The sequence below is a fragment of the Enhydra lutris genome, unplaced genomic scaffold (assembly GCF_002288905.1).
Source record: "Enhydra lutris kenyoni isolate GAN:26980312 unplaced genomic scaffold, ASM228890v2 scaffoldscaffold5, whole genome shotgun sequence".
Taxonomy (NCBI): domain Eukaryota; kingdom Metazoa; phylum Chordata; class Mammalia; order Carnivora; family Mustelidae; genus Enhydra; species Enhydra lutris.
In genome coordinates this window covers 43,562,436-43,634,524 of record NW_019154089.1, presented here as the reverse complement: position 1 = coordinate 43,634,524, position 72,089 = coordinate 43,562,436, and the positions used below count along the sequence as shown (strand labels likewise).

Genomic DNA, 72,089 nt, shown 5'->3' with positions numbered 1-72,089 from the left:
ATCTTGCAGGAGAGAATTTTCAGATATAACTGTTTTGCAAATGCATTGATTTGGCCAATCTTTCCATACTTGACTTATTATCACCTATTAATATCTCACAGAATGTATTTGTAACAGCCGTTTAGACCCATACTGGAGACAATGTGATCATCTCATCTGTGTTTAAGATTGCTACTGAAACATTGGATTCAGACTTTCTTGGCTGCCAGCTGGAGAAATTCCAGGAGGATGACATTTTGGCCACATTCCTCCGTGCCCTCATCCTCCCTTCTCTCTCTCCGGGAGTTTACAAAATACCGAGAGGCTTGCTGCCCTCACCTGGAGAGGACACAGCAGGAGGCAGAGGAGCTGTAGGACTTCTTTCTGTTTGGTACCAGGCAGGAGCCAAGAGACTATTGGCAGGGAAGACGACTGTACTCAGAAACCGGGCAAACATCTTACAGGAATACTTCAAGTGGCAGAATCCTGTTGATTCCTTTGCAGAGCGGCTACGCCCGGACTTGCGCTTGGTGACACTGCTCATGCCAGCGCTGTTAGAAGAGAAGGGTCTCTGTGCTACTGGCCTGAACTGTTCCCCATCCCAGCAGCTGGGAGAGAAATGCGCTTGGCACAAGGAGAATACCTAGAGGAGAGAGACTTCTCCCACATGGCTCCTAGAAGGGTAAGGGTTTACCAGGTATTTGCTTGTTTGTTTGTTGGGGCAAAAAACAAAAACAAAAACAAAAACAAAAAACCCAAAACCAAAAACAAAAACAAAGAGCCACTTGTATATATTCAATGATAATCTAATAAAACTAGAAATCAGCAATAAAAGGTGAAATATTGGAAATTAAGAATCGCTTATTAGGAGCCCCTGAGTCAAAGAGAAACTGAAAATAAAACTTACCTAGGAGACATAAAGGAGCTGCACTTAAGAGAGAATTTATATCTTAAATGAGTCAATTGTTTCAGAATTATGGGGAATAAGCGAGAAGAATGACTACATAAATGCTCGCATGTAAAGCAGGTGTGGATTTTTTTGTTCTATCAGATCTTCTCTCAAGTGAATCATTATAGATTTAAGTTCTTACAAAGCTTCTCAAGTAATGTATCAGGCTTTCAGTGTGTTTTAGAAAATAATGTTCTATTTGAGGAAGCCCTATTAGCCTTAAATGACAGCCCTCAATACTACTTTGGGAATGATTACCTAGTTCACCTGACAGAATTAGTTAAAGAAGGTAGGAAAGAGGTTGAACATAGATTTAGTGATTATCCCTGAATAAATGATTTTTTAATGATAAGTTTGGGGTTATATGAGAAAGGTGGATTTCAAAAATTATTCAAAATAAGAACATAGTGGTTACAGTTTAGATCATTAAAAACCATTCTGGAATAAATGGGAACAGATGAGAAAAATGGTCTTATGTCATCAAGTGAGATGTAAGTGAGGAAATTCCTGTGAGCTGTCAGCTCTGGGTTCAAAAATGCCGGGGCCGAAACCTCCATAGAACCAGTGCCTGGGCAGAGAGCTGCACTGTTTTCTGTGATTTGCTATCATAGAATAAAGATTTTTGAAAAAGTCAAGAAATTAAAATAAATATAAATTCTCACAGGAATAAGGTAGTGATAACATGAAGTAGGAGCAAGCAGTTATATAAAGTATCCAAGGGGAAATACTGAGAATGAAAAATGAAATTGTTTAAATAAAGAGCTCTTCTGAGAGGATGACTAGCCAAATAATGAGTTAGTGGGTAAGAATTTCTAATTGAATAACTTTTTTCAGAAGACATCAAAAAGTGATAAAGAATTAGGAACTCTAAGAGCTAAGAAAGGAAGGAAGCATCAACATCTTTATCGTGGAATTTCTGAAACATAAGTACAAATCGAAGGAATGGATTATTTAAATAATAATGAAGAATTTTTTAAGTAAGGGTCTCTGTGAAATTAAAGGATGGTTCAGTATCAGATAACTTTCAATGTATTTCATTATTTAATGGATCATAAGGAAAATAATATTCCCTCAAGTGATTTGGAGAAAGCAATACAAATATCTCACCATCTATTTATTACTTGAAAGGCTGAAAAAATAAGACACAGAAACCTTTTTTCACTTTATAAAAACTACATACACAAATCTCTACAAACATAACACTCAGATAAACTTAATGGGGTCAAGAGCGGGATTGAGACAAGGATGCTCAGTATCATCACCTCTATTTAAAACTGTATTAGAAATCCTGGCTAATGCTCAAGAAAAGAAAAACATATATAAGAATTAGAAAATAAATAAAACTATTATTATTTGTGTATTTTATAGACATCTGCATAGGAAACCTCACAAAATCAATAACTAAATAGTCCCAACAGAATGTCCCAAACAAATAATATACCATTTTTAAAAAGTGACACAACTAGATTATCTGTTAAAAAGACTTGAAAAAACGACCCTTATAGATAAAAATTTTTTTAATGTCACATATAGAATCAAAGTAAATAAACATACCCTGTTCACTGATGAGGTGATTTAACGTTGTAAAAATTTATCATCCTGCAAACTAACTAGGTATTAGAAGCTACAATATTCACAGTACTTAGGAAATCATATAGAAAATGATTTTTAATCATAGCAAAATTGGAATGCTCAGATTAATCATAGCTAATGTAATAGAAAATACTGCTACAGGAATGGACAAATAAGTAGTCAAACAGAATAGAGAAACCAGCATTTGATTTACTTTTATATATATAATATTCTATATTATACATTTCAGTTATGAATTAATTATTAATTAATTAAATGAATGCTAATTTTGTTAAGCCAAACATTTGGTTCATAATTAAAGGTTTGGCTTAGCAAAATTGGCGTTCCTTAATTCTGAGGAAAATGATGGTTCATATAATTAATGACATTGACATAGTTATTTGGGGAAAAGCATAGATTACATCATATATAAAAGTAAATTCCAGGTTTTAGTAATGGTAGAATATGTCATTTATAACTAAGATTTCTATTAAAAAAAACCTAAAACTAGAATAGCTAGATAAATAATAAGTATAATCCATTTAAAAGTATTAACAAGTGACTAAAGAAAAAGATTGGGGAATCCATTCAAGAAAAAGAAATCAAGGAAACCTGATATCTTCCCTTTGTTGGCTTTCCTCTCATTATTGCTCCCAACTTTAGGAGGCTGACCTGCCGCAACATGAATAGTTCTCTTGTACTCTGAGAGACATTCACAGCTTTAAATGTATATAATGGAAAGAAAATTTCAAAAGATACCATGAATAAACCCTGAAGAAAGTGGAGGAACATAATAAAAATTAATAGAAATTAATGAAATAGCAAACATTATATAAAGGGAAGTAAGAATTATTTTCTTCAGCATTGTTGGTAGTGGGGAAATATGGGGAGGGGAGATCCCTGAATACCATTTACACACACACACACACACACAGTCACACGCAAATGATGGAATAAGCCATACTATAGATACCGTGTAACTATTAAAACAATTGTGCTAATCATCAACTGTATTGATCTGAATGGCAGGGACACATAGTTCAATTTAAAAAGCAAGTTGCAGAATTACTGTTTTGTTTTATAAAAAATCAGTGTAATAAGAATAAAAAATCAAAATGGATATACGTGTATTTATGAGTTGATAAGTATTTATGAGCAAGGAAACCCATGTGGAAGAAAACACATCTGGCTATTAGCACATTTCCTAGAGCAATGAACATAGAGATTTTGGAGAAGGAAAAAAATGTTTAACCTTTTCTTTCTATGTCTTGTATTATTTCCCAAATTATATGAGTATGTTGTTCTTATATAATCTTTAAAAGTGTCATGAAAAATAAAATAAAAATAGAATAACAAAAATTGTGACCACAAAACTTTAAGCAAAACCAAATAGCTATAATGCTCCTGTTCTTGCAAAACATCTTATGACTAAAAAGTTCACTGAGAACTAAAACTTCACTTAGAATTATACTCTCAAGAAGCTGACTTTTTCTAGCCTTTTTGGTGGATGTGATAAAAAGCAAGGATTCCTTGGAATAGATTATTTGTTTTCTGTGAAACAGTGGTGCCTTTATGCATGACTAATGTGGACATTTGGAATTGATAGATTTTGTTATCTAGAAAAAAAAATGGCAGATTTTGAAGAACTCTTTCCATAGCTGTTGAATCTTTTTGATGACAGTTTTACTCTATTTGGCATGCTTGGTGCCGTGTCTCTTTCACATCTTTATAACTACTTTTTAATGAACATCTTTAAACACTTTCTTAATCTTTCTCAATTCTTGCTGGCTCAACCAGAAAGATTTCACATTTTCTAAAAGTGTGAAATCAGACACTTACTTAAGGAGCTGCATTTTGATGATTGTTTCTCTTTGTCACATCAAACCAGTGCTGGCCTGAAGAATCGCATGAATGCCTTTGTCTTTCTGTTTAAATAAAAGTAACTGTTACAAATAGCTCAGATGGCATTTCCTCAGTTTTAAAAAAGGTGTATTCTGAATGTTGTCTATATCCACTTAATTTAGCAAGACAGGAAACCATAAATTAGATCCATATCATCTTTGGGTTTTAAAAAATATTTTTGCATTCTCTGGGCAGCTGAAAGATACACATATGAACCTAAGATGTTAAATTTCTTCATTTTGCCAATTACATGCAAAGGAAATTTCTGGGAAGCAATGAGAACCTGCATTTCTTGGATGACTTTTAATAACAAACTATGTTTTAGCATCTGTGTATTAAGAAATAATAACTGGTGCCTGGGTGGCTCATTCAATTGCCCTCAACTCAGAACATGATCTCAGGGTCCTGGGTTTGAGCCCTGCATTAGGCTCCCTGCTCAGTGGGGAGTCTGCTTCTCCCTCTCCCTCTGCTGTCCCCTCTACTTGTGCTCTCTCTTTCAAGTGAATAAATAAAATCTTAAAAAAAAAAAAAAGGAATTATTAACTGTGTGATGTGTTTCAATGTCTTAATTCTTATCTGAACATGTATTTCAAAAAGTGGTCTGCATGAAAAGTTAAATGGCTTTCAGTAAAAGAGGTATCCTTTTTTTTTCTATTTACTTGCATTTATTATTATTTCTTATTGTATCAAAGTTTGATGACAAGAAGCAACATTTTGTTGGCTGACATATTTATTAACAGAGCAGAAGTTGCTTAAAACTTTTATTGTGGGGACACCTGGGTGGCTCAGTTGGTTAAGTGTCTGCCTTCGGCTCAGGTCATGATCCTGTGGTCCTGGAATCGAGACCCTTGAGGGACTACTTCTCTACTTCTCCCTCTCCCTGTGCCTCTCCCCTGTGCTGGTGCCCTCTCTCTCTCAAATAAATATATAAACCTTAAAAAAAAAAGAAACAAACAAAAAGATTCATAAAATTTCCATTAATGTCATTTCAATGTCTTTCTCTTCTTACATCTTTCTACTACTGTATCTGTATTCTATATTTTGGCGGACTGCTTATTTTCCCCCATGTGGACAAATTTTAGCTCTTTCCCTATTCAAACTTTGTGTTTTCTTAATGGTTTTACCTAACATTTTTTTCCATCAAATTGCTCATTGGCATTTTTCTTCACAGACTTATTCAAATGGAAAATGCCATTCTATGTTCTGATCTTTTATTTGGTTCATTATTGAGCAATGTTATTACATAGAATAGCATTGCACATGAGTTGGGGAGGGAACATGAAGGTTGGGTGTATATGTGAGAGATTTCTTATATATGAATGCTTGCTAGGAAGGGTCATCTCTCAAGGGACTGGGCCACAGACCCCGCTGGCAATCTGGCATGTGCCCAGATTATTAGATTTATGTATTATGTTATCAAGTTAAAGTTTTGCAGCAAGTCTATATATTTTTTTAAGATTTTGTTTATTCATTTGAGTGAGAGAAGAGGGGAGGGGAAAGGCAGAGGGAGAAGAAGAAGCAGAGAGAAAGGGAGAAGCAGAGAGAGAATGGAGCTCAATCCCGGGGATCTGGGATCATGATCTGAGCTGAAGGCAGATGCCCAGCCAACTGAGGCACCCAGGCACCCCTGAAGTAAACCTTTAAAGAATGGCTTCTTAAAGTTTCTGCAAAGTGGATTAAACATAATGCCAATAATGCAAGCGCCTATGAGGGAAAAAAATGGCAGAGCTCACATTAAAAAGCATTTGCTAAGATTAATAAAATTATCTAAGGAAATCAGATTAAAAAATTGAAATAATTAAGAAAGCTATTTGAATGTGGATTTATACCCAAGGTCATTAATGATGAACTTTTAGCATAAATTGTAGCTTAAGATATTAAGCATTAATAGAGGTATGTATAAAATATTTATGAATAAAAGTACATATATTGAAGATGCATGCCTTAAAATTTTTTGTTGATGAATTGTATAAATGCAAACATTTGAAGACCAGTTCGTAATAATCTGTGACTCCTGGCTTACCCTCTGTCTTCCTTCCTGCAACACTGAACTCTTGAATGCCAAGGACTTCCCAATTCATGAACAACAAAATCTACTACATTTGAGGAGTTCAGCAAGTTTTTTAATAGATAATTCAATATTTTAGGTTATTCAAAGAATAAATACACGGAGTTCCTGCCAACAAAGAGCTTACGGTTTGTTAATAACTAATTGTGACTACTGTTGTTCAATGCATATCATGCTATCTCTCTAGAAGACTTTGTTGCCAGTGAAGTTGGCGGTACCCAGAGTCCACTTCATGAAAATCAAACTATAGTCCTGCTGAACTGAAACTACTTTCTCAGAGATGTTCCTGCATCTTAATCGTAAGTTCTGCTTTTGCTCTCTTCTCTCTAGTTCACTGTTGATGATCTATTGTTGTCCGCTCATCTTCCATGCCCTGCACAGCCCCTCTTCAATATACACGAATGCCCCCCAATACAGCATCACAATGAAATAACGAACGCAGCAGTGAAATGGGTCAAAGTCGGCAGACTGTATATCCTAAATCATAGAATTTTCTGAAGGAAAAAGTGCCATTAAAAAAGAAAAGTAGAGAAAGACAATAAAAAGTCCTCATCATCTTGTTCATTAGTAGTATAATTCAATGTTCTGTATAGCAGCAAACAAAATCAATTTTAAAAATTAGATATTTAAAATGTAGAGGGAAAGTGGGTCACATCAAATTAAGACTTTAGATTCAAAGATGTAATATCTTTTTCTTAAAGATTTTATTTATTATCCATTTGAGAGAGAGAGAGAGAGCACACAAGTGGAGTGGGGGCAAAGGGACAAGCAGGCTCCCCGCTGAGCAGGGAGCCCAATGATGATGTGGGGCTCGATCACTGGATCTCTGGGATCATGACCTGAGCCGAAGGCAAAGGCTTAACCAACTGGCCATGCAGGTGCCCCTCAAAGACGTAATATCTCAAAGAATGTTGACCTCAAGTTCCAAAGAATAAGACCGAGATGTTTAAAGAAAAAATAAAGGGGCACCTGGGTGGCTCAGTCAGTTAAGCAACTGTCTTTGGGTCAGGTGATGATCCCAGGGTTCTGGGATCAAGCCCCACATTGGGCTCCCTGCTCAGCGGGGAGCTTGCTTCTCCCTCTGCCTCTCCTCCCTGCTTGTGTTCTCTTTCTCCCAAATAAATAAACAAAAGCTTTAAAAAATCAATCAATCATATCCTTTCACAAAGGGAAAGATGATATGTAACTAAACAAATTAAATGACAACTCAAAAGTATGCTGTGTATCTCATGCCTTTTTTTATCCAAAAGGGATTTTGAGATCAGATGAATAAAGAAATGTATACCGTTCCATAGAAATATATTAATAATATAGATGTTTTAACTACATGATAAAAGTTTGAAGAGTTAGAGAGACAGGACATCCACAGATAACATATTACTAGAATAGTCACCTTAAAGATAGTGACATCATTGTTCATGGTGCTGGACTTCTGATTTTTAGAGGATATCTGAAGAATTCTCCTAAGTTCTCTAAATCAGTTCTGCTGTTCGTTCAGCTGCCAACAATAGCAGCTAACTTACGATGCTTCATTTTAATAACTAGATAATTACATTTTAGAACAAGCTTTAACTGGCATATTTTAAGATCCACTGTGAGATCATTCCCAGTCAGTTCAAGAGCACAAGCCTTTCTTCACTTGTAAACTGCTTCAGTGCTTGGTCAAGAGCACCAAATGCCAAAATTCTTCTTTCTTCCCATCTCTGTGTCCAGAAAGATAAGGAAAGATGAGGATTAATACAATTCAGCGTGACTAGTGTGAGAGTCATCCTCTGAATCAGTTGAGTTGCATTAGATTAAGTTTAAAATAATACTGTAAGCATAAGAGTTCCAGATCTTAACTCAAAATTTTACTTACATCACATTTCATATGCTTGTTTCAGCTTTTTATATAGACCTTCAAATTATCTCATGTATAATTTTGTGTTCGTTTTCCAAACATAACATATTCTCTGGCAATCCAAACCCCATGTAGGCTCTTGTCTAAATGAATATACTTTCTCTTTCGTGCACATGATGGGGGAATTGTCTTTAGTGGTAAAAGGCCATACACTACACACAAAAACATTAATAAATACGTAATAGTAATGTAATATACTCCAGAAAGAAAAACTCCCCTGATTCAAGACTATACTTATACTGTATAATCATTACTACCCTGTGTTTGGTTGTCATTCTGGGTGGATGGGGGGATAAGTCCATTTAGTGATCGTATCAGTACAAAAACTAGAATGATAATAGGTTGGGAGTCAGGGATAGAAGTCACCAAAACCAAAGGAAGGAACAGATCCCAGAAGTGTATGCAGAACCTAAGTCCAAGAAGCTTGGAAAGCGATATTCACCAAACCAAACAGTTAGGAAGCAGATGTAAAAACTGGACCGAGGTGCCAAAAATCCAGGAAATCAGAAGATGGGAGTAATTGCGAGCAGGACCAAAGGGGAAAGAGGTTTCTGGTGTAAACGGCATATGGTTTGCAGCCCATGATCCAGCTGGTCTCAACTCTGCACAAAAGTATCTGTGAAGTGAAGGCAGAGGAAAATCACCAAAGTTAGATTACTATAAACCAGCATTGACAATTAACCCATTACAAGTATCCATGAAGAATTTTCATAAACTATAAAGAGAATTGGATCAAAAACTTACAATAGGTATCCCAAGCTTTGACAAGTAAAAGTAGATAAAATTTTCCCTCTCTGCTCTTTTTTCCTGTTTCCACAGTAAATCATCAATCTAGAAGCTAGGTACCTACTAAATGGGTGCTGTATTCTGAGATCCCTCTTCCCTCCCCACAACCCAATGACGATTACTGTTATGACTCTCCCTCCTTGTACATCTCTTTGGTGATGATAAAAAGTGAAAATAACTGGTCAGGAATGTGTGTATGTGTGCGTTTGTGTTGGGAAGAGGTGGCCTAGTGATATTGTTCGACATCCTGGGAGGTATAATCCCTACAGATGAAGTTTTATGGGAAGATATTAATGAGAAAGAACTGAGAACGGTGAATACTCAAGTTCTGAAAATATTTCATTTATTCAGAGTACCGTGAAATTAAGCATTGAGGGTTAGGAGATCCTATCTCAGACCAGTAGCACCCACTGGCATTTAATCAGTCCACATTGGGCAAGAACTATATGCATCAGTCTGCTTTCTATCTGTGGTCTTGGGAAGGGATTCAGCCAGTGTGCCAGTATATAGAGGGTCCATGGCAGTCCAGTCAATAGAATTGGGGCATCCAAGATAAAATGATGAGAAGTGTATGTTTTCAGGAGAACATTCACTGGGGTTACTGCAGTCACTACAATGCAACCCAGTCCCATACAACCCTTTGTAACTATTGGAACTTTCTAATACCTACTGAGAATGAGCTATTTCATGCCAGGAATCCTTCTGTACCACTCTCACGAGGCCACTGTTGGTGATATGAGGAGGTAAATGAGGCAGCCTTCCCCATTTTTATTTTAAAATATCTGATTGCCACAACAGGAAATGGCTCATTTATTCTTTTACCTTTACTTGAGATTATGGTGAGTGTAGGGGTGAGTTCTGGAAGCAGACTGGACAGCAGAAGCATAAACATAAATTCTGCTTACCTTCTCCAGGGAAAATATTATCGATCTCACCCTGTGGTGTTTAAGTAGGCTGTGAAAGCAATTTTAACATCAGAATTTCAGGGCCGAGCTTGCTAACAGCAGCGTCCATGGAGTCAAGATTCATTTTGTTTGGTGATTCAGCCTCAGGACAATACCATCTAGATGTCTGCATTTGGAGATGTTTGCACAAACACCAGACACACCTAAAATGCCTCTTAATGTCTCATAGCCGCTCTTTGAGAAAAGGCTTCTGGGAGACTCACAGATAATTTGCATGACTATTTCCTGATCCCTCAAGACATTATGCCCAGATACTGCTTTGTTCCTCAGATGGATTGATTTGGGTCTGGGCCTCTTTTGGCCACTTCCCTCACCTTGGTCCTCAAACCCAGTTGTCTGATCGCCTTGCTGAACTTACCCTACAGCTTCTGCCAGCCTTCTTAGTTTTTTAAACTTTTAGTATGAGAATATGGGTTTATCTATTGACCCCTTTTCTTATTCTATCAACTTGACCCCCTCACCAGCCCTGTGACTTCTTAAGCCCTGACACGACCTTTCTCTCTCAGATCAAATGAGACTATCACTGGAGTTTACAGATTTAGTTGCAACTTCCTTATATAGGCAAAGCCACAAAGACAAAACAGATTGATAAAAATCACACGCTTCGGGGCACCTGGGTGGCTCAGTGGGTTAAAGCCTCTGCCTTCAGTTCAGGTCATGATCCCAGGGTCCTGGGATCGAGCCCCGCGTCGGGCTCTCTGTTCCGCGGGGAGCCTGTTTCCTCCCCTCTCTCTCTCTGCCTGCCTCTCTGCCTACTTGTGGTCTCTCTCTGTCAAATAAATAAAATCTTAAAAAAAAAAAATCACATGCTTCGCGTTTTTATTTCGTACGCTTTGCTTGATTTTCACGTGGAGAAATCTGATGTCAGTGAGAACCGAGGCCAGAAAGTGAAGACAACACTAAGTCTTCTTTGGGAACAGATAAAAATGTAAACAGATATAATTAAAAGATTTCAAGAATTCTTTCAGAAGTGTGAGCAGACAATGGGTCATACGGATGATGATGACCAGGTTCTCCTAGTGCTTGAAATATTCAGAGCTAATTTACTTGGGAATGCTTAAGATCATTTTTCTTTTTAAATAAGAAAACTTTTTACTGCTGTATATTCTGGAAAATGTTGTGCATTTCTTCTCTGCATATTGAGAAGATTTTCAACAGCCGCGTTGTTGCCTGTGTCTGAGTTTATTTAAATCCTCACGCTTACATCTTCACATCTGGAGAAGTTCAGGTTTAGAAGACCTGCCTTTTAACTGCTCTCCCACCAGCTTCCTTGCATTTGCGTTTGTGGCTTTTTGCGCATGGCTCAGGTAAAGAGGAGGTGTGAAAATGTACCAATAGGGAGGTTTTTGACTCTTCAGACTGTCTTAAAATAAAATTTCTAGGCCTGAGTTCACACTGACTTGCAGAGTTTGTGTGCAGTTAATTTACTGTCTTACCTGTCTCAACGCTGGACTGGTGTTTTTGTTTGTTTAATATGAGTGGTCTTTTTAATGCCATTAAGGGAGAACAAAGTTTACAAAAGTAAATCCATTTTACTTTGATTTAGTACTTTTCCAATACCAGACTTCACAAATCAAGGCCTGGATTTTGACAGCAGGAGTTGTTTCAAAAGGTGTTTCCCCCAACCCCGTCTTTAAGAGGAAAGGACTAAGTTTTCTCTTCTAAAGATAAACACTGGGAGTATAGGAGGTTGATGGGATCAGGGGCTTGGTAGAGCCCCTTGTCTAGAAGTAACTGTTGAGCCTAACTTAAAGTCCTGCATGTGGAAAACCATCAGACCAATTATGCTGGTCGTTTTTCTATTGATAAATCAATCCCCATTCTTGGGAGGGAGAAACTAACTGGGGTCTCCATGAGGCACTTCCGACTGTGAGTCAGAAGATGGAGGGAAACAGTAATCGCTCTGAGTCTCACTTCTCAGACACATAAAATAATAGCAATGACAGCTACCATTTATTGAACAATTAAAGGTTGTGAGACACTTCTCAATTCTATTTCTAATCCCCACAATAGCCCACTTGCAATTCTGAGAGAATTAACTTAGTGAAATATGTATAAAAATGCCTGCCATGCTATCTGATGTTCTTGTGAAAATCAAATGGGACAATTTATATAAAAACCATCTGAAATATTGAAGTTACCACTCCCACTGGAAAAGATTCTTGGCTACTTTTCTTGAAATCAATTTCATAGCTTTTTTTTTTTTCATAATTCATTTGCTCTCAGAGGAAAAACAAACTGTGTAAAGACTGTAAGACTTAATAAGAAACAAGTCAAAATAAGAACATACAGGTATACATTTCCCCCTGAGTAACAGCTTGGAAAGAGTCAATGTAATCCTTTTGATGGATATTATTAACAGGAAATTATGGAATTAAAATACTTAAGTTGGGTGAGAGAAACTTTACATTTATCTCTGGAACTCAATAAATACATCACTAATTCAAGAAAAGTAGCCAAGAATCCTTTCCAGGAGTCTTCTGTGTCTTGGCTATAGTAAATAATACTAATAAACACGGGGTACATTTTTTTGAGCTAATGTTTTCATTTCCTTCAGATAAATACCCAGATGTGGAATTAGTGGATCATATAATAGTTCTAGTTTTAATTATTTGAGGAACCTCCATACTGTTTTCCATAGTGGCTACACCAGTTTGCATTTCCGCCAACAGTGCACAAAGGTTCCTTTCCTCCACATCCCCTGATGTACACACCCTCATGTATGCTCTGTTAAAACTATAAAAAATGAGATCGGTTAGCCTGCCACAGTTTCACTGATAGTGGTAGAAGGCACAAGATTCTTTAGTTGGAGCTAAAAGATAGATTATTACCCTCAGCAATAGTAGTTGACAGAGAATTACCATTTTTATGCTAGGTGCTTAAGTCTCAATTCTCACAGGGTGACATAGGACCATATCGCAACTGCACACATAGTAGGTTATATTACGGGAGAGGAATTTCAAGCTAATAGAACCCAAGTTGTTTAGTATGGGCAGTAAACTTGCTAACTCTTGCTCTGAAAGAAGATATTAGGTTTATTATACTGACCTTCTGCTTCAGGGGACACTGTACCTGTCTTCTGTGCTATACAATACAGCTATCCTTGAAAAGGCAATGCAGAAATGCAAGAGACTCATGGGGAATTTTCTCCCAGAAATGATTTCAGTTATAGTCGAGATTTCTCTTTGTTTGTTGGAGTATTGGATATATTCCTTCTTGTCATAAAAACTTTCATGTCAGTTTGGTTCAGAGATCATTTCCTTTCCTGACCCATCACAAGCTAAAATCTTGCTTCCACAGCTCTTGGAGTAAGATGGCAGGTTCTGGCTCAAAGATGCTTCATCCTCTTCACTTTGTAGGCACTTACTCTCTGCTCTTGGAGACAAGGTGGAGCAATAGTGTGGGTGGGAGTGAAATGTCTCTGGCCTCACTCTGGTATTGATTGCTCTCATCTTCTCCCACTATCTTCTATTAATATGATGCTTAGGTAATGTATGGGCATTTTTTTTTTTTCACCTTGCCCAGACTCCTTTCTCTTTCCAAAGGACAGCCCTGACTCCTTTTGACAAGCCAAAGGTACAGAATCATCAATACTTTCTCTGGAATGGATGCCTAATCACCTGACCTCTATGACCTCTTGAGAAGCCCACTCTCCTTTTCATGGAGCATCAAGATCCTTTGAGATCCTCTCTTACACTCTTAAAATACTGCAGAAAACTAGGTCAGCAATAAAGTTGTCCCATCTTCCTAGACACATTTTGCCATGGCCCCTTGAAGACCAGAAGCCATAGCCCATTTTAATAGACCTCCAGGCCTCAGAAATCTCTCTACAGAAGAGGAAACATGTCTCTATTTTCAAATTTCAGAAGATGCATATCAATTAGCTCTAATTTTTCCTCATACTTGAAGGAAAGCAACTGAAGAAAGTAGTATAATATACTCTTAGCTTTTCAAAATGTTATCCTGAGAATTTTCTTTCTGGAATCTTCTCTAATAGTGGTTTGAGTTGGGCTTTTTGTTTTTGTATCTCAGGAAGTCTTGAATTGGGAAAGACCAGATGCCAGGCATTTCTTTGGGCAGGCACTCTCCAGTCTTTATGGAAGGTTTTCAGTGCCTAACATGGCTTTTGGATGGGAAAAGCAACACTGCCCCAATGTATGTTAGATAAGCAGTGATAATAAGACTGCTTCCAACCCCTCTCAGCAAGCCCTACAGCTTAGAGGCTGGAGCCCACTCTAGACATCTCCCTGAACCTGGGAAATGGAGTGCCAATAACAATCAGTCTAGGTTAGTCCTCTACTGAAATTTCTAAACAAAGAAAAGTCACATTCAACATTTTGAATCAAAGAAAATTCACAGTATAGATATACACTAAGATAATCTATTTCTACCGCATTAATATTGTGCCATGTTTTTTGTTGTTAGAACCTGCCCCAAATGCTTTTTGAAAAAGTGGTTATTAGAAAATTCCATTCATAAAACAGACATCTGTGTATCTATAGCATGCAGACATTACCATTGTCCTCCCAAGTGTTCTATTTACCTGCATTACTTCTGGATTGGAGACTCACATGAGAATCATGATTAACAAAAGTAGAGCCAAGGTAAGGAACTGAGAAAGGTCTGGAATAAAATGTGTTCCAGTTGTATTTTAGATGACTTCAAATGAAGGACTTAGTGCTCCTTAGTAATCCTTTATTTCCCCGACCTCATAACTTCTCAATTTACTACCATAATGATGTGAAGATTTTACAACTGTCTTCAAATCTGACATCACAAGTCATTTCTTTCACTCATACCTCTTATTTCTTCTTTTAGTGTGAATAGGATCACTTATGTCATTTGTTAAGATTTCCAAGTCTCAAGTATAGAGTTTGTTTTAAGAGGCTCAATTTTTTTTTAAATTTTTTTTATTAAATTTTATTTTTTATAAACATATAATATATTTTTATCCCCAGGGGTACAGGTCTGTGAATCACCAGGTTTACACACTTCACAGCACTCATCATAGCACATACCCTCCCCAATGTCCATAATCCCACCCCCCCAACCCCCCTCCCCCCATTAACCCTCAGTTTGTTTTGTGAGATTAAGAATCACTTATGGTTTGTCTCCCTCCCAATCCCATCTTGTTTCATTTACTCTTCTCAAGAGGCTCAATTTTTAACAAGTTTTTCACATGATTTGATGTAAATGATACATTTGGTCCCTCTAGTTTCCCTTCCACATCAGAATAGATAGAATTTTGTTAAAAGCAGTGCAAATACTATGGGCACGGTGTGGAATGCTGGAAAGAGCATTGGTTTTAGAGTCAGCCAGTGCATTGAGATCCTGGTTCTGTTAGCAATTAAAGCTTTCTTCTTTTTGAAAGAAGATAATCTTTGGTGATACCTAAAAGGAATTAACTGGTTGGTACATGCCTCTAATATGATAAGCAGAAGTGTCTAGTTTTCTGTAAAGGGTGAGAGAATAAATATTTTCAGCTTTTCAGAAAATATCTCAACTGGCAATATGATCTCTATCTCAAGTGTTCAACTGTGCAAGAGCAGCCATAAACAGTAAGTGAGCAAATGAGAGTGGCTGTGTTCCAATAAAACTTTATTTACAAAATCAGGTGGGTTGGCCAGATTTGGCCTGTAGGCTATAGTTCATTGACCTCTCTATAGAACATGAAAGTAATTAAATCACATTAGTGTCTAAATTAAGAAACATAATTTGTTGATTAATTTTATAATTAATTTTTCTAAAAGAAAAATAAAAAAAAGGGCTTGATTATGGGGACATATTACAGAGAGATAACCACCACTGGACCACAGTTTGCATCTCTAATTGTTACCAACTGCTAGATCTTTCTGATGTGGTGTCAGCTATTTTGAAAAAGGGATTTGTGTTGAAGTGGATTACTTTTCATTCTTCATTCCATCCATAATATCGAATTATAAATCCATATTCTTTGGCATGTAACTTTCAGTGCTTTTCTGTAATTGGAGGAGCAGACTTTCCCACCCCTTGACAAAGGATGTTTTCATGTGACCGGCTATCTTTGGTCATATTTGGCATAAATTAGCACATATGACATAAATAGGTTTATAAAGCTATAGCATGATTGACTCTATAGTTTCGAATTTCTGCCAACACAATGAGAAGGGCATGATTAGGATAGCCTCTGGTCTCATGAGGAAGCTATCAAACATGTGGGGTAGAAGCACCTCTTGGCAGGGGTGCCTGGGTTGCTCAGTGGGTTAAACCTCTTCCTTTGGTTCAGGTCATGATCCCAGGGTCCTAGGATTGAGCCCCGCGTCGGGCTCTCTGCTCAGCAGGGAGCCTGTTTCCCCTTCTCTCTCTGCCTGCCTCTCTGCCTACTTGTGATCTCTCTCTGTCAAATAAATAAATATAATCTTTACAAACAAACAAACAAACAAACAAACAAACAAAAAAGCACCCCTCAGCTTACCAGGCTGGCTTCAGAAACATGAGTGAGTCTGATTATGACCAGTAGAACCATCCAGACAAGCCCAGCTGAGAAAATCTTCAGCCAATGTGCAGATAAGTGAGTACAAGGGATTTAGTGTTTTAAGCCAATCTGGTTTCAAGAATTAGAATTTTTAACAAATTTTTTATATGATACTGATGTAAGTTATATATTTGGCTCTCTATTTTCCCTCTTACTCAGTTTTGGGATGACATTTTTAATGTAACATTATTTTGGTCAAGGTTAACTGGTAAAGGAGTAACACTGTCATATGTATTATAGTCAGAGAGACAGACACAAACACATATACACACTCTCACCAATATAGGTCTAAATGGCTTAAAACTTGCATTGACGTTTCCCTATATTTCTTTGACACCCCCTTTCTGTCCCCCCCAGACTCCATTGCTGGTTTCAGGATGTGATGCTAGAAAGGTAGGCAAGAACCAAATTAAAATGGTATATGCCAAGTTATAATTTCTAATTTCATAGCCATAAGAAGTCACTGAAGGACTTTTTAAATAACCTACCCACCTTTCCTTCCTTCCTTCCTTCCTTTCTTTCTTTCTTTCTTTCTTTTCTCTTTTTTTCTTTCTCTCTCTCTCTCTCTTTCCTTTCAAACGTGCAAGTGGCAGGAGAGGGAGGGAGAGAGAGAATCTTAAGCAGGCTCCATGCCCAGCTCAGAGCCCAACATGGGGCTCAATCTCATGACCCTGAGATCATGACCTGAGTCGAAACCAAGAGCCAGCCACTTAACTGACTGAGCCACTCAAGTGCCCTTTGAAGTCACTGAAAGATTTTAAGTAAAGATACCTCTTGTTTATATTGTGTGTGTGTGTGTGTGTGTGTGTGTGTGTGTGTGTGTGTGTGTGTGTGTTTAAAGATTTTATTTATTTATTTGACAGAGAGAGAGAGAGATCACAAGTAGGCAGAGAGGCAGGGGTGGGGGGTGGGGAAATAGGCTCCCCGCTGAGCAGAGAGCCCAATGTGGGGCTCAATTCCAGGACCCTGAGGTCATGACCTGAGTGGAAGGCAGAGGCTTAACCCACTGATACACCCAGGCACCCCTATATGGTGGTTTAAAATTTGTCATATTATTAGTTAGATGTACAGAAGTACAATTTCATTTTCCATAAAAGAATTGTTTTTGCTCATAGCCCTTATCTTCTAATAGAGAAAAAAACTTATAAACGTAACTTATAAACTCAGTTTAGAACTGAGTCTCTGTCAGGTTAGCTGGCTAAATCAAAGGCTCTCCCCGTGCGCTAATTCTCCCATTCCTCATCACCCTTCTTTCTCACCCTCCCTGGAGGGTATCTGAGCATAAGGAAAAGCTTCTAAGACTGAGATAGAAGGGACTTCTGTTCCGTGAGCTGCCCTCTTGATCCTTTCTGGTCTCCATTGTTGATGTATCTGTTCCCTTCTGCCCAGAGCCTGTGCTGCTGTTGCCAATAGTCATGGTCATGTCACAATCCCCACCCAGTCAGAAGACCCACATCCTGACTACTTTCCCCTTCCCGGTCCTAATCCCCTGTGGCTTCAGACCCCGGGGCTTCTTATTATCACTCTGAAATGCCCCTGACAAACAGGAACTTGTGAATCTTTTGCGTTCACACAGAATCAAGAGTTATTTCGGGCCCATTCTCACTGCTTGAAATAAACATGATTCAAGGTGCTCTTTGAGAGGGATCTTCCCAAACTTCAAACACAGAAGGAAATAAAAACTTCTGCCTTCTGTTGGGTTTGAAAGTTATTTGGAAGACAGAATCTAGGGCAGTGATTCTCAAACTTTAATATCCATATGAATTGCCTAGCAATCTCTTTAAAAATGCAGATTCTTATTTAGTAGGTCTGGATTGGGGCCCCCAAATTCTGTATATCTACAAACTTCCAGAAAATGCCAATGCCAGTCCATGGACCACACAATGAGAAACAAGGACCTCATTAAATTTCAGAGTATGTGGAAACTGACTGGAGAAATTTGGGGATAGCTTACCATCCTCGAAACTGGCTTTGCCAACTGTCCAGAGCTGTTACAACTTTCTTCTCCAGCTATCCCTAAACCCTGAAAATTTACTTTCAAGGTACCATTCCAACACCTGAATTGAAATTACTTTCTGTTCCCCTCAGTTCCTTGAAACAACTTTCTATTTGTGTCTAAATCTTTGGTGCTGCTTTTGCCTAAGCCAGCGGGACATAGAATATTCTCAATAAATGTGTGATGAATGACCTGTGCTCTCAACTTAGGTGTGCAAAATACGCCAGTATCTTTACCAGACCTCTGAGAATTAAAAAAAAATGAATCATCATCAGTTTGTTTCCTTTCATTTATAACATAGAGGGAATAGCCTGGCTAGCTGCACTTTCTGGATACCAGATTTTAAACAAATATGAAAGAAATGTGTACATGATATGTAAAACCGAAGGGATTATTCATTTCCCTCTTCTCTGCCCTCATCCTGTACCCCCTGTCTCATAAAGCCTATTGGCTAAGTGTTAAAGAGGAAAAGCTAACATATTGTAATTAACCTCTGATTGAATTTATAGCATATATTTATAAGATCATAATTCATCTCAAAGGTTTACATGCTCACTTTTTTCTTAAATGATGAAGAGAAGTATGATATAATGGAAAATTCTGGAGTCTATACTACTTCTAGAAATACAGTCTTTTTCAAAATAGGAAAATGTTATATTCTAGGTTTTCTGTACAGCACTCAAACAGCCAATTTATGAGGTGGTAAGTCCCATGAGAGAGGAGGAACTGATCCCAGTATCAAGAATGCATTTCCAAAGTAAAATTTGCAACAGAACATGTTTAGATCATGGTTTTAATCTGTGATGACATTATTATGATTAAACTATTATTTTCCAACTGTATGTAAGCTCCCTGTGGTTTCCAACATGCTGCATATGCTTTTAAGGTCTACTCCAAAATATAGAATTCTTTTTGCCTTACACAGACATATCAGTGGCTTTCAAATTATCCCAGACAAATCACTAAAATTCAAACTTGTCTGAGTAATTTTTAAGTGATTCCAAACTACTAATATATAGAACATGGAAAGTTTTAGCTTCAAATTACGAACTTGCAAAAATTTTGTAAAGGACTAAATATAAAGGAGGGTTTATGGAAAATATCTGGTCACTTTAATTATAGGTTTAAATGCCACAAATGCTATAATAATACTTTGTACTTTATTTAAAAAAAAATTCTAGGCAAACAAGCCATTTTGCAAACATTAAATCCACTATCTCCTTAAAGTAGGACTTCTCTTTTTCCTCCTGGGCATCATTCACGGATTGATAAAAGTAGTCAAAAATTAAGTATGTTCCTGGAGGCAGGTACGGTCCTCTCCCTGCTAGAGTAGTGCTGAAAATGGTGACCAATTTTTCTTTTTCTCTAACTGTTCATTATAGTAGGACATACTGAATGGTTTTCTTAAATGATAGTCCTGATCTGCTATTGTGTTTTTTATTAATAGTTTTTCTATATTTCATTTATTATTTATGAAGGTGAAACAATTTAGGGATCTCTCCCTCCACCACTCAATGTTATTTTCAGCAACAGATTGTTTTCTGTTAGTCGACAGTGTTCTGGAAACCACCTACTCCTTCATGTTTGATGTGGCCAGACCACTGTGGTGAACTAAAAACCATCATTAACTATTTGTTTAGCGTTTACATTTTGTTTAGCGGGGGGTTTCATATTAGTGGCTACTCTGGGAGACGTATCTCAGATCGTTATGGTGGAAAAGAGCAGAAGGATGTCTGCGTGATGCAAAGCTAGCCTGGAATTCTCAATCCAGCCTTCGAGTGAACAAATACATTCTCCCTACATTCACATCTTTCTCCACACCATCGCCTAGGAACAGAACATGTTTTTTCATGGTAGACAAAAAGTTGTGCATGTAGCCTTCAGAGATTTTACTTTTATTAATTTCACATGTTGTAAAAATATTTTGCCTGAAGACTTGGTTATATTATTCTTAGATTCCACTTGTTTGCTGCTCCCATTAATTTATTTATTTAAAAAAATATTTTATGTAGCCAGAGGTGCTGTGGCTCTGTCCCAAGATCCTGAGGCGGTTCTCCCATTAAAGTTATCTGTTCTGTTTGTGACAGGATAGCTTAGCAGGACACAGTAGGCCATTAGGAAAATAAGCAAATTCTTATCTGGAAGTCATTAACTAGAATCACTCATTCTCTTTTTTCTCTTGCCTGGAAGTTGGTTCTTTTCTCATCCTGGAAAAATATTTTGATAGAGAATTAAGTGCTGGTGAAAAGTGACTATGTGGCAGATGGACGGGAAGGGGGAAGGGACTTGAAACTACATTTGTCTATGTAATCCCTGGGGGTAAGAGGGCAGTAACGAAGACAAGATCAGTGACTAGCTGCCAGCCTTACGTAGTTCAGTGCCTACGTTTTGATGTAGAAATAGATCCATAGCCCATCCATTTTACTTCATTGAAGGGCTTCTAATCCATGTCATGTAATAGATAGTGTTGAGTAACAGAGTTTTAATATACAGCTTTTAATGATGATCCATGGGAGTCATCTAGAACTGCACATTAAAATGAGCCATTCCAAATCCAATAAGTCATCTAAACTCAAGACATTAACTGAAGATTATTTCCAGTTCCAAGATCAATTTCAAGGAAACATCCTGATCCAAAGTCATTAATAGCAGAGAGTCCCTCAGCCAGATTCCCTACTGATGTCCATAGTGCATAAATGAGCAGAATCAGAGGGATCTGCTCAGCAGGAGGAAAAATATGCTTTTCTTTGGAAAATCGTGTGAGTTTTGTAACATTGCAGAGGCATGCGCACATGAAATTAATCATCATAACCCTTCATGTTCCCACAAATTTATCACTTATAAGTAAGTTGTGATGTGATTACCCATTTTATATCCATATGTCAAAGTTTGTAGTTCTTTTGTTTCTCTATCTTATACAGAACAAACATGAAGTCAAGCTAAATCTGTCTTCCAGTTTTAAGTCAGTACGCTGTTCCTGGTATTCAATGACCAAGTTTCGAAGCTGAGTTAACATCACAATATAAATGGTTTAGTGATCCCTTGAATTGCAAAGGCAACATGTTTTAGAGCCCGTATTATTTCACTTGTGTCAAAGAGGACCGACTGAGAATCTGGGGCCATGTACCCAACAGGCCCCCTCTCTGTGATGTTTTCCTGGAACGTTTGTGGTCTATAACCACATGGCTGAGTGATGAACTTCCACAAGCTCCCACAGAGATTCTGTCCCAAGGCTCAGAATGTGCTGAGTGCCAGTGAGGACACACAGACTGAGAGCCAGCTACCATGTTGGTGGACAATTCCCCCCACGTCTCCCGTTATAAGAAGACAAGTGAAGGGGATGGCTTTTATTATTTTTTTTAAGATTTTTCACTTATTTATTTGACAGATAGAGATCACAACTAGGCAGAGAGGCAGGCAGAGAGAGAAGGGAAGCAGACTCCCTGCCGAGCAGAGAGACCGATGTGGGGCTCCATCTCAGGACCCTGAGATCATGACCTGAGCCGAAAGCAGAGGCTTTAACCCACTGAGCCACCCAGGCGCCCCGAGGGGATGGCTTTTAGAGGACCTTTTACACTCCTTGCTGACCATGTCCTCGAACATACATCATTGCTGACCTCAACTATCCTTGAGGAAAAAGACCAGAGAGTGGGGTTTACAGTAATTTGTTTTCAGTCTTGTGCATCTGAAAAATTAAGAATAATGTGTCCTTCAGATAAAATCAATATCATTGAAATTAAATTAAAGATACTTAATGAGATTGCGCTTGTTGCTTATAAATGTACTCTGAAAGTATTACTTCTCAAGTTAATGTACAGATTCCTTTCAAAGGGAAAAATTGTTCTCACAGACTGGAGAGGAAGGGGACTATGAATCCATATTTGAAATTCCCTGACTTAAGAACCTATCTTTCAGTGCAAAGTATCAATGCAAAACAAAACAAAACAAAAACAAAAACAAAAAACCATTTTGGCTTTATATATGATAAAATTGTCCTTTAAATAAAGTCAAAAGAAAAGTAGGGGAAAATTATAGATCTTGTAGATCCCTGGTCTGGATATCTGTATAAATAACTTGACAATATACTTGTGAATACAGAACTTCTTTAGTAAATTGCTAAAGAGAATTCATGAATTTTCTAACATTGCCTAATTTAAACTTGGTAGTACCACAGAGCCTGTAAGTGCATATGGCTCAGTCTGCTTTCTCGATAATAATACACATAATTCATAATAGCATATCTATATTGTAATTATGACATAGACTGGTATCACCATTTTGACAGCAATCAGTGGAAAGAAATCACTAGATTGTCAGTGAAGACGAAATTGTCACTGTGCCTGAATCAAATTATGTTGCGGCAAGATATTGTAAGACCCTTGCCCAGATGACAGTTTCCTGTGGAGAGATTGAGAATGATGGGTAGTGGACATGGGAGGAAAGTCAGTGAATCTTCAGTTTATAATACAATATTGAGACATTTATCATCTGATTTCCTGCTGAGCTAGCTACTTAAAGGCACCCAGCGGATGGAAATGAGGTAATGCGGAAAGCCTTTTGAAATTCTCCAAACTGTCTTTATTTAAAGGAACCAATGTAGAGGTCTTGATTTCCTTGGAGTCATTTTCTGAAAGACTGCGGGAATGAAGTGTGGTATATTATATGAAGGTTTTCATTTTCTTCCAGGAAGTTTCTGTTTTTGGAGAGCCCCAAGTGAAAAAGAAGATCCAGAATTTAAAAAGGTAGTGAGGGGAGAAATGAAGGAGATTTAGCTACCTTCTCTCTTAGAACCCTATGCAGACTCATATTTGGTGGTCAAACCAACCAGAGCTAAATGCTACTGTCACCACACTAACGAAAGGAGGAAGGTCAGTCGGTTAGATTGCTGATCCAGCTTCAGTTAAAAATCAGTCCTGTGTGAGATAGTTCTAACCCATCCCAGGAAGCCAATTCTCCAGTTCTTGATGGCTTTCTCATAACCAGTAACTGGATTACAGAGGGGGCCATGAATTCTGGTATCACTGTAAACCCGTCAGTGTGCTTCTTTAAATATATGTCAATTCTATGTACACAGAAAGTACGGACTATTTAAGAACTGTTTATTAATCATAACAGCTATATTTTACCGAGTGCCCTCTATAGAGCAGGTGCCATTCTAAGAGCCTATATACCTCACCTCCGTCAACGCTTCCAGTGACACGGAGTAGATCAAACCAAATACGAAAGCTGCTCAGTGTATCATTGCTGGGAAATGGGAAACGGAAGACCTGACACCAGTCCATCTGTTTCTTATTCTTACATTCAAAGCCACTTCGTTATCCTACTGTCCCATCGTTTTCTGTTTACTGATAGCCATCAAGCCTAGGTGTTCTATTCCAAAGGGTTCATTAATTCATAGGTTTATTTAAATCGAGATGACAGTTCAAACATGTGGGATTTCAAGTCCAGTTCCAGCTGGCCTGCTTTGGCTACATTATTACAAGAAATCTACAAATACGACTTTTCCCTTTTCTGTATTACTGATAATCCCATAGAAAGGATTCTACATAAATTATATAAGAACTTATTGAAGAGGGGCGCCTGGGTGGCTCAGTCCGTTAACCAGCTGCCTCCGGCTCAGGGCATGATCCCAGGGTCCTGGGATCAAGTCCTACATCGGGCTTTCCTTGCTCAGTCTGCTTCTCCCTCTGCTGCTCCTCCCTGCTTGTGCTCTGTCTCTGTCTCTCTCTGTGTGAAATAAATAAATAAAATATTTTAAAAAATAAAAATAAAAAGAACTCATTGAAAACACACACGCACATACACACACAGAGATATACATATAGAGAGAGGTATAATTGTACCTCAAACATACACATCGTGGCCTGTGCTGTTAAAAGAGGAAATGAAGCTGAGAGGATAGATGTCTTCTACTTAGTCACCCATAGCCTAGATGTAAGAAGCATAAAGGTTCAGAATAAGGCTAGAGAGGTAGACGGGGGTCAGACGCACGCGCGCACACACACACACACACACACACACACACAACACACACACAGAGCAGACCACTAGGAACCTAGGTGGCAGTATTCCATTAGCACAGGGTTTACAAAGGATTGATAAAGTAAGAAAGTGAATGATGTCATTAGGCTACCCAAATGGTCCCAATGCCTTCTGGGCTCCTCCAGCTAGGTCTGCCATCTTAAATTTCCATTCTGGGCGTCCAATTTTAAGACTGTTGTAAGTCTATAGTATCAGAGGAGAGTAGCAGGATGATGGGGATCTAAAAGTAATACTAATATTAAAATGGCCAGAAAGTCTGGGTGAGTTCAAGAAAAGGAAAGAGAAGCTTAGGGAAGTAAATGACAATTGTTACAAAGTGTTTGGAATTCTGTTATGTAGAAACAGGAAAAGATTTAGCTTTGTGTGGCTCCCAAGGACACAAGTAGGACCAGTGGGTAAAAGCTATAAAGAAGTGGCTGGCTCAACTAGGAAGAACTTTCTAGTCATTATTATTATTCAACAATGGACAAGGCTACCATAAATTCACAAAGAATGGAAAAAGTGAAAGGTACTGTCAGGGGCAGAAGAAAACCGAGAGGAGAAAGGACTCTAGAGAAAGCAGGGTGAGGGGTGCTGGAGTGGCTCAGTGGGTTAAAGCCTCTGCCTTTGTCCTCTCTCTGCCTGCTCTCTGCCTACTTGTGATCTCTGTCAAATAAATAAAATCTTCAAAAGCAAAAAAAAAAAAAAAAAAAGAAAGAAAGCAGGGTGAGGAAACAGCAAAACCATCAGAGAGCCAGAGTTACAGGATCTGCTTTGGAAATCAAAACTGTTCTATCCAGGAAAGTTTAAATATAGATATGCTGGAAGCAGAGGGTTAAAAATAGACTTCTTCCCACTCTACCTGCAGAGTCATTTTATAAATTTTGTAGTGGAAAAGTAAGCAATGCAAATTTAATAATTTTATTTCTCAGTTATTGTTTGGGGATGAGACCAGTTCTAGTTATGTAAAGCATCTTGTATGATGCTCTTCTTTCATCTTCTATTGAATTTTTTCTCGAGGAAATGTTCATTAGTGAGAATAATGCTATTGTTGCTGGTCAAAAGGGTAATATAAACTCGGAGTGATTTCTGTGGATTTGTTCTCTATTTAAGAATAGAGCATTCAACTTCATTAGCAAACCATATTGTTTTAAATTAAATTTCCAAATAAACATACTTGGGTGTGAATTCAAGAAAAAATATTTTGTGAAACTCAAAGAAAAAAAATGTAACATCCCAAACTCAAAACATTCTAGTGGTTTTGCAAAACTGAAACATTTGGGGGGTTAATTATTACCAAGATTTTTAAAATAATGGTTTCTAACCACATAGGCCCTGCAAAACCTAACTGCTCTTTGAGGCAACTTTCTTGCTCAAACATTAGTTAACAGTGACATCTTGTGGTCAGTTTTTACTTTTAAAAACATACCTATGCATACATATGTAAAGTACAAAAATATCTCTTTTTCGTGTGTGTGTGTGTGTGTGTGTGTGTGTGTGCAAAGTACAGAAATATATCCTTTTGTTTTATTGCAAAAATACCCAATTTCCCCTGGCACTTCCAAATATTTTTGTGGTGCTTATCCCATCTGCAAATTTTCAATTGTAAATTCCTTGTTTAATTCATCCAAAAAATGTGTCCTGTTGATTGTATGTATGCTTAATATTATTTGATAAGAATGGCACTTTACTTCTGTGGTGTTCTTCCCTGAAACCCATCACCCCAATCTAACCATGAAGAAAATATCAAACAAATCCCTTTGAGGGGTACTTTCCAGATTAACTGACCAATACTTCTCCCAACTGTCAAGGTTATGAGAAACTAGGAAAATCTAGAAAGCTATCACAGACCAGGGGATGCTAATGAGACATGAAAACTAAATGTAATGTAGTATCTTGGATGGGATCCTGGAATAGAAAAGGGAAATTACAGAAAGACTATTAGATTCCAAATACAGTGGAGTTTAGTTAATAGAAACGCACAGACGCTGGTTACTAAGGTATGACCTACAGTAACATAAAATGTTAAAAGCAAGAGAAACTGGTTGAGGGGAATATGGAAATAGAATTCTACAATATCTTTGCAACTGTTCTGTTAGTCTTAATACTAAAATTTTTTAAATTTTACTTAAATTTTAAGACACTCTCAAATATGAAATATTATTGGATTTATTGGATGGGACCTATCACTCTCCCAAAATAAGAAACCAGTAACAACAACAAAGATTTACAGAAAGAAAGAGATCTTATGGAGTGAATTTGTATTGCTGTAAATATGCAACTAATAAAAAACCTTATTTCTTTACAGAACGAAGGCTTAGGGCTTAACCCTGGATACCAACCATAAACAAAATGATTTCATCATGGAATTATGAATACAATGGAGGTGACTCCTGCTAGCTTTGATATTGTCTCCTGCCCACCCTCCTTCGTCCTTTTCCTTCTCACCTGAGAACCTGTGCACTTGCTCTTGTGTCTGCCTAAGAACTCTGTCCTCGGATACCGTCAAGTCTCACTCCTTCGTTCCCTTCCATTCTCTGTTCAAGTGTCCCTTAGCGAAGTTTTTCCTGATCAGCTTAGATGAAAATCTCCATCATCGCTCTCTGTTCTTGTGTCTTATACTTCATTATCCTCCAGAGCGCTTATCCACCACAAGGAGTATTACATACTTGTTGATTTTCTGTCTCCCTGGGCTGGCACCTAAGCTTCAGGAGATTAAGAGTTTTGTTTTATTTCACAGCTGACTCCTTCGTGCCTAGGATAATGTCAAGTACATGATATGCACTTGGCATTTGTTCAGTGAAGCCAAAATTTTCTCATCTGAGACTAGCATCTGCTATTCCAGTCCTTCTAACAGCTGCAGATAGAAAAAGGAGACACGGAGGAGACACCTGATCTGTCTTTCGAATTCCAGCCACAGCTCCCGTTTCTGTCTTCCTCTTCGCACAAGCTACACAGTATATGCACCGGTGGTTCTCCATCTGCACCCAGCTGCCAGATCTGTTCTCCGCCCTTCTCTGCCACGCTCCCCACACTGGAAAGCTGAGTCCTGAGAACGGCCTTCCCCTGGGGGCTCCTTTGCTGACTGGTTTCTATGGGCTTGGATAGAGTCTCAAGAGAGAAGTTAGGGTATTTCTTCCCTATGTCCTCTGTGTTTTGTACCTGGATTTCCCATGACGACAGGTCCCATCAAGTGTTCCTCCTTCAGACGACAGCTCTCTGAGGGCTCTCGTAATGTGCTTTCTTTTTTGGCCCTTTAGAACTTCAGGTGGGCATGTCCGCTTACTGTTGGCTCGTCTCTGAGCATTTCCCCATCCCTCAGCTGCTCACTTCCTGCCCACCCCTCTGCAAGTATCCTGCTAATTGAAATCTAAGTGTCCCATATGCGGTAAATTCTTTCTCCAACTGTGACCCAGAAGGACACCCTAAAGAGTGGTTCTCAAATTTTAGCATGCGTCAGAATGAACTGAGGCATTTGCTAAAATACGGTATGCTGAGCACCACCCTCCAGAGTTTCTGTTTTAGTAGCTCTAGGGGGAGGTTCCCAAATACACATTTCTCCCGAGTTCCCAGGTGATGCTAATAACTGTTAGTTTGAGGACCCTGTGTTACAGCAATGTTATCACTGCTCTACGGAATATTCTTTTACGATCCTAAGTGCTATATGTTGGCGTGTTATACATGAAAACTTCCCACAAACATAAAATAGATACCGTGTGAGTGTCGGAAGATGAGGAGGTGAAGGCAGGCTCAGGAAAAATAGTGTGTTTTATCTCATTAGGATGTGTGGACTAGTCCGTCTTCCTGATCCTCTCCCAAAGATGACAGGGCGCTAGATAATCATAATAATGGCTAAAATTTATTGAACATTCCCAATGTGCTTATTGCTCTTTTAAGCACTTGGATGTAGCATCATCTTATTTAAACATAATAATATCACTATCAGGTAGAAATGCTATTGTTTCTGTTTTAAAGATGAACTGCATAATTCATGTAATTTAAGTCCCTGAATCAAATAGACTGATCTTGGGTCACCTGGGTGGCTCAGTGGGTTAAAGCCTCTGCCTTCGGCTAACGTCATTGATCTCAGGGTCCTGGGATGGAGCCCTACATCAGGCTCTCTGCACAGTGGGGAGCATGCTTTCCCCTCTCTCTCTGCCTGCTTCTCTGCCTACTTGTGATCTCTCTCTCTGTCAAATAAATAAATAAAATCTTAAAAAAAAAAGAAATAGACTGATCTTCATATATTTCTAAGTGCTATCAATTCTAGCGATCTTTGCCTTCCACTTTTTGAACTAGAGGTTGAAGTCTCCTCTTTTCTGATGCATTGAAATTCAAATTCACTATGCAAAAGACAATTTGAGGAATATTAATATTTGCTAAACAATGTTCAAAAACCAAAATGAGAATGTTGAGGGTTGTTTCTGTGTGTACCCACGTGTGCTCACGTGTGCATGTGTGAACAGACACCACCCTCCTGTCCAATCTGGACTCTATAGTGCATTATTCTAATCACCTAGTCTATAAACCTTAATGTCCTGTCATCTCCTGAAGCTTGCATACCCTTCTGTGCTGTCCCCAGCTGTCTTTTTTGCTCCATTGTTTGGGAAAAATTTTAGAATCTTCTAGATTATTGTTAGCAAATTCAAGTTTTTACTCTTGACTAATATTAGAGGCAGGAAGGTGGCTTTCAGGAAATCCAGAAATGCAACTATTCGTGGTACAGAATGTCACCTGCATTGGTCTCAGCTGCCCATAGTATGGAGAAAAATGATTTATTAGTCATAAGGAAACACATGGAAAATGGATCTTTATCTCACACTATCCACAAAAATCAACTCCGGATGAATTAAAGACTAAAATGTGAAAAAATCAATAAAATAAAGATAATATATCTATAACATCAGGGTTGAGAAGTATCTCTTCAACCAGATTTTAAAATGAACAACACATAAAAATGACCACATTGAAGTTAAGAAATTATATTTATCAAATGATAACAAAAAGGAAAGTGAAAAGTTGGACCACAAACTGGAAAATCATTTAAAAACAGATGAATAACTCCTGAACAGGTATGTCATAGCAGACAAAATACAAATGACCAGTAAATATATTAAGGCATGTTCCAATTCACCAGTGGTCAGGGAGATGTAGATTAGAACCACACCAAAAAATATCATTTTACATACATCGGATGAGCAGAAGTTTAAGTCTCACAATATCAAGTGTTGCTGATGATAAATTTCTAGTAAGTGAAAATAATTTCTTTGAAAAAATATTTGACACTCTAATAAAGTTGAAGATGACCCAACCATTCCATTTCTATTTGAAATAGCCAATAGTGAGAAACAATGCAAATGTTGAACAAGAAGAAGATTACCCTATTGATTACCTCCCATAAAAGATAATACTATATAACATAAAAGTAAACTACAATTATTATATTCAAAATGGGTAAATCTCAGAAACCTAAAGTTAAATAGTTAAGCTCATCACAGATGAAAATAAATATAGCATGACTCCACTTATAAAAAGTTCCAAAACATCAAAACTAAACAATATATAACTAGGACTACCTTGAACAGTCACATAAGTTGTTCACTGCACAAGTCCAGGGCTGACATTTGGAAAATAAATATTTAAAGCAGATCCACTGATGATAAAAACTATACAGACAAACAAAAGAATTGCAAACACAAAGCTATCTCTGGGTGAGGAGTAGGAGGGATAAAATTGGGGTGTCAAAGGAGGGGAAATTCCTCAAAGCTTCTGGTAATGTACTGAACTGAGTGATGGATACCTGGCTGTTTATTTTGTTTTATTCTTTAAATTTTAGAAAAATGTTATCAATATCATCTTGCATGTATTCAATATTAAATTACAGTTTTTGAAAAGAACTTACAGACTCCATTTCCTCAGCTGCACACCCCAGAGCAAACTAGTTTTCAGTTTACCCCACAAATATGTTCTCACTAATGTCACTCATAGCTTCTTTGTTCTCAGATCAATTGGAATGATTTTTTTCTTATTGGAGTTCTCTTCATGGTTCAACACTAATTGGGATTCTCTGGTATGATTTCTACCAAACTACTCTTTCCAGACCTTCTCCCTACCTTTGAAAATGTCTCTCTTCCTTTGCCTTGGCAAAGTTTCTCTAATATGTCAACTCCTAAAATACTGGTTTCCGTCAAGGTCCAAACCACTCTCATCTCATTCTCAACAATGTCTCAAGGCAATCTCACTGATGTCTGTGGTTTCAACCTACCACGTGTTTATTGACTCCAACATCTGTATATCTAGCTAGTTGTTTGCCCTGAGTTCCATTGTCATATATCAAACAGTTGGTAAGAGGCCTTTCAAAACTGGATTCATCATTCTCCCACAAAAACCTTCTTTCCTTCACATTTAGAAAAGGATGCTACTATCTGTATTGTTTCCACTAGAGTTGTTCTAGAAGATTTCTCATTTTCTTTTATTTTCCACGTATGCGTTCAGTTCGTTTTACATCCAAAATGTCTCTCCTATAGATTACTCTTTCCACCACCACTTCAGCCAATTTGCTCAGTGTCTCAACATTTTTCTCTTGACAATTCCAATTCCCCCACTCTGACCCTTCACATTTATTCTTTGCTGTCAGCAGTTACTTTTCCATATGGCATAATTTCTCTGTTCATAGTTCTGCCATAGTTGACCATCACCTCAAAAATCATATGCAAAATTTATGTGGCATACAAGCCTTTACATAGAAGATATGGTCATTACAATATAAAGGATAAACTTGGGTCCCAAATCTTCAGCCCACGTCAAAGATTTCATGTTCTGATTACTGCTGGGCTCAATGAGTCATGGAGTCATGAGTCTATAAAAGAAGAAACTCCTCTGCCAAGGGCATCACTTTCTCTGTAGTTCATTGTGGGCACAAGTCTAATATTCTGTTTATTCTCCCATTGATGTAGAGCAGACAGGTTGGACATGAATTGTGCCTGCCAGGTTGGTCCTCTTCCTGCTACCTGTCTTCTTGTGATACCTCTGCAACTCTTCTGTTGTGGTTGTTGCATTGTCAGCCCAAGTTGTAGGCCAGAATTCTACTTTGGGTTAGAATTTTACTACGTGATCCGATATATTTAGCAGGTATTGACTCTCCGATGGAATAATATATGAGGCATCTATTGAGATTCTGGTAATATCTTAGCTTTTTTCTGAACCTCTTCTAAGTTAAATCTTATTCTGATTTGTAAAAGGAAGAAAGAGTAAAGACACATCCAATAAAGATAAATTAGAAATTGCAGGGAAGAAAAATGCCAATAGGATGCCTGAATGGCTCAGTCCGTTAAGCAGCTGCCTTCAGCTTGGGTCATGGGCTCAGGATCCTGGGATTGAGTCCTACCCTGGGGTCCCTGCTCAGCAAGCCTCCTTCTCCCTCTGCCTCTGCCTGCTGGTCCCTCTCCTTGTGCTCTCTCTGTGTCAAATAAATAAATAAAATCTTAAAAAAAAAAAGAAAAGAAAAGAAAAGAAAATAGAAAAATGCCAATAATGTCATCACCTGCTTTCAACTTTTGTCAACATTTTAATCGTACTTCCTTCCTGGGTTTTTCTGTGTCTTTGTGTGTATCTATTTCCTATTAGATCATGTAGTTTCTGCAAGGTTTTTTTCATCTTGGTGTTTAAACATATCTTTATTTCAAAAGCATTTTATTATTTTATAAATTTTATTTTAATGCTTTCATTGGATTTTTTTTTTTAAAGATTTTATTTATTTATTTGACAGAGAGAGATCACAAGTAGACAGAGAGGCAGGCAGAGAGAGGGAGGGAAGCAGGCTCCCCGCCAAGCAGAGAGCCCGATGCGGGACTCGATCCCAGGACCCTGAGATCACGACCTGAGCCGAAGGCAGCGGCCCAACCCACTGAGCCACCCAGGCGCCCTTCATTGGATTTTTTAATGTAAATGTACTACAACTTACTCAAACAGTCCCCTGTTGTTAGATATTGTGTGTACGTGTGCTATTTGCTCTTACAAATGTTTACTATTTACAATCACCAATTTCCTACTACAAATAACAAAGATTATATTGCCAGGTGCCAAGCAAGTTATTCTTCACATTTTTCCCTCTTCCCCTCTTTCACTTTTGTCCTGGGACCATTTTCTCCACCTCGGACTTTACTGAAGGATAAACAATGATTGGATTCCTGTAACCCCGAAGTGAAGGCCATTATTCAGGGCTTTTTCCCTCTCACACATGACTATATCAAATAGAGGAAGGAGAGGAAGAGGCGGAGTGGCAACTCAAATGCAGGAGAGAAAGGGAAGAAGAAGCACTAATTGGAAAGAGAAGGGAAACGTGTTGCTGGTGCAGAACCAGGGACCTGGGTAGAAAGATTCACAGACTAGCAGTCCGGGAAGAAGGACTGATCCTATAGGCAGTTCAGCAGTTCGGGGATCTTTAAGTATCCTGATAAGAGAGCAGGAACTTAGATCTGCTCCTGGGGGTAATGGTGCATGAGAAGTGAGTCTCTGGCCCCACCTGGGCAAAGCTAAATTTTTTCCTGGGAGCGGACAGCAGTCAACCTATGGTCATCTTTACAAGTTGTGTGTGTGTGTGTGTGTGTGTGTAAATACAATACAAATATATACAAAGTATATATAGAGATGGATACATATTTTAATTTCTGAAATTACATCGAGTCACTCCCTTTGAACTGTTATTTCTTCAAGGTCAGAAGTAATGGGCCTTTAGAAGGCTGAACCAAATCACCAAAGTACTCTCCTGAAAGGTGCTAACAATTTACTTTCCCACTGTGAATAACACACTTTGATGGCTGTTTATAAGTTATTTAAGATTATTTTAACTACTTGAGTTATTTTAGAAAAAAATAATTTTAAGAGCAACTCATATTGATGTGAATATGAAAAAAAAATCTAATGAATAATGAGAGGAAAATCTTTGTTTTTCCTTTTTCCCCTATGTTGTATTGCAGACAAGTTTCCATAAAACTGGGATGATGACTTCACTTGCAAAAGACATTTGATATATCAAATGCAGCCATATGTTCTAAATATAACAGATTACTGCCATGTGCGTAAGTTAAGGAACACTGTGTTGTGCAAGTTGAAAGAACATTTGAAATATATGTTTGGATTTCAGATAGTTCATATTGCAGACATGTTCATATTTCAGTGACAAAGAAATAGGATATATAGCCTCATGCTTAGGGTATAATCAGTTTGGTGGAGTACTAAGCCATATTAAAATCTGGCCCTGTATATAAAAAATTATGTGTATATATATATTTGCGCATATATATATATATGCATATGTATATATTCATGGAACACCTGGGTGGCTCAGTCAGTTGAGCAACCAACTCTTGATTTCAGCTCAGGTCATGATCTCAAGGTTGGGAGATCGAGGCTCCTGGCCTGCTTAAGATTCTTTCTCTAGCCCTCCGTGTGCCGCTCCCCCCAAAGTATATTCAGTTTCATTGGTGTCTTCCTAAGACGTCCTTGTTGGGGAGGAAGGACCAGAAACAACAGGCAGATAGAGAATAGGATGAAGGGAAAGTCACCAGTTTAGTATGTAAGGAAGCAGGGGGTCACTTCTAGACTCACTCTGAGTAGATGGTGAGTAATCAGCGCTTCTGCTCTTCCTGTCTTTATTTAAAATGTTCATAGTTTGTTCCTTATGGACCTTTTGATATTAATTTTGATTGGCTTAAAGATGTTTCATGAAAATATTATGTTGATTACTGAGTTTTTTGAGCCCCTTGAGTTTGCCCTGGAGGTGCAGGGCTCTGCATGCTTGCCCCACTTACTCTTTTCTCCCCTTGTAGTCCTGTCTCGGCTCAGGAGGGCTGCCTATTCACATGGCCACCAAAAGAGTTGGAAGCTCCTGCTATATTCTCCAACCAGACCTTTCCTTCTTGAGCTGTTTCTCATGTTTCCAAAGATTTCCATCTTTCTTACCTCACCACCACCAAATAAGTCTTAAAATAATTCTATTCCTAGCTATTCTTCTCCTAGCTAGTCAAAGACAAGATAATAAATAATCTTATGGCACATGAATACTGAAGGGTAATTACATTATTATTCTTAGGGTATATGTATGTGTTTAAAAAGAATACACCCAGAGATAAGATATCGTCTTAGTTGTTCGGGATAGAAATATATATTCTCCTTATGCTAGGGAGATAGCTGTGAAAAAGATAAGATTTTGGCTCTCATGGAATTTATATTATGGGAGATATATGTAGATACAAAGAATGGGGACGTTTCAGGGCACCTAGGTGACTCAGTTGGTTAAGTGTCTGCCTTCGGTTCAGGTTGTGAGCCCAGGGTCCTGGGATGGAGCCCCACTGGGCTCCCTGATCAGCGGGAAGTCTGCTTCTCCCACTGCCCCCCACCCCGGCTCATGCACTCGCTCTCAAATAAATAGATAAAATCTTAAAAAAAAAAAAAGAGTGGTGACATTTCATATACCTTGGCAAATAAGATGGGAGTGTGAGAAAATGTGTGCCTTATGCTCTACGGTAGGTGCATAAATTGTTGGTAACATATCTAAAAATAAAAATGCACATTACCTGTGTCACAGAAACTCCCCTCTTCAGCGTCTAGCCCACAAAAGTAAAAGCATCAGTACTAAAAATATTTATCACAGTATTGCTTATAATGTTAAAAAAAAAAAAAGAAATTAGAAAAAATGAATTAACCTGAATGTTCGTCCAAGAGATTGCCTAAATGAATTATGGCAAATGTGTACCATGGACTATAATGCAGCTACAGAAAAAAGTGAGTTACATTTTTATCTACTGCCCTAGAGCACTGTTCATATTATGTATGAGATTAATTCCCTTTTTATTTAAAACAAATCCTCTTCAAACAGAAAAAGAAATCATATGTTTTCTCTCTATATAAGCATCAATATAAAATATTTATAGCTTTATGAGCTTTGTGGGAGGCAGTGGTCAGGTCTGCTGCTCTGAAGCCAAGAGTAAAAGAAAACAGATTGCAGATAAACATATCTACGGCATTGCAATAAACCAGTATTGTTCATTTTTTCCCCTCCCAAAACAGAAAGTCTGGAGGCAAGCATCTGGGTTAGTGCATGACTTAAAGAAGATAGTAATGTCCCGACACACCTCTTTCTGCTACTTATCCATGCTTAGAATGGGGCTTTTATCTTGATGGTTTATGTCTTCCTGCATGTTCATTCCAGAAAGAAAAAAAAAAAAAAAAAGAGTTGGGGGGCAGGCAGCCTTTCCCTGTGAAGCTTGCCTTTATGATCTGGAAAGATTGCTTTCCCCAGGGACTTTCTTAGTAAGGCAAAAGTTGGGAAATGGGTGATTTGATTAATCAAATATGATTATTCTTATAAAATAACCATACATACCAGTGGGCAATCAATGCTTGTATGTAATAAAACTTGGGGCACCTGGGTGGCTCAGTCGTTGGACGTCTGCCAGCGGCTCGGGTCATGATCCCAAGGTCCTGGAATCGAACCCCGCATCAGGCTCCCTGCTGGGCGGAAAGCCTGCATCTCCCTCTTCCACTCCCCCTGCTTGTGTTCCCACTCTCACTCTCTCCCTCTGTCAGATAAATAAGTAAATCTTTAAAAAAAAAGTAATAAAACTTAAAAATTATGATGAGTATATTTGGTTCCTTGATGTGATACCTAAAATAATTTCAAGAAAAAGGATAAAGCTCTCTTTCTCTCTCTCTCTCCCACCCCATTTCTCTCTCTCATTTTCTCTTATATACACACATACATACATGACATTAGAATATTTACTATTATATATTGCACTATAGTGTAATATATACTATACTACTTATATACTATATGTAATAATAATGTGTGTGTGTGTGTGTGACTATTTCTGTCTTATTTTCAGCTGAAGCCCCCAAACAGGAAGTACCAGCTAACTCCATATTAGGTAAATTGCTAGGCTACCCATGCCAGGAATTGCAAAGAAGTTTACGAAACATGATTCCGTATTTTTTTAACCCCTCCCCTCAACCTAAAAGACAGGAGAGACTGAGAGGGTATGCCGGGAGCCTCCCCCACCCCAACCTCATCATTGAGGGGGCAGGAGAGGTGATTTTCCCTTATCTCCAGCTTAGCTAGAAAATGACCTTGTAATGGGGCACTTTGGAGGAGCTTAGTACTGGGCTTCTGGTGTTTGAGAACATACTGGACTGGTGCCTGTTTCACAACTTGGCAGCCTAGCGAGCAGGGGGAGAAGCAGCTGTGGGGAAACTGAGGAAGAGGAAGCCCACCCTAGCCACCTCCTACAGCAAGCAGACAGCCTAGGCAGACGGAGATACGTGTGGAGAGAACATAGAACTTTAAATAAAGTTCACGGCATTTTTTTTTCCTGTTTCTTATTGCATTGCGCTGAGCATGTAATTACACAACTAAGATATTTTTCTGCCTAGAAGCAACTGGAGGACTTATCTAAGATCAACTAGAAAAATAATAGAACTTGCCTTAAATTTTCTCCAAATGCAGGAAAGAAACAGCTTTTCAGAGCAAGTTTGAATAGGCAGTCAGTAACAAGAATAAATAGCATTTCACACGTCCTTTTGAATGTGTGTGTATATATATGTAGATCTTCTTACGCAGGAATAGAATTCTTTAGAAGAATATACAGGAGGCTGCCTCCGGAGAAGGAAAAGAGGGGACTGGGACTGAGGAATGAAGAGAGATTTTCACTGCCCATCTCTTGGACTCTGAGTTGTTTTCCTTGGGCATTTATTATTTAATTAATTATATTTTAATTATAATTTAATTAATATTTATAAATTTATAAATATTATTGTAAATATTATTTTATATTTATATATTTATATTTATATATAAATAAATATTACTTTATACATATTATAAATAACTTTATAAATATAAGTAAATATTTATAAATTTATAAATATTATAAAATTTAAATTATAATTTAATTAATATTATTTTTACATTGATTTTGAGAAGGCCACTGAACCTCTGCTCTGATTTCCCTTTGTAAACATCAACTATATATTATGTAAACAGGCTGAAAAGCTGCAAGTTCTGATCAACAGAATACCAATAGAAGAAGCCAACCAAGAAGTTTGAGAATCCTGTAATTAGCAGTTTCTTGTAAATCTGAGATGTTATCTACTTGTTAATCAAACTTATCTTGGAAAGTGAAAATCATGGAAGTATTCTCATTTTAGTTATTTTTGAAGTTGCAATTTTCAGTTATGAATATCTATGACCAACATACATACCTAATCAAAGCAAGAGTTATACCTCTATCGATAAGTGTACTGCTTACCTACCACCACCTACAGCACCAGCACCAACACCAACAACAGCGATGGGAAATACTTATACTCTTCAAGTTCTTAAGAAGGTACTTTGCAGGTTATTTTTCAACTCACCCTTTTAAGACAGATCATTATATGAAAGCTCAGTGCTCTGTGTTAATCATGATTCAAAGTATAGTCCCTAAGGAAAGCACCCCACTTAAATCCCACAAACTTTGGAGCTTTACCAGTGCCTGGGGTAAAAATTTTGCTGTGGAAACTGATAAATTTTGTGGGTTTTTTAAAATTGATGTACAAGCCTTAATTTCTGTGGATAATTGTCTGCCACATTATGCTATTGATATAGACATTGATCCCAGTTACTATTTTTTATTTAGTGAATCATCCTTTGTCATGATCATGTTTTCTTGTTGTTAGGTAGATTTCCAGGCCACTAAAGCCGGAGTTGTTCACCCATACCCACAGTGGAGGATCTATCCTGATTATAATAAAAGTTGAAATGTTCTTATTCCATGGGAGCAAGATTAGATAAGTAATTATTTGCTGTGGCCGTCAACTTTCTCCAGTCATCCGCACAATCTAAGTCTTTTTTTTTTTTTAAGATTTTATTTATTTATTTGACAGAGAGATAGAGAGTGAGAGAGGGAGCACAAGCAGGGGGAGTGGGAGAGGGAGAAGCAGGCTTCCTGCTGAGCAGGGGGCTCCATCCCAGGACCCTGGGATCATGGCCTGAGCGGAAGGCAGACGCTTAACGACTGAGCCACCCAGGTGTTCCAATCTGTGTCTTAGGTTTGTCTCTGGTATCATGTCAACATTATTCATAGGAATTCCACTGTGATCTCCTGTGTTGAATAGCTTAGCAGACTCAGAACTGTTTGACCATTGCTATGCTGTCCTATTACCCCAGTATTTCTGATAAGATTTTTGAGGCCAGGAGAAAATATTTAGTTTCCCTCATGTTTCTTATTTCTTGGATAGGAAGAACCATGAAGAACTAGTCAAAATAGCACACAAGCAACTCTGAAATATTCTTTTATACTAAGTAGTTATAGATGATTTTCATACTATTCTAATTTCCTATTATTACTAAATTGTGCATATAGTCTTAGGAAGTTGACTTTCTACCTTTAAAGAATTCCTGAATCGCTTCCGGAAGAATCATTCTAATTTACAAAACTATGGATGTAAACAGCATGGACTTCATGGTCAGAGATCATGGTTTAGTGCTAGTTCTGGAATTTAAGAGCTTGAGCAAATCCCTTACCTCTCACGAAGATCAGTGTTCTGATTTAAAGTATGTTGCTGAGGAAATTAAAACCATTGCCATATATAAAGTATTTGATACTCAGCAAATGTTGTTTTGCATCATTTACATATGTCACCTCATATATCCCTGTAACAAACTTGTCAAGTGGTATAATTAATCTAGACTAAATAAGGCAAGAGAAAGCGAAATAACAAAGCCAGATACCAGTTGTTTGTCAGATATATGGTTTGCAATTATTTTCACTCACAACTGCAGCTTGTCTTTTTCATCCTTTAACAGGGTATTTTTGTGGATTTTTTTTTCAAATTTTTATTTAAATTCTAGTTAGTTAACAGACAGCACAATATTGGTTTCAGGAATAGAACTCAGTGGTTCATCGTTTACATACAATACCAGTGCTCATTACAAGTGCCCTCCTCACTAAAGGTATTAACAGGGTATTTTGCAAAACAAAAGTTTTAATTTGATGATGCCCAATTTATTAATTTTCTTTTATGGATCATGCTTTTGGTCAACTCTAACAGCTCTTTGCCTAGCCCTAGCCCCTACAGATTTTCTTCTCTTGTTTTTTTTCCTAATAATTTTATATTTAAATTTAAGTCTTTGATCCACTTGGAGTTAATTTTTGCAGAAGATGGAATAGATACATCAAAGTTTTTTATTTTGTTTCAATTTTGGCCTGTCAATGTCCAATTTCTCCAGCACCATTTGTTGATAAAGCTAGCTTTCCTCCATTGATTATGGTCTCCAAAGCCTTGAAATCAAGTAGGCTGATCCTTTATTATTCTTTTTCAAAACTGTTTTAGCTAGAGGGGGCAGGGTGGCTCTGTTGGTTAAGCTTCTGACTTTGGCTCAAGTCATGATCTCAAGGTCCTGGGATCCTGCCCTACACTGGGCTCTCTGCTCACCTGGGAGTCTGCTTCTCCCTTTCCCTTGGCTCCTCTTTCCCCTCGTGTTCACACTCTGTCTCTCATAAATGAATAAAACCCTTTAAAAAAATGTTTTAGCTATTCGTTATCTGTTGTGAGCAAGAGTTCTGTGATTTTGCAAAAAATGAAAACAAAAACAAGAAAAACAGAAGAAAAATACTATTCCCTTTGGAGCATGATTGTGAGATTATGGGGGATGACCCATATGAAATATTTAATATAGTACCTGGCATACGATGTAGACACTTAGATTCCTTCCTACTGATTTTAAACCAACCATCAAAAATTGTTCACATACACACGCTCACACACACCTCTCCTCTAGTAGTACTTTGTGTCTTCAGTTTTCTTGAAATGTGTTGTATATGCAACCAGGTACGAAATACACCATTGGTTTAAAAAAATACAGACACACACACACACACACACACACACACACACACACGAAGGAAACAGCTCAAAAAGACCAGCCGTCACTCCCATCCACATCTGTACGTACAAAATATCCTGTTGCCATTTCCTTCCCACATTCTCAGCTTTAGATATAAAAAGCTCTGGTAAGGACTACAATCTACCAGGCGGCTTTCATCTCATCCCAATATAACAGAACTGTTCTGATGCCCAACCACAATAGGGGGGAAAAAAAACCCAAAAATCTGTACATCACACAACTCATCAGAACCTGTTTCTGAATAAGATACTGGCTACCACTGACAAAATGCAAGTGTCCCTTTTCATGTTAGCTCTCTGGCCTCCTTGCTGTTCCTCCCACTTCCCAGATATACTGTGGCTTTTGCCCTGGCTCAGATTTGTGCCCAGACATCCACATGGTTCTAGCCTTCATCTCCTTCAGATGTTATTGTAATGTCACCTTCTCAGGGCAGCCATCTCTGCCCTGTCTATTGAAATCACCCCACCCCACCCAGAATGATCTGGTCTCCTTCCCTCCTGTATTTTCCTATTGCCTCCTATCACCATCTAACATAAAACACGTATATTTGCTCATTTGATATATTTGATTGGATTATTTTATCCACTAGCAGGTAACCTCCATGAAGGTCATTTTCACTGCTATACCCTTTGTACCTAGAACAGTGCTGACATATAGCAGTCACTTGATAAATATTTATTGAGAGAATGAAGTAGAGACTGTTCAAAAATCATTGCTGAGTGTCATAGCTTTTGACTAGAATACTTAAATCTAAGACCAGCGGCAACTTTAATAGGGATATTAAATCTTTATAATCTCTGTTCTTCTAGGAGAATGTCAATCAAATAAACACATAAAAATAGATAAATTCATATTTCACAAATTCTTCTATTTCCTTCCCCAAATCACCTCCCTCTCCAACACCCACCCTGAAAAAGATGAGAAATCAAAGGAAAAATGCTTCTCTTGTCCATAGGCCTTCTCTATGTCTTTATTTGACTGTTCAGGCCCCAAATTTTGGAGACTTTCTCCTACCCTTACTCAACTGAGAATCTGTAACCACTCCCACTATCTTTACTGCTGTTATCCTTTCTGGCCACTATCAGCTCTTCCCGAAATATGGAAAATTGTCTTCTAACTGGTTTCCCTGCTTCCAAATTTGACCCTCCACAATCTTTATTTTCCAATCAGTCATAGTGTTCTGGACTGCATTGTGTCCTAAAATTCATATGTTTGAGCTGTAATCCCCCATGTGACTGTATTTGGAGACAGAGCCTTTATGGAAGTCATTAAGGTTAAATGGGGTCATGTGGTTAGGACATTAATCTAATAAGCTTTTCACCTTATAATAAGAGATATGAGTGAGCTCAGACTCCCTCTGCCATGTGAGGACACTGCAAGAAGGCAGCCTTCTTCAAGCCAGGAAGAGAGCTCTCACCAGAGCCCCACCATGCTGGCTCCCAGATCTCAGACTTCTGCTTTTAGAACCAGGAGAAAATAAATTTCTGTTGTTTCAGCACCCAAACTACCTAATACATGGAGTAAGTATTCTGAGACCTAAGTCATACTATGAACTCCTTCTGAGTAGAACCTTCTAATGGTTTCCTATTCCTCTCAAGACTCTTAAGAGCCTTAACAATCCTAGAAGCTGCCTCTGGGAACCTATAAATTCTGGCTCCTTTTCTTCCTCATGCCATTTCCTACTACGCTCCACCTCTACCATTTCCTTCAGGCACACTGGCCTCCTTCCTATTCTCGAAGCCACCAGGCATGTTCCCATCACAGAGTCTCTGCACTAGCTGTTCTGCCTGCTGGAATCCTCTTTCTCTAGATATTGACATCACTCACTCCCTCACTTCCTTCAGGCCTTTTCCGTAGTGTCATCTTTTCCATGAGCACTACTCTGACCATACACTTTAAACTGCAAACAAGCCCTCCCTCTGCAGAAGGTACTGATGATCCTTACTTCCCCTGTCCTATTTCTTTTCCATAACATGTACCCACTTTTAATAAATCATATTATTATTTTCATATTGTATTGCATGTTTCTTTCTGTTAGAGTATAAGCTTTTGTCTGATTCACTGAGTATCCTGAGCACTTGGTTCACTCCCTACCACATAAAATGCATGAAACAATTATTCACTGAATAAAACTAACAGGAAGATAACCTGAGTTTCAGTCCCAATACTGCTCTTACCATGCTGTATGACTCAGCTTTATATTTCTTTCTTTGTAACACAGAAATTTTGGATCATACTAGAAAGAATGCTGACTTTTCTCCACGGTCCTGGCTTGATTCTTTCTCACCAGTATGCTCTTGTGTTCATACTGTACGGTCCTGCCCCATCCTTCACTAAGCAAGCTCTTTCCTTTCCCAGGGCCTCCCTCCCTCGTTCATAATGTTGATAATCAGCAAATATTGGACAAATTGAAATTTCAATTTCAATTGAAATAATCAAAGTATAAAAGCAACTTCTGAAAACAGTGTTCTGGCTTACAGTGTTAATTGGTCTCTTGTTCTGATTTCTAATTCTAAAATCTAGGCTGGAATGGTATGAGAATACTACAATTATTAACCTAGGATTTCTGTGATGTATTCTCTAAAAATATATTATTTTTTCACACAAATAAGTGTCACTTCAATTTACGTAACATTGAGCGCCTCATTCTTCTCTTTGAAATACTGAATAAGGTTTAAAGATCTTAACTCTCTTATGCCTTCTTTTTGTAGTATTAGTGTCAAAAGGGTATTGAGATTCTGCTAGCAACTTCTCACAGAAGATATTGTAATGAGTTTGAAGTAGGTATTCTAAATGTCAGTTTAATAGACTTGCAACTTCATAGTTAAATTGCATCATCACTTCTAATATAAAGGTACACCTAAGTTATAACTTCTTTTTTAGCAACAAATGTTTGGTTTTCAATACCCTCGAGAATTATTGCAATAAATCCAAGTAAATACTTTTCCAGTTCCTAGCAGTAATAAAAGAGTGAGTCAATGAGTTAGATTATCTGAAATGAGCTTAAATTTCTAGAAATTCAGGTGTCTTTTTCAGCAGGTATTTAGTGATTACCCACTAGGCACAGGTATTGAATGATTGCTGAGGATTAAAAATATAACAGTTCCTTTCTTCAAGTTGCTGAAAGATTAGTAGGTATCAACTCATGTTGAAATACTGAGTTTTAATACAAAGCAAAATTTAAATACAATTCTTAGGTTTATTTATTTATTTATTTTAAGACTTTACTTATTTGGCAGGGAGGGAACGAGAGAGAGGGAACACAGCCAGAGGGAATGGAAGAAGGCTTTCCGCTGAGCAGGGAGCCGGATGCGGGGCTGGAACCCAGGACCCTGGGAGTATGACCTGAGCCAAAAGCAGATGCCTAAAGACTGAGCCACCCAGACACCCGTTTTTCTTATTTTTTTTTTTTTTAAATATTGTATTTATTTATTTGACAGAGAGACACAGCGAGAGAGGGAACACAAGCAGGGGGAGTGAGAGAGGGAGAAGCAGGCTTCCCACCAAGCCGGGAGCCCGATGCGGGGCTCGATCCCAGAATCCTGGGATCATGACCTGAGCCGAAGGCAGACGCCCAACGACTGAGCCACCCAGGTGCCCCCGTTTTTCTTATTATTGTGGGGTTTTTTTTCCCCCAGTTAAATCCAACTAAACGTATTGTAAATTAGGGGAAATTATTTATGTATCTAATTATTTATGCATCAATTAGCATATGGAATTATTTTTCCAAAGATTAGCAGTGGTGACCTATGAGTGATACGTGCATCATTTAACAAATAAGAATGTATTAGCAATAAAACATGTCAGAACAATATTTTCAATAAATTTCAACCCCAGGAACTAAGACAAGAGGTGGGATGTGCTACACCCAAGTGAAACCAGTAAATTTAACTAGAGTTCAACTAGAGGGGCTAGAGGTTCCGGTGCAGAACATTCCTAAAATGATTTTGGGCAAGAGGTCTGCGTCGAGGTCGGAAGAGCAGCCTAGGAGGCCTCAACCGGAATCCCCACTCCTCCCACCCAGGTCTGCGGAAAAACTACAGGCTCTCAAATCCTGCCTTCGGTGTACAGAGCCTCCGAGGCGCTGGAAACTTAGTTGGAGAGGGATCTGATTGGCTAAAAAAAATGAATGACGCAACGAATCTCAGGCCCACTGAGAATCGGCTTGCCCAAGCCTGGCTTAAATTCCGCTTCTGATTGGTCCTTACGCAAGAGAGCTGCGACCTTTCCTGAAATTAACCCCTGGGTCGGCAACCCCGAGTAAAGATGGCGGCGGCCAGGTGTTGCAGGCTAGCGCTCCGCGGGCCGGGGCTGTCATTGCACACTGCGGCCGAAGCCGCCGTCACGGGTCGAGAAGTGACCGGCCCCGATGTCACGGCGGCCCCCGTGGCGCGCTACCCGCCGATTGTGGCCTCCCTGACGGCCAAGAGCAAGGCGGCACGGCAGCGGCGAGTGGAGCGGTGGCAGGCGACGGTGCACGCGGCCGAGTCGGTGGACGAGAAGCTGCGAATCCTCACCAAGATGCAGTTCATGAAATACGTGGTTTATCCGCAGACTTTCGCCCTGAACGCTGACCGCTGGTATCAGGACTTCACCAAGACCGCGTTCCTGTCGGGCCTGCCGCCGCCGCCCGCCGAGCCCGCCCCCGCCCTGGACCTCGCGGCCCTGCGCGCCGCCGCGTGTGACTGCCTCCTGCAGGAGCACTTCTACCTGCGGCGCAAGGGGCGCCTTGCGCTCTACCAGGAACGCGAGGCTCTCGCCTCGCCCTTCCTGGATCAGCTGGTGGCCACCCTCATGGGCCTGCTCGGCGCGCACAACCCAGCCCTGGCCAGCGCCACCCTCGGTGAGTCTTGGGGCTGCGACGCCGGGCGGGGAAGGTGGGGGGACTGTTCATTTCTTTCTTTCTGCGTCGTTCATTCTATTTCTAGGCCTTTCGCGCCTCGCCAGGTGCCACCAGGTTTAGTAGCGGCCCCCGCACTAAGAATCTGCAGACTGGGTTCCCTCCGGGCCTGTGCCGCCACTTACTAGCCATACCACCTCCCACGACTCCAGTCTTTGGTTCCGCGTTGTGAAGGTCCGGCCAAACGGAATGGGAGAGCAGTGTTGGTCAGAAGGGGCTCTCGGCGGGCGGGGCGCACCTGAACTTGACTTTTGGCCCTTCCACCAAGAAGCTACATGACTGTATGTCACTTCATTAACCTCTTTTAGGTTAAAGCAGTTTTTCTCATTCTTAAGATGAGAGTTACGGTAATAGTACTTTCTCGTAGACGCGTGAACATTAAAAGTGATACAGATTTAAATACGTAACATTGACTCAATACTTATTAGGTGCCAAGCCCTCTTCCAAATTTTTATATATGCCGACCAATTTAATCCTCACAGTAACCGTTTATAGTAGGTAGGGCGGTTATATTGTTTTATAAATGGGAAAACCAACTTGAGGTGCAGGAAGGTAAAATGAACCTGGTCAGAGAGCCTGTAGGTGGTGGGTAGGAGTTCAGGATTCAAACCTAGCCATTCCCAGGAACCAGTCAGCAGCTTCTTTTAACTGCTCAGTGGACACGTGAAAAATTAATGGACGGTTTTAAAAATCAGTGTTCCTCAAGATGGGATCTGGAGAGAGACAAACCATAAGAGACTCTTAATCTCACAAAACAAACTGAGGGTTGCTGGGGGGAGGGGGAGAGGGAGAGGGTGGTGGGGTTATGGACATTGGGGAGGGTATGTGCTATGGTGAGTGCTGTGAAGTGTATAAAACCTGGCGATTCACAGACCTGTACCCCTGGGGCAAATAATACATTATATGTTAATAATAATAATTAATTAAAAATTTTAAAAATCAGTGTTTCTGAGGCATTCATTACTTTATGTCTACTGCCTGGTAGGTGTCTTAATAAATATTTATTGAATTAATCTACAGTTATTATAACTGTAGATGTGTGCTCAACTGAGTCCTGTAGTGTGTGTGCATGTTACTTTACTTCTGTCTCAGTTGGGAAGGAAGTGGACTTCAGAGAAGCCTCCTGGATTTTGACTACTCCTGTTGGCTTAGGAAAACTTGACTTTGTTAAGATCCAGATTACTCTTCTATAAACTGGAGGTGATGACAGCTATACATACCTTTGACGGTTATTGTGAAGATTGATTTAGTAGTTCTGAGTCCTATTAAAAACTTTTTATTTCTGCTGAGTAATGTTCCTGTTACATTTATTCTTAATTGCTACAGTGTTTAGTGTATGATTGGTGGCACAAGTAGACAATAAATGTTTGAGCATAATATTTAAGTCAGTCATTTGACTTAAATCATCATATAACCCAGACTCTCTTACATCAAGGAGTAATTTTTGATAATTTTTAATTTGCACAACTATTCTTAAGTTCTGTATTGCTGGTATTCTAATAATAACCAAATTTATCTAAATGATTAAATAAAATTTTGAATATCTTTTGATAGATTGCAAATGCCCGGTTCACTTTTACTGGTTGCGAGGTGAAGAAATTATTTCTAGGGGTCATCGGAAAGGTCGAGTTGATGCTTTGCGATACCAAATAAATGATAAACCGCACAACCAGATTCGAATATCCAAACAACTCCCAGAGGTAAGGATTTATTGTCATAGGCAGCCTAGGTAATGGGCTTAATAGAGTAAAAAGTATTGGGTGGGGCCCTTTCGAATTTCTTGCGCATACTTCTCATCCCAAATTCTTTTTCAGCTTTTTAACCTGTTACGGTATGTATAGTCCTCAAAGGTCAAGTAATCATTTTTAAGCAGGATTAAGGCATCAGTTTTTAGGACCGTACAGATCTTTTCTTTTTCTTACTCTAAAAATATTGGGCACTTGGGTGGCTCAGTCAGTTAAGCGTCTGCCTTCAGCTTAGGTCATGATGCCACGGTCCTGGGATCAAGCCCAGTGGGCTTCCTGCTCAGTGGGGAGTCTGCTTCTCCCTCTTCCTTTGCCTCTCCCACCCCGCTTGTGCTCTCTCTCAAATAAATAGTAAAATCTTTAAAAATACATATAAACAATTGATAATAGTTATGGTTGTGATTTATCATAGACTACAGTACCTAATCGTAAATCAAGGCATTTTTATAATTGTGATCTCGTCATTTTTTATATTTATAGTTCTTTCAGAGAAAATAAGTATATTTTGAGTGCTGTGTACAGACACGTGCACACGTTTTCCCTAAAGGTAAATATCTGACAGTAAATACAGGAAATATCTGAGGCTTTGGGGGGCCATAAACCTGTGTTGCAGCTCTTCATCTTAGTTCTTAAATAATATAACAGCAGTTATGTGAATGAATGTGCCTGACCGTGTTGCAATTAAACTTTATTTGTACAATCAAGTGGCTGGCTGGATTTGGCCCATCAATAGGTTGTGTTACCAAATCATTTGTCAAAAAACATCTCATTTTAAGACTTTGAAGTGTATTAAGAATGTGAGTTGGGATGCCTGGGTGGCTCAGTCGGTTAAGGGTCTGTCTTTGGCTCAAGTTATGATCCTAGGGTCCTAGAATTGAGTCCCACATTGCGCTCCTTGTTCAGCAGGGAGCCTGTTTCTCCCTCTGCCTGCTATTGCCCCTGCTTGTGCTCTCACTCTCTCTGACAAATAAATAAAATCTTTGAAAAAAAAACAAAAACCAAAGAATGTGAGTAAAATATGTACATTAGTACTAGTGTTGTTGTGAATTCATTTATGACGTTTCATTTTCTTGAAGTTTGTGCCGCTGGATTATTCTGTACCTGTCGAAATCCCTGTTATAACTTGTAAGCCAGACAAACTTCCATTATTCAAACGACAGTATGAAAATACCATATTTATTGGTAAGTTTTCTTTTGAAATATTTTGCCATCAATGTATCCGAAGGATCCTGTGCATATTTAAATAATTAATTCTTGATGACCAAAGGTCAGATAGTTTACAAGCATTGCAATTTATAAACTGAGGTGGTTGTAACATGTTTGGAAATTGGGAGAGAAATATTCTTTTAGCTCACCATTTAAAAATTTTACTTGTTTCTACTAAACTAGCAGCATTTAACTTTAAAAAATAGTTTTACTATTTTTTGTAAATAGTACTATTGTAATAGTATTTGTACTATTTTTACTACTAAGTTTTGTTGATCTGTTATGTAGAAAAAGTAATTTTTCCTTTTTCAGAAGTAAACCAGTGCAGAGCCAGATTTGAGGCAGTGATTGGCTTTTTTGTAAAAGTCTTCTGTTTGTGCCACACACTGTGGTAACCATTAGGAATATAAAAATTAATAAGGCCTGATGTCTGGCCTTGTGTAGCTTATACTTTTGCTGTCTTTTTATCTATTAATTCCTGGCTAACTTAAAGATTTTAAGAAACCAGCTTTATACTAATCCTCCAGGTGTATTTTATCAGTGCCTTCTGTGTCACTGTGCTCTTACAGTGTGAATTGTGGGAACTTTTGGTTGAGGTTTACTTTACTACTAAAGTCAGGAATATGAGCATTTCATGAAATATTGTCTCTCATTTTCCTTACTTGGAAATACAGTATAAAATTTTTTTTAAAATTAGGAACAAGGTATGTAATTATTACATTAAAATGAAAAAGGAGACTTTAATGAAATGTAGGTATCATTTGTAGAATAAGACAAGGAAAATACCATAGCTCCCAATGATGAATAAAAGGTTTGAAAAAACTACATAATAGGGAATTTTAAGAAAACTTTACATAACATTCTTTTGACTTATCCTGTATCATCATAGTGGACTTGATGATAGCAGGTTTACTTTCACACGAAGTTTAACTTCATTATAATCAGTGAAATAAATAACAACCTTCCTACTTGTGTATTTCGAATACTGATTACAGGACGTGTAGAGGAGAAAGGTGGGTTTGAAAGAGAGACTAAAGACATGTGCTCCAGATGTTCACATGCAGATTTCATCTGAAATGTTTTTATTTTACTCTTCAGGCTCAAAGACAGCAGATCCATACTGTTACGGTCACACACAGTTTCATCTGTTACCTGACAAACTGAAAAGGGAAAGGCTTTTGAAACGGAACTGTGCCGATCAGATAGAAGTTGTTTTTAGAGCTAATGCTATTGCAAGCCTCTTTGCTTGGACTGGAGCACAAGCTATGTATCAAGGTAAAACTGATTTTATGGCCTTGTTTTTGGAAGGTATGTGTGACATTTTAAGAATTTAGTGGTTTCTTTGGGTTAAGTGTAGGGTGAATCTTAACATTTTGAAAACTTGCAGTGACACAAAACACAGTTGTTTTAAAATTCACAATTAGATATTTTACATTTGCAGTTGGCAAGTGGTGTTTAAATAGTTATTTTGATCTTTTACTTTGACCACTTTTGTGTATGAATGATTTTTTTTCTGATGGCGTCAAGCGGGTGAAAGACTAGCCGGCTAAGTCAGCTCCTTAATGCTCGCAGCTTTCTGAAGCTGGAAAAGGAAATGCTTTGATGGGTTAAATTTTAGATTAAATCACAGTTATTCTATGTAATATCTTTAAAGGCTATATCCAGGATATGGATTAGAAGATTGTTTATTAGACATTCAGTAAATAGTGAATTCTTTCTAGTAACCAAGCAGTGTTAGACTTGGGGATGTAATGTCGAATGAGGCAGAGAGATCCTGCTGTCTTGGAGCTTATAGTGAGGAGAGTAAAAGATAATATACTACACATAAGGGATAAAATGACTTACTGTGTGCGGGTATAAATGAGATATTGGGCCGAATTTATTTAAATGGAGGAACTTGGGGTGGTCTCTAAAAAATGACATCTGAATGAAGACCAGACCTGTAGGAACAGCCTTGAAGTGTTTAAAGAAAATAAAGAAAGGGAGGGGGGGAATAATGGAGGATGAGATTAAAGGAAACCAGAGGCCATAGCTCAGAGGACTTTGAGAGCCCATTGTGAGGCATTTGGATTTTATTACAAAACCTGAAGTAATGAACTGTAAGTAACCAGATTGATCCTATATGAGTTCTCAGGAGGAATTTAATATAGATTTAATTGTTTTCTAGGCTCACCCTTTTTCTCCATGTGTGTGTGTATGGAGAGATTTTATATATATATATATATAAATATATATATAAAATATGTATATGTACATATATATATAAATATATACATAAAATATGTACATATACATATTTTATATATATGTGTGTGTGTGTGTATGTATATATATATATGAGCCTAGAAAATAATTAAATCTATATTAAATTCCTCCTGAGAACTCATATAGGATCAATCTGTGTATATACATATTTTTATATATATGTATATTTTTATATATATGATTTAATCTTTTACTCACAATTTTTTCCTTAAATGGAGAGAATCGGAACAGGATTAGACAGAAGCAGAAACAGGAATCTTTCACAAAAACATTAGAATGGCACTGTTTCTGCATTAAAAGTAATGTGCTACTTTTTTCCTATATTTAATTACAAATGCTAACAATGTTATTCATTGGCTATCTTCCTGAAGGCTGATAGAAAGTATGTATGAGGGAAGAACATTACTGCTTGGCCCTGGCAGTGGGATTTAAAAGTGTTAAAGCCAGTCAGTCTAGAGCAAGAAGTAGCCAGAAAATTTGAGTGGTAAAGGTATGAAAGGCATCCTGGAACCTATGACACAAGATACACAAGGCAAAATAACAGCAGCTCATAAAGCCAATTTTAAAAAAATATGTAAAGGAAGAATAGAACTTGTCTATGATACTTGATTGCAATGCTTAGAAAGTCCATTTTTTCCTGAAGGTTTTTTTTTTTTTTTTTTGTAGATTTTGGTGAAGTAAATGGCCGTAATGGTTATTAGGTGGTAGATGCCACTGGTACCGGGAAAATAAGTGTATTTGGACAGAGTTAGTACCAGATGTAGGGGAGATCTGCATTGATAGAACTTGCTGCCTTTTTTTTAGATGAAGTGAGGTAAGCTGTTGAAGAGCAAAGTTGTTGAGAATATGTCACGAGTTTGGGGATATCAGAAGGGAGGAAATAATTTTTCATGCAGAAATAGAATACAGGATTAGAATGGAGAAGATGAGGAAAACTTTGAGATCTTAAGGAATTTGTAGGTAAGATATTTAGGTTTTGGGGGATATTTAGTACCCTCGACTGTGTAAATGTTTCGTTGCGGTAAAATGTATTCTGTGTGTAAATGTCAGTATAACTCTTTTCTGTAGGGTTTTGGAGTGAAGCAGATGTCACTCGGCCGTTTGTCTCTCAGGGTGTGATCACAGATGGAAAATACTTTTCCTTTTTCTGCTATCAGTTAAATACTTTGGCACTGACTGCACAAGCTGATCAAAATAACCCTCGTAAAAATATATGTTGGGGGACACAAAGTACGCCTCTTTATGAAACAATTGAAGATAATAATGTGAAAGGTTTTAATGATGATGTTCTACTCCAGATAGTTCACTTTCTACTGAACAGACCAAAAGAAGACAAATGACAGCTGTTGGAAAACTAAGAAGAAATAACTGATTCAGGACTTTGGGAATACTTCAGTTTCACTGAAGGGAAAATAAAAGGAATTTTAATAATGAGACTTGTCAAATGCATTGTTTTGAGACAGATATTTCTTATGTTAACCTGTGATTTCGACCTCTCATTCTTCTCAGTCTACACACTGAAAGACTTAATTTTATTTTATTTTTTTTTTTAAAGATTTTATTATTTATTTGACAGAGAGAGAGATCACAAGTAGGCAGAGAGGCAGGCAGAGAGAGAGAGAGAGGGGGAAGCAGACTCGCCACCAAGCGGAGAGCCGGATGCGGGGCTCGATCCCAGGACCCTGGGATCATGACCTGAGCTGAAGGCAGAGGATTTAACCCACTGAGCCACCCAGGCGCCCCAAGACTTAATTTTATTTTATTTTTTTTAATTTTTTTAATTTTTTTAAAGATTTTATTTATTTGAGAGAGAGGCAGTGAGAGAGAGCATGAGCGAGGAGAAGGTCAGAGGGAGAAGCAGACTCCCCGTGGAGCTGGGAGCCCGATGCGGGACTCGATCCCGGAACTCCGGGATCGTGACCTGAGCCGAAAGCAGTCGTCCAACCAACTGAGCCACCCAGGCATCCCTGAAAGACTTAATTTTAAATAGAGTATGTTGATTTGAAGGTAATTTCATTCAAAATGACCAATTGGTGAGACCAGTTGAGCTATCCACAATACTTGGTATTAGTTGCTTGTGATTTTGAAAGGAATGGAAGGACAGTAATTCAGAAGTTTGAGAATAAGTAGACATGTTATATTTTTCTTTTTTGTTTTTAATTTTTTCATTGATAAATGATACAGTTTCAGAGTCTTGCTCAAACTGCTTTAAAACTGTTCTATCCTTGATAGAACAATATTTTGCAAATATGGGAAACTAAGGCCCAGAGGAGTTAAGTGATTTTTCCACAATTTCACTGATGATTAATAATATAACTGATGAATTAAATGCAACTTACGTTCTTAGCACTCAGAGGTAACATTAACAAGTACAGAACTGTTGTTTAGTGTCAGCACCTAACTCATGGCACAGGGTACTCAATAAATATTTGACCCGGGGGCACCGGGCTGGCTCAATCAGTAGAGTGTGTGACTCCTAATCTCAGGATCGTAAGCTCAAACCCCATGTTGGGTGTAGAGATTACTTAAAATCTTTAAAAATAAATAAATAAATTAAAAAGGCAATGTTAACATATTTCCATTCATGTTTTGCTCTATCCCAAAGATGAGGAAACAGGTTCACTATGTTTCAAAATCAGTTGTCAGATGGTAAAATGGTTAAATCTTGTTGAGAATTAAGATTCCTTCAAAACATTTTTAATGAGAAAAAAGGATTACCTTTGTATAATCATACTAACTCTTTATTTTATATAACCTTCTGTTGCGCATATTTAAAACACTCCATTAGGTACTATAGTCATATGACAGATAATCTCTGTTCTTACTTCCTTCCCTCCTGACCTCCCTCTCTTGCTCTCTGTCTTTCAAGACAAAGGCCACAGTTACATTGATCAATCCTCAGCTAGAAGCCTAGGTATTATTGCCATAGATGATTGCTAAACTGAATAGCATCTAAAAGACGTTGTTCAGTTCAGCCAAAGTCTTGCTTTGTAAGACACTGTACTATGTTCCATTTTTAGCACATTATTTTCAGTTTACCCAGAAAGCCGTGTCATTTCATACCACCATTTGTTAATTTAAGCAGTTTCCAAAGCTTAGAATACTGTTCTTTACCTTTGGTCCTATCTGTTCAATCCGTGTATTGCTTCCCCATTCATCCTTGATGGAAAAAGTCAGATGTACAGAGAACCACCAAGCTCCAAGTACAGTGGTATTTCTCTTAAAGTCCGCTTTCACTTCTCTTTTTTCTCTTTGCATCTTGGGCAGTTTGAGTTGCCATCCTTTATTTCTGCTCCCAGAGTTCAAGGATTAAATGCATATGAAAGTGCTTTTAAAATTCTATATAATGAAAATATTTAGGACTCCGTTGAAATACCATTGCTTTCCCGAAGCTGATTATATTTCATTCATGTTTAATTGTCCCATCCTTTGAACACTTAAACCTCTGGTAGCACCTGTTTCATTCTCTTGTAATAATTTTCCTCATTCCAGGGGCGCCTGGGTGGCTCAGGGGGTTAGGCCTCTGCCTTTGGCTTGGGTCATGGTCTCAGGGTCTTGGGGTCTCAGGGGTCTCAGCCCCGCGTCGGGCTCTCTGCTCAGCGGGTAGCCTGTTTCTCCCTCTCTCTCTGCCTGCTTGTGATCTCTCTCTCTGTGTCAAATGAATAAATAAAATCTTTTTTAAAAAAATAATAATTTTCCTCATTCCAAATGGAGAACACATCCCACGTATGTACATACGTACATATAATACATGCCAGGACCTCGCGTAGCACTTACTATATTCTAGAGCATGGTCTAGATGGTTTACGTATATTAGCTCATTTAATCATCAGAACCATCCCAGGAGCTAGATACTATTTCCCTTCTGCAGATGAGTTAATGGCACAGAAAATCCAACAACTTACTGAAGATCGTATAGCTAGAATGCAGCAGGGTTGAAATTTGAGCCCTGGTGATCTGACTCCAGAACTTTCTTACAACCACTCTGGTGTATATTCTTTAATAGTACGCTGTAGATATCAGTGCTACAGAAGTACAACAGTGACATAAATTTAGATACAGGATGGGTTAATTCTGAACAGTATGAATCCTGAAAATGTGTCTTGGCACAAGTGGCATTTGAATTGGTTTTGATAGGTGGCATTTTCCAGCAAGAGGACAGTAAGTGGGTGGAACTGTGAGTGAAGGTGGAAAGCTGCAGGACGTACTTGGGAAATAGGCAGTAACTTCATTTACACAAGTTGCATGTGGCTTAAAAGCAGCTGGGGAAAACAAAAATTATTTACCGAGAAACAAAAATCTAACTGGGCTCAGACTTCTGCATAACACTGAGCGTTAGGAGACAATGTAGCCCTGTCAGACTTCCAGAGGAAATTCACAATAAGAAATCTAGGACCAGGGGCACCTGGGTGGCTCAGTGGGTTAAAGCCTCTGCCTTCAGCTCAGGTCATGATCCCAGGGTCCTGGGATCGAGCCCCACGTCGGGCTCTCTGCTCCGCAGGGAGCCTGCTTCCTCCTCTCTCTCTCTCTCTGCCTGCCTCTCTGCCTACTTGTGATCTATGTCTGTCAAATAAATAAATAAAATCTTTAAAAAAAAAAAAAAAAATCTAGGACCAGTCAAGATAATTCGCAATATAGAACAATTGAAGAAAAAAAGTCAGAACCCAAGTCACTTATAAGTTTATGAAAGTGTACTGCGGTTGATTAGCAAATGATAATAGGAGGAACCAATGAATGGAGATACAAAATGAATATGAGTACCAGGCAAAATTAAGCATGAAGCAGAGTTAGCAGTATTAATTACAAGCAGTTGAGAGCAAAAACAAAATTCCAGTGTTAAAAGGTCATTAATATGTCGTAGATTGTTATGAGTATGCGGAATGTTGATGTAAATCTTAAGTTGGAGTAACTAAAAATAAGGAATAATTAGTAAAATTTACTTAAGAAATTTTGGTACCTTAGAAAAAAGTTTTAAAAATGGGACAGAACTTGTGTACAAAATCATTGATTAGACTACAGAAAGTCTCAGGAGTTTGTTTTTTCTAAGACTTTATTTGTCAGAGAGCAGAAGCAGGGAGAGCGGCAGGCAGAGGGAAAAGCAGGCTTCCTGCTGAGCAAGGAGCCCACTGCAGGACTCAATCCCAAGACCCTGGGATCATAACCTGAGCTGAAGGCAGATGCTTAACCTACTGAGCCCCCCAGGCATCCCTTCAGGAAATGCTTAAAAGCCAGAATTATAGAGGTCATGAACACTATCCATGTCACAGTACATCTAAAAGTTGTTAAAATAGTTTTAATCAGAAACATGTAATCATTTGAAAATAAAAGTGTCTTTCTAAATAACTATAGAGTCGCTATTAGTTTTCCTGGACAGAATATTCAGTGTATAATCAAACATTCCCAGAGCTATATCACAATCTAAAAATGACAGCTATCTTACTTGCCTTTTCATTTTTAGTCACATATATTTTTATATAATCTAGACATTTCCTCTGCTTGACAAATTGATTTTTTTGGACCAAGAAAACATTTTATTAATGTAAAAATAAAACTTAAGCTAGACTAAAATGTAATAAATTGCATGTAAAGCTGGTAGGTTATAGGCAGAGTTATTCTTTTTTTTTTTTTTTTTAATTTATTTATTTGACAGACAGAGATCACAAGTAGGCAGAGAGGCAGGCAGAGAGAGAGGAGGAAGCAGGCTCCCTGCCGAGCAGAGAGCCCGATGTGGGGCTCAATCCCAGGACCCTAGGATCATGACCTGAGCCGAAGGCAGAGGCTTAACCGCTGAGCCACCCAGGTGCCCCTAGGCAGAGTTATTCTAAACACATTTACTCTTAGGGATACATGAAGATGCTGCAGGACATCACCACTAAATAAACATGATTGATCTTCCCTCTGCAGCTGTCAACCGACTTGGCTTTAATACCCTGAGAAAAATTGTATTTCTATTAAACACATGGAGTAGAATATAAAAAGCCACATAATTTTTAAAGAGATAAAACATGAAGTTCAAAGAAACTTTCACTAATCTCAAAACTCTGGTGCTGGGAATGGCCAGCGATCCTTGTATCGACAGATGAAAGATTACTCCAAATTTTGCTGTGAAAGAGAGGAGAAGGCAAGAGGGTCAACGCTCAGAGAGGAAGACCCTTTGCTCTTCTTTGCTCTGCCTTTATTTGTGCTTCAGGACGATCGTAAGTCTTTATCACTCTGTTTCTCAAGCAAGGGATATGTGGCAAGGGGTCTTAGAGAAAATAGAAGAGTCTGGTTACGGGAAAGATATGCTGATCAGCGTGTTCCACAAATTCTCCTAAACAGCTTTAGGGACAATGGATACATCTCTTAGGTCACAGGGCAGCTGTTCTGGCTGAGAAAGCTTGAGGGAAGGCAAACTCCCTACCACATTCCTACCGCATATTGGTCCCGCAGGCCTCGGCATTCCAAGGCCTCAGCCCCTCTCGGAAACCTGTCAAGCGCCCAGTGGCCTCGGGGTTACGTTTTAGCAAGCCAGATACTACGGATGATTTCATATTTTACATGAACCCCAACGCTCTGGAGTAGCTTCAGATCTTCGGCTCTTTAGTCTTAGATCTGAAACCCATTTGCCAGTTTACTTAATGGCAAATTTATAATGCCATGTGTTTATATAAAATAAGAAAAATCAGCATTTGTCAGAGAGTTAAAAAGAATAAGGAAAATTAGAACAAAAGTGTAAATGTAGAAGTTGATGACACGGAAGAGAAAACAGAATTGACAAATAGATACAGTAACTGGTTCTATATTGTAGCCTCTCCCGTGTAAGTAAAAGATAATATTATGGCAAATCTAATCAAGAGGGAAAAGAAAACACTTAAAATTGGAAAAGATGATGTAATATACATGGTGGAGACTCTGGATAAGAAAATACTACATATAGGAAATTTGGACATTTTCCCCTGAGAAATATAAATAAGAGTAAATCAAGTAAAGATAGAAAACTTAAACTGTCCATGGAAGAAACAAAACGTTTCCGAGAAACTCCATGCAAGAGAAACTCCAAAGCAACCGGAGTTTACCCATGGATTCTTGAAAATTTCCAGGAAACAACCTAAATTTTGGGATGATACTCAGTTTGTTTTATTACATGCTCATTTTTCCAGTTAAAAGAAAATCACTAAGAGATGTGTAAATTAAGTGCACATTTCAGTATAAATGCTGAAATCCCAAATAAAATGCTTATGTACCAAATTCAACAGTTATTAAAAGAATCCATCCTAATAAGATAGGTTTAATCATGGAAATTTGGTAATGGATGGATATTATGTTAGGAAATAGACTAATAGAGGACATTAGTGATTCAAAGGAGGAAAGTAAGGCTTTTGATAAAATTCTTACTCTTGTTTTAAAAAGGAAAGAAACATAGGTAAGTATTAATAGAAAGATATTTTAATGAGAGCCTTATATTAGTTGACTTCGGACTTATGTTTAACTGTGAAACAAGTGTTACTCCCACCGAAGTCAAATAAGACTGCCAGCTTTGATCTTTGTGTATTTTGTTTGCTGATCCAGTCCAAGTGCTGGAATCAGAGAAGTAGGTACGCACTGAGAGTTTGTTGAGTGCATGTAAACCAATGAACTAATGAAATTTTTAGCTTGAGATTTGGTGTATCTCCTTGTTATTTGCACCTTTTATATCTCGCAAAATTTACGGTTTCCTTTATAAAGCTTGCCACACATTTATTTATGATTAGATTTAAAAAATTTTTTTTAAATTTATTTGACACAGAGAGAGATCACAAGCAGGCAGAGAGGCAGGCAGGGAGAGCAGGGGCGGGGTAGGCTCCCCACAGAGCAGAGAACCTGATTCGGGGCTGGATCCCAGAACCCTGAGATCATGACCTGAGCCAAAGGCAGAGGCTTTAACCCACTGAGCCATCCAGGCACCACTATTTATGATTAGATTTTTGTGTAATTGTGAGTGAATATTTTCTTTCCAATTATATTGTTTATAGCTTTTAAAAATGGCTTTTGTACTACTATTGATTGATATATGTTTATTTTGTAAAAGACCATCTAATTAGTTCATTAAATCAATAATTTTTTAGTTGAGGGGCACCTGGGTGGCTCAGTTGGTTGAGCAGCTGACTCTTGGCTTCTGCTCAGTCTTGATTTCAGGGTTGTGGAATTAAGCCCGAGTCAGGCTCTACACTCAGTGCAGAGTCCCTTGAAGGTTTTAATCCTCTGCCCCTTACCCCATGCACACATGCACGTGCTCACGCTGTCTCTCAAGTAAATAAATAAATCTTTAAAAAACGTAAAAACCTTAAAAACAAAGAATGTTTTAGTTGAGTCTCACGAGGTGTAGAGGTCCAGTCATTTTTGGGTTCCCCTAAAACTGCTTATCAGCATAGATGGTCATTAACCTTCATGTAGCAAAATCCACCAGACCGTTAGTTCTATGACCTTATTTTACTCAGTACATCTGACTCATTTGGCGTGGCTGACCACTCCTTCATTCTTCATGTAGTGTTACAGTGTCTCCTATTGCCTTCGATGAAAAATACACTTGGTTTTCCTCCTTTCTCGTTGACCATTCTTTCACATTCCCCCTTGCTGTTCTTCCTCTAATCTTCATTCAAATATTGGTATACCTCCAGGTTCCGTCTAGGCTCCATCTTTTCTTTATCCACAGTCTTTCCCTAAATAACCTTATCAAGTCCCATGGATTTAAGCATATTTATAAACACGTTCATAATTATAATTTGATTTCAATTTTGTTTCATATCTGAACTGTATATATCACCATTGTAACTGACCAAGTTTGAGTGATTATATTACTGGGGATTTTTTTTCCCCCTAATTTTCAAATTTTCTAAATTCCTGGAAAATACATATTATTTTTATAATCAGAAAAAAATTATTTTGGGGTGCCTGGGTGGCTCAGTGGGTAAGAAAAGGAAAAATTATTTCATTTTATTTGAAATTAGTTGTTTTTCTTAAATGGACTCTAATATGGAACAACCATTCAATGTCAAACTCCTCTCCATTATAAATAACCTCATTGTGGAATTGTGTTTGAGAAAGTATTTCTTGATTATATTAGTTGCTAGAAAAAATGTTTATTCAACAAGATTCACGTAAGTTTCATCACACAAGTATTTTAAATCATTTTATGTTGTTGGCCCCTGGACCATACTAGATATGAAGGCTTTAGATTTTTTCACGAGATATCTTAATAGACAACTTAATTACTATGCATTTTGCATTTTATATTAAATTCTAGCCCATTTTGGATAATGCTTGAACTAAATTAAATATGAGGTAAGGTTAATTCACATAAAATGTTAGGTACAATAATTTTTAAAATTTATTCATTTATTACTACAGAAATTGGAAGAATGGTTTTGGGCAGAGGCAGGAGAAAGTACAAAAAGCAAAATAAATGGGAAAAAAATCACTAGAGAATTTTGAAAAAAGAAATAAAACAGGTCCATGGGTGTACAACATCGATATGGCCAATATTTAATAGGAGTAGGTTGAATTTGTCATAAAAATGCCTTAGTTGTACAAAGCTCAATATGAGAAGTATAAAACCAACAATAGCAATTAAAAAAAAAACTGGGGAAAAGTAATTAATTCCACAAAGAACGAGAGTATTTAAGTAATTATATGCCAAATATATAGACATGGTTACTGTCTTGGAGTAATAAGTGCATTGTAGACTAAAATTTGGCAATAGTATCTAAGTAAGCTTATCTAGGCACTAAATGTAGCTTATGTGAAAGATAACTTTAAGAGTACTTTCAGCCTGCTTTAAATTAATGCTTCTGTAAGCCATTCTTTTTAGTACAAATTAATTTCCATTTCTCAATCACATTTGTTAGTTCTTCTCTGTGTAAAAAGTACTGAATTCTGTCTCAGCTCGATTGCATTTTTTGTTCATTGTCATCCTATAGAATTCTGCATGTCACTTTGTAAAATTGTTGTTAATAGTATTTGACACTTGAAGCTGGCTTCTAAAACTTGTATAATAGTTTATATGTAAGTCTGAGTCTTAATGTATAGGTTATGATTTTGACTTTATTTTTTTTTTTTAAAGATTTTATTTATTTATTTGTCAGAGAGAGAGAGAAGGAGAGAGAGCGAGCACAGGCAGACAGAATGGCAGGCAGAGGCAGAGGGAGAAGCAGGCTCCCTGACGAGCAAGGAGCCCTATGTGGGACTCGATCCCAGGACGCTGGGATCATGACCTGAGCCGAAGGCAGCTGCTTAACCAACTGAGCCACCCAGGCGTCCCGACTTTCTTTATTTTTAAAAGAAGGTTGTACTTATAGTAATTTGATTTGTTCCTAAAATTATGGAAAGGAACTGCCATTGGATTTAAAATGCAATATTCTCTAGAAATTAATTAAATTGATGGGAATTCCAAGTTGATAAATGCAAATGGGATCTCCTTGGGTTTTGCTTTTGTTTGTTTTACCTTTTTAGTTTTGGGACAAAATAAATGAAGTTTTACTGTAGTGCTCGCTTGGTGACATATATATTTAGTCAGCAAAAGCCAATAATACATCAGCCAGTTTAGAAAAATTCTGAAGACAGAAGAAACTAATCATCTTTATTTTTGAATTAAGTAACTGTGTAAATGATTATAAACTTGGTACTTTAATATTTTAATTCAAAATACACCCTCAGAATGTTGTTATGATAATTGTGTGTGATATAAAGATGCAAATTTAGCATCGTTTAGGTGTGAGATATATATATATACAAAATGAGGATCATCATACTCATTTTTGCTATGGCCTTATGGCTTTTTTCGTATTGTAGAGGTATTTCATAATGCAGCAATATAATACCCCAAGTAGCTTTATAAATTTACTAGCTGTACTTTCTTGTTATTTTAATTCCAGTTTTGAATTACTAAAAACTGTCCTCATCTTGGGAAAATGAAAGCTTGCATGATACTTAGCCACTTGGGAAATATTTCTTTGGGTGTTCAGTCCATGTAAAACTTTGCTTTTATTTGTAAACTAACAATATTTATGTTATAAACACTTTATTAGGATTTTCTGAAGTCTTTGAAGAAGTATTGTCTCTCAGTCATGAGTAATAAAGAAGGTGGCCAGGATTTAAAGCTGAAATCGGCAGTAGGGACAATTTCATTTAGCAATTGAGCTTTGTTTATGCTATTTATCTTTGCCCCACCCAGTGTGGGTTTTTTGTTTTAATTATCAACAATAAAAGAGAGAGGGCTTATAAAACATCCAGATTTCAGATTCTTTTGGAAAATTAAGATCTGATAGCTCCAGGTTCCCATTCTATGCCAGATCTATGTACGCTCTGCATGTTATCAATAGACAGGAGCTGGAAATTATCTACTCTGGGTCCCTTGAGATGGGACATACTCTGCAGGGTTTCACAGCACCCCCCACCTCCTTATTTCTTCTCTTTACTTGGCCAACATCACTGGGCATACCTCACTAATTTCCGTTACATGCTTTGTCCCTGAGGCATTGAGTTGATGGTGCCTGAGGTCCATATTGCTATTAAGAACTCATATTATTGGTGGCAAAAGTCAACCTTTACAATTATATTTTAGGCTTTAGAAATCTTAGTTTTTTAACAACAAATATAATAGTGATGATAAATTCAGAGAAATTCAGTTTCATTTCAGATAAACAAAACCTGGTCTTTGAGTTGAAGGATGATATGTACAGTTACTCAGCAAAATATATGAACTTCTGTTCCCTTCCTCTTCTGCTAAATGAATGGCAGGATGAATCTGGATTTGTTTTGACAGTTACCACGAAGTTGGGAGAAATTTTGCCCATTTTCATAGAGTCAAAATTGGCAACCAGTTTTGAACCAATATTCAGACACTACTCTTAGTATTTATTTTCCTTTTTTAACCTAAATTGGGTTGTCTCCAGCATTGACCTCCCCTGTCGTAGACAGATAGGATGCTCTTTACAGAGTTGAGCACTAAGAGAAGGTGCCCAATTGGTAACTCAAACACAGACTGGCTAGAAAACTGTGAGATAACCCATTAAAAAAGAAAAAACCCCAAACTTCCACTTCTACTTCCAGAAATGGCGGACTAGATTATTCTGATCTTTCTGACTAAATATAATACCCTCTTGAGGCATTAGAGAGCTAACAAGGTAGTGAATCATAGTCAAGCTGGTATCTGGAAGAAAATGGAAAGGCTTCAGAAAGATGAGCCTGGTATTGAGAATACATTTGCTCTGGAGAGGGGGAAATTATTAATCTAGAAGAGGAAGCTAAGAGGAGGATTAACATTTTAATAGCTTTCTGAGACCAGAAGGATAAAAGTTAGAGTATAGGACCTCTAAATTTGAGACTGGTAGAATTCTTTGGTATGAAACCTGAAGCACCACATCCTAGCAGTAATGGTAGGGTGAGCCAGAAAGAAGTAAGCCATTCATGCAGAATATAGTTTACAATGGAGTCATCTAGACATCTCAGAAATGTCTGAAATTTGAAAGTGGATTGATATGACCTGTGATTTCTAATGTCCCTAGGAATCTGGAAGATGCAAATCTGGAGAAAGAGAACATTTTCCTAGGCCTCAAATTATTTTTAGAAATAACTTTTCAAACTTCAAATTAACAGTATCTGCATATAATAACTGGGCACAGGAGAAGAAAGACAACAGGAACGAAAACCAGCAGAAATAGTAGACAATAGAAACAGACCCAAAGTGGCACCAAATATTTGGATAGTGAGATAGACTTTAAAATTAATATGGCTACTATGTTCAAGGAGATAAAAGATTGAAAATTTCAGCAGAGAACTGGAAATTATAAAAAAAAATTACTGAAGACTTGAAAAAGTGTCAAATATTGGAGAACTGAAAAAAAAAATAAAATTAACTCAAAACACTGTATTAGTTATCCAATCTACATAATTAATTGCCTACTTAGCTTTTAAAACAACACACATTTATTGCTTTACAGTTTCTGTGGGTGAGGAGTCCAGGCATAGCTTACCTGGGCCTGCTTCAGAGCCATTCACGAGGCCACAATCAAGGTCTTGGCGAGGGGTAGGGTCTCATCTCAAGGCTCAGGTAGGGAGAAATCTGCTTTAAATGTATATAGTCTCTCCAGATTGTTGCACTGAGGGCCTCAGTTCTTTCTTGGCCATTAGAGGAAGGCATCCTTCAGGTTTTTGCCATTTGGGCCTCTCCATTAGAACAGCCTATAACATGGCAACTTCCCAGAGAAAACCTACAGAGAGTCTGCTAACAAAACTTGGTCAAAAGCCAAGTCATTATGTCCAGTCCAGAAACAAGGAGAGGGGACTACACAAAGGCATGAACAGAAGGAGGTGTGAATCATTGGGGACCATCTTAGGATCTGCCCACCAAAAGATTATAGACACATCTGGAGAGAACTACTGAATTGGAAAGTCAGAATAAAATACTCATAATAAATGTTGTTGTCATAAGCTTTGTGACTCTGCCATTGCCTGTAAGGTGGGGTTGGTATTGACCCATGCCCAGAAACAGTGGCAGCACTTTGTGGAGAGATGATAAATAAGGATATACATTCATTGAATGTAGGAGTCAGAGGTAAGGAGACTAGGGACACCTGGCTGGCTCAGTTGGTAGAGCATGGGACTCTTGGATCTCAGGCTCATGAGTTTAAGACCCCTGTTGGGCGTGGCGCCTACCTAAAAAAAAAAAAAAAAAAAAAGTAAAGAGACTATTGGGAAAAGAAATGAGGGATCAATTTAGGCATTTAGGAATCCCATTTGTTCTTGTTCTGGATACCAGTGGATATCCAATCTATAGTACTCTTTATAAAGAGTTTTACATAATTTGCAATTTAGCCGATGTTTTTGATATTGATTAATAATATGCTAGTACATAATCAGTGGAAATCTGTGTCTATAAACCACTAGCTATTGCACATATTTTATCTTCCTTAGGTTTTTTTTGCACATGATTTTCAAGGTGCACACGTATTTATTTCTGAGAGGTATATGGTCCTCATGGGAAGATAATATTTGCAAATATATTTTAAATTAGCATACATTTCAGTAAATTGTTTAAATGTAAAAAAAAAACAAAAAAACAAAAAACCCCACCTTGAAACAACTGCCAGTCAAGAGCTAGTTTCAGTTTATCTCATATGTGTTTTCTTTGTTTAGTTTAATTATAATGGAAAATCTCTTTAATGTTGATAGGATTTCTTTAGAATAAACCATTACTATGTCTGAAAGGCCGATTACAACTGACAAAATTGGATGAGAAATAGTGATATGGAAAACCAAGTTACCTATAACCATTGATATACAAAGACCTCTAAGTCATTATGATTATTTTTAAAAGAATTTATAAATACAATGTTCCTATCAGTTGCATATTAATTTGAAAATGATCTCCAGCTGGATTCATGCTGAATAAGATCCAGAAACTTCCTTCATCATCCGAATAGATGCACAGGAAGCTAGGGAGGAAAAGGAAAGCATATGGTGAGCAAATTTGTTAATGCCAGGTACTGCATTAACATTAAAGCATTCTACATACAGCATTCCTATTCATTTGAAACTTGATGAGATTGTTCAGTTACTTATCATGAACTACTCAAGGCCCCATATAGACAAATACTTATTTACAACAACCCTCTATAGAAGTATTCTAAGATTTAAAAGTGTATTTAAAGGGGCACCTGGGTAGCTCAGTCAGTGAAGCATCTGCCTTCAGCTCATGATCCCAGGATCCTGGGATCCAGCCCTGCATCAGGCTCCCTGCTCAGCAGGGAGTCTGCTTCTCCCTCTCCTCCCAGCTCATGCTCTCTCTCGATATTGTCACTGTCTCTCGTCTCTCTGAGGTAAATAAATAAAATCATTTTAAAAAATTAAAAAAATTAAAAATGTATGTGTATATAGCAAATCATATCTTATGTATTAAGGAATTTTATCCCTTTAGGTGGAGTATAGGTGAGCTTTATGATTTAGTTTAGAAATCAGATTTTCATACTATCTTGTTTTTTAGGTTCATTTTAATCTGTAGAATATTTTATTTTTATTATTGCTGTGAAATATGTGATCATTATAGAAAATTTGAAAAACACAGAGGAGGGGATAACCTCATGCTGTTAGTGTTTTGATTTATTGCCTTATATCCATGCATTTTTTTTTTTGGATATTTTATGTTTTGAGATCATACATGTTTTCACATTTTTATTTCATAATCACTTTCCCAAATTACTATAAGTTTCTATATTATATAAATAGTCTTTTGGGGTATTTTGGAGGTGGTTGAATAATAGCAGTATTACATACTAAAAGAGAAATAAACATGACATTTCCATAATATTCACACTCATTTACAAGGGGAAAAAGTATCGCACTTTTTTTTATTATAAAAACTTCAGCATGATAATTATATAAGATTAGCTAATGTGGGTGTAAATATATTTAATGTTGGAATAGTTCACAAGCACGCAGATGATTAAATTCTGACTTTCAACATATTTGCAAGATTTCTGTATCTCACCACCTGGGTGTGATTCATAATTGGAAAATAAAGGTTCTGTGTATTTGGAAAGCCCTAAAAGAAGTGAAAATATCTATACAGTTATCATCTGGTAGAGTGTAATTTGTTACAACCTTTGGAACGTAAAGTTTTAAATGTCAGTTGAAAGAACAATTCTTTCAGGCTAATTCTGTCACCTGAAAATGTAAAGAAGTTTTAAAATCAGTTTGGCAGTAGAATCTGAAAGTCTAGATTGAAGTCTTGCTTCTGTCATTAGCTAAGTGATTTAGGACCAATCGCTTCTCTTCTTTTTCTCTTCTTTGAGATTTATTTATTCATTTGAAAGAGAGAGTGTGGGCAAGATCCAGAGTGGGGGAGAGATGAAAGGATGGAAGGAGAGAGAGAGTCAGAGAGGCAGACTCCTTGCAGAGAGGACAGAGCCCTTGCCCTCTTCATCCCAGGTTCCTGAGATCATGACCTGAGCCAAAATCAAGAATCAGATGTTTAACTAACTGAGCCACCTAGGCACCCCCCCACCCCCCATCACTCTTTCTTGAGTTGAGTTTCTACATCTCATACATTGAGGGTATTGGATGAGGTGGTCTGCAAAATCCCCCCCTAGATTGGTGCATGATGAATCAGTCTTTCTAAGCCTGTCATGGCAGATTAATTTGCCAGTAACATTATTTTTTAAAATTTCTTTTTTAAACCTCCTGTTTCTGAATGACAAAGTGGTAATGTTCTTATGTGCTAGAGAGGTGTGTGGGGTTTGCCTTGTTCTTTCAATGGATTTCCTCCATTGTGATATTACTTTTTCCTGTTTTTTTCCCCCAGCACTAGCTCCTGAAGCTAGATTCATAAACTTTTAGAATAAAAGGAAATTTAATGGCCATCAAGTTCAACTCACTATTTAGAGGCCTTAATAGCCTCTAAACACTCACACCAAAATAGTCACTCCTCTGTGGGCCAAAAGGATGAAGATGTATCCTCTCTTCCAAGGCTGCCATTTTCCCAGTTTGAATGGTACTGATTACTAAACAATGTTTATTTTGAGTTGAAATTTTTTCTTGTAGCTTCTTCCCATCCATCTTAGTTCCAGCTCATGGTTATCTGGGTATCTCCTCCATTCTTTTCAGCAGGTTCAAGTACATTTTTTAGCTTCTTGCTAAAAATGCCCCATTGAGGGGTTGATGCCAATATTTTCTCTGAAATTTTGGATATTTAATTCTCAAAGTCTAAAATGTTACAATGCTCACTTTTCCCCAACTTGGCCAACTTCCCAATCAACTTTGAGATCATGTGGTCATTTACCAAGGAATTTGTCAGTTTTATTATGACAGTTATTTCCTTCTTACTAATTACAATCAGGCCTTTTTTAGCTTTTGCCGTATTTCCTCTACCTTGTGAAAAAGAAGAGAGCCACTACCATTCACTGTGTAAGTACCATATGCAAAGTACTTAATCCCATGCAGTAATGTCATTTATTCTTCCAAAGAGCTCTTCTTCTTCAAAGGAAATGTCACTGTCCCTGTTTTTTGCTTCTCAAATGCAGAGTTCTTTGTAATAATAATAATATCAAATCTCAAACAATACTAAGTAAATACTTGGTATGTACATCTAATACTTTTCAAGAAGTAAGGTGAATGTTTTTATTGACTTATTTTATGATAAGTTATTAAAGAAAATCATGCTGTTTATTCTTTTTTGCTGTATCTTCATGAATTAGTTATTTGTATGAATGCATCTGTTTTAGTCTACATATGAAAATTCATATGTTATTTAAATTTATAAAAATTTAATTTGTTAAAATTTATTTGTTATTTAAATTATTAAAATTCCCAGGAATTTTAAGCAGTTTATGAAATAGGTTTTTCCCCCCTGTGGAGAGTAGGGGGATTGGCAAAAGTTTTAAATTGTCCCTATGGAACAATTTAATGTCTTCATTATTATTCTCGTAGCTTAATTTTAAATCAAACTTATACTACTGGTTTTGTACACAATTGTGTCAAACTCATGTTGAAATAGAAAACTGAATGGCTCTTATTCTACATTTGATCTACTAACTTGAAAATTACTGAAACACATGTTTGATAAAGATTTCTTCAAACTAACTGTTCATCATCTCAAAGAGGTCACTATGCTTTCTAAAGATTCAAAAAAATATGGAGTATGTGTTGGGTCGGTGGCTCCGGGAATGCAGGAGGAATAATAGAAATGACTGCCAGGTCCCATCTTCCAGGCCCCTCCCCCCCTTCCTCAACCCTTGACTCTACTGTCAAAAGGATGTACGCCCAGGTTACATCTCCATAGGTAACCTGATACCTATGCATTAAACAGAAGTATCAGGACCCCCCCCACCACCTCATACCCTCCAATCACCAAATACCCTACCGTATATGGACGTGAGCCCATGCCCTGCCTTGGCTGGGTAAAAGACCCCCGCCGACTCCCTCCCGGTGCCAATTTCCCCAACTCCGCTTTCCAGAGTCACGGAACCTCACCCAAGGGTGCCCACCTCCTCTTGGCGCTGCTTTCCTGGCTCGCCTTCTCCTGAGCCCTGAAACTTCGCTGGAGATTGCCTTTAATAAATCTTGCCTTGTGCCTACCTGGCCTGGTGTCGTGTTTATCTCGCCTATAAAACCTTACAGTATGAACCCAAACAATCACACATTCCCTGTGTGAGACAAGGAAACTGAAGGACTCCTTAAAAACCTGTTGTTTTTTTGTTTTTTAGAAGATGTTATTTATTTATTTGAGAGATGGGGAGAGCAGGAGCTGGGGGAAGGGGCGGGACTCCATTGATCTCAGGACTCTGAGCCAGAGGCAGGATGCTTAGCTGACTGAGCCACCCAGGTGCCCCTTAAAAATCTGCTTTTTAAACCTTGTCCTGCTTCTATTCTTTGCTAGGACCTGCACCCCTATCCCAATTCTTTACACATGGCTTGTAATGCAAATAGCATATGTCTTCCTTGTAAGGGACAAGGAGTTGTTTTCTCTAGGTCACATCTAAGGAAGTGATGAAGGAGCAGAAGGCAAGCTGAGGACGTAGTACAAGCTGACACCCCGCAACTCCCCCCGAACCCCCCATAGAATATGTGTGACATTTCTCCGGCACTTCCAGCTGTCCAAAATCAGGGAAGGGAAAAACAAGTGGTTAACTGATCGATATCACAGTCCTGCAGGACAGGAGTCTCCATCACTTTACCAATGTATTAGACATTTATAAGGAAAAACCATTCTTATCAAAAGCCTAACTTTCAGAGACCCATAACTCAATTTCCTGAAGCCCTAACGTCACCCTCCCCTCCACAGAGATGTGGGAAACAAAGTCAGAAGGAAATGTAAATAAAATTAGATTTCTTAATAACCTGCAGCCCATTGACAAATACTTGATAAAGGCAGAGTACAACCTTCCTCCAGGAAACTCCCAACTGCCTTAATGTTGATGCTTTTCCAGAGGGAAAACAACATTAGCTTGACAATAGCAAGGCCTCCGTTACCCAGAGAGCCTTCTTCAGCATATCAAAGCCCTTTTGGACACCTCCCTTTTTCCTTACCAGCCCCAGCTCCCAGGTGTATCATCAGGCACCTTTTACAACCCTGGGGCTGCAGCTCTTTCTAACCACGGGTACTGTCCCCATGCTTTAATAAAATCGCCTTTTTGCCGCAAAGACATCTCAAGAATTCTTTCCTGGCCATTGGCTCTGGACCTCATCAATAGGCCAAAACCACCTCAGAAGGACTGAGTAAGAATGACTGGATGAAGCCATCATATGTACATTCCAGACCACTGGTGCTAGACATCTCTAAGCTAAGACCCACATCTACCCCTCCCTCCCCCGACTCCAAGAACTAACACCTGGGCCCTCATCTTTGTTCAGTTCCTGGATACCCAAGAGATGTCATACACCAGACCACTGTCCTCAACCCAAACAGATTCTCATTCACTGTGTCAAGGCCCCGAACAAAGGAGAGACTCCCTCCTTTCCTTCCTGAGTCTCCCTGACACTGTGTTGTCTGCTCTCTCTATATTTTCAATAGACTCTGCTTTCACCCCCCACTGGCTTGCGTTTGATTTTCCATCTTTCACACCAGCAGGGACTCTCTTGGCTGGTCCTGCGGGGGGACCCCTTCTGGGTGCCTGGAGCCCTCCTGCCTCCACTGGGTCCACATGGAACATGAATTTTGTCACTCTTGTTGAGAATGAAATATCACAATTTCCACAGTGGTTTTTCTTCTGACTTAACCCCTTGCCCCTTCAAGTCATGAAAGGCTTAGATTCTTAATCCCAGCACTCTTCACCTCTTTAAACTTTTTGGTCCCTATACTGCGTTTTCCACTTCTAGGTCTCCTTGGTCCTGAAGGGCTGTGCTCCCTTTCTTCTACTGTATCTTCTTCTCATCACCTTTCTACCTTTTTGATTATTCCTCACACACTCCCTCCTTGGTTCTTTTTCCTGGACTATGTTAAGTGTTGTTAGCTTTAGCTCTTTGGTGTTTTGTTCGGGTCCATAGCTTTGCTTCCCCTATAAAAGTGTATCTCACAAAGAACCACAACCTTCTATCAGTACCTCCGGGATCACCTGAGGAAGACGAAGACTCCTGGCCCTCACCCTTGGCCCAGTGAATGAAAATCTCTGTGAGTGGAGCCTGTATTTTTTTTTTTAATCTAGATCTCCAAATGATTATTGATGTGCAATTAAGTTTGAGAACTCTTGCTTGATATCTTTTCCTTGGGAAATTATGTCCACTGTCGTGATTTTAATAATCACATTCTTAATCAAGATCCTTGAGTTCTGATTGCCAGCCCTGAACTTAACCCTGCAAGTCACAATCATACACTTTGATGCTTAACAAGTATTTTTGCTTATAGGCACTTCAAGATAATTATATTCAGAATGAAATCTTATCTTTCTTCCCCAAAACTCATTTTAATAGTTAATAACATTACCATTTATTCAACTGCTTATGTAAAAAAAGCAAAACAAAGTGAAAAACTTCATGTTCATCCTAGATGTTTCTCTTTCTTTATTCGCCTCCCACACATCCAATTAAGCAAGATGTCTTGCTGATTTTACTCCATAAATATTTCTAAAATCTATCCTTTTTTTCTGTCCTATGACTACTTCCCTAATTTAGGCCTTCATCATATGAACCATTGCAAAATACTCCCAACTGTTCCTCTTGTCTCCTCGATTTCTCCCCTTTGATCTATTCTCCCAACATAATATAAAACTACAAGTTAAAAAAAGACATTTCAGTGACATGAGAATAGATATTCTATAGAATATAATAGAAAGTCCATTAATAGATCTGATTACATATATGATAATTGGATATAATAAAGGATCTTTTCAAGTTAATGGGAAAAGGATTACAACAAATAATGTTGTCACATTGGCCATCTAAAAGAAAAAAAAGTAACATTTGATATATAACATACAAGTTATAGCAGAGTAAAATACCTTGATTAAAATGTAAAAATAAAATTATAATAACATAAGAATAAGGTGATAGAATTTATAAAAGTCTGAGATAGATAAAGAAGTCTGATCCCATAAGCAGAAATTAAAACTATCCAGGGGCTTTAGAAGATACTCCTAAGCAACATCTGAAGGTAATCAATAAATTGGAAAATAATTTTTATAATATCTATGACTTTAGTGAATAGAATAATGACTTAAATGTATAAATAGGCAGTTCACCTGGGGAGGACTGCAAATGGTGAAGAAATGTATAAAAAATATTCAATATTTTTGAAGATAAAGAATATACTTGTTAAAACTGATTAAAAAATTTTCCACCCCCTGCAAAGATGAAAAATAGTAATATCGAGTATCATGGGAATGACAAAAGAGATACTTTTGGATATTCTAGAAATATGCATTGCTG

At 38.0% G+C, this 72,089-nt stretch overlaps 1 protein-coding gene across 1 annotated transcript; it reads left to right on the top strand.

Moving 5' to 3' along the window:
- The first annotated feature begins 44,854 nt into the window (after positions 1-44,854).
- LOC111141141 (mitochondrial ribosomal protein S30) lies at positions 44,855-52,146 on the top strand. The gene is made up of 5 exons (XM_022493490.1): positions 44,855-45,441; positions 47,053-47,198; positions 48,320-48,425; positions 49,548-49,724; positions 51,783-52,146. The coding sequence occupies exons 1-5, from the start codon at positions 44,865-44,867 to the stop codon at positions 52,052-52,054; spliced, it is 1,278 nt and encodes a 425-aa protein (XP_022349198.1). The 5' UTR covers positions 44,855-44,864; the 3' UTR covers positions 52,055-52,146.
- The last annotated feature ends 19,943 nt before the right edge of the window (positions 52,147-72,089 follow it).

Bases quoted from the DNA above. Each gene is read 5' to 3' on its own strand.
- LOC111141141 (XM_022493490.1), top strand. From the start codon at position 44,865: ATGGCGGCGGCCAGGTGTTGCAGGCTAGCGCTCCGCGGGCCGGGGCTG. The intron at 47,199-48,319 runs GTAAGGATTTAT...ATTTTCTTGAAG, and splicing joins TATCCAAACAACTCCCAGAG to TTTGTGCCGCTGGATTATTC. The intron at 48,426-49,547 runs GTAAGTTTTCTT...TTTACTCTTCAG, and splicing joins TGAAAATACCATATTTATTG to GCTCAAAGACAGCAGATCCA.